Source organism: Doryrhamphus excisus, linkage group LG17 (genome assembly GCF_037039965.1).
Source record: "Doryrhamphus excisus strain RoL-2023G ecotype Guam linkage group LG17, RoL_Dexc_Guam_v1.1, whole genome shotgun sequence".
Taxonomy (NCBI): domain Eukaryota; kingdom Metazoa; phylum Chordata; class Actinopteri; order Syngnathiformes; family Syngnathidae; genus Doryrhamphus; species Doryrhamphus excisus.
This window is the reverse complement of record NC_136373.1, coordinates 10484494-10556239: the sequence shown is the minus strand read 5'-3', so window position 1 is coordinate 10556239 and position 71746 is coordinate 10484494. Positions and strand designations below refer to the sequence as shown.

The following is a 71746-nucleotide window of genomic DNA, read 5'->3' as shown; positions in this document are numbered from 1 at the left end:
CAAACTTATTTGGTTGATAGGACAACAGCGGCTACAGCACACATCATACTGGGTATACCAATTATTGTTTACTAATTTGTTACATTTATTGCTGAGGGAAAATAGATTGGCTGGATTGCATCACGTGTAAAATCATTTATGGTACTACGGTAAACATGATTGTCTTCAATTGCACTAGTGGTATATGCAACAAGTGTACTTGAAGGCAGCGGTAACTTGCAACTAGATCCTGCTTGTTGAGCATGAAGTGTCCATGATCTGACTGGAATCTTTCCATGGTGTCCCAACTCTAAAAAAACAACTACCCGTTTCTTAATAGTATCTGAAATACATAAATATATACAATCTCGTAATTCTGAGTGGCAGGCGCTTATTGTTGTTTCATTTTTATTCACATATCCCCCTGTGGCAATTGACGTACCCCTGGGGGTACCCCACTTTGGGAACCACTGGTTTAAACCAACTGAGTCAGTCTTGGTATGTATTGTATTTCAGTCCTTCCATCTCTACTTGCGGCTCAAATGACCACCACTGATATCAGATCTCACATCCTTGCTCTATCTAACGGCCTACGGCGGGGCTCTGGTATGCTGTCTGATCATATTTGTGTGCACACTAGAAAAATACCTTTGTATCTTGAATGAGATCTGACTTAGGAATTGGTTTATTGTAATTCCCCGGTGTGAAACAATCCCCTTTACAGTTGCTTACCTAGTTTTAGTTCCATCTCTTAATGCCTTGGTGCCCCACATTCCAAAATTAAACGGATGATTGTGATAGAAAACAGCTTTGGGTCCAGTTAAACTCTAGTTTTATTGAAGGGTCCTCCATTGGCTGAAGACCTGTCTCCATTCCTTCTGACCACATGCTTGCATGCCATGGAAAGTTCATGTTTCTGAGCCAGTGTCACATATCCCTCTCCAGCAGGCATGGACGTGGCCACAGACTGTCACACTCCACATACCTGCAGTGTGTGAGATGATTCGGTATGGCATTGCAAAGTTGAGGAGCATTTCAGCAGAGCCATCACTAGTGGAAAGCTATGTGGAAAGCTATTCATCAAAGTAAAGCCCTGCAAGTGTCTTATCACTCAGGAGCGTTAAATGTGATGTGTCTGTTAAGTTCTGTGGTTGACCTCTGTGGTGTGTGTATGTGCATACACTGTCAGTGTGTGGAGCTGTGCGACGGTGGTTTAACCCCGCTGCATTGAACCCCGGGTTGCTCAGGGCTGCCGCCTAATTCTCCAATTTTCAGCTGTTAGAGATAGAATTGGAATAATAAACAGCTGAACCCCCCCAGTAATCCTGCTGCCCGCCGCTCTCCTCTGCCTTACACACGTGTGCACACACACACACACACACACACACACACACACACACAATCTTTCCTCAACTGCCCGTCAGCCCTCTTCAGGGCAACTGGGGCCGGGGTAGAGTTTCTGTGGCGTAATCTGGGACAAAGCTCCTGCACTCGCTCCTCAGCTTTAATGAATTGATACTGGTCAACCCTTGGTGCCTGGAACTGATTATCACCCCCAACATGTCCACGCAGCATACAAATAAAGCAGCCATACTCATCACCTCCTTTCCTTTGTGAGTGTGGGGAAATAACGTCTACTCTGTATTTGGAAACGCACAGTTTGTTGTAACTTTCTACGTAACTTGGGATATTTACTTGCTCTTAGTGGTGCACTGCTCTAGGTTAGTGGACATAGTCCTAGAAATAGTCCTCTGAGGTCACCTCAGGTCTGGACAATTTCCAGAGGCTCCAAGCGCTCAGCTAAAAATACTATATACTAAATACTACATACTAAATACTTGGTGTCTACAAACGTTTAAGTAAGATGTACATGTCCCAATAACAGAAAAACACCAAAGGCTTGCTAAATATATTTGTTTGAATTCTAATTGGTGCCATCATCTTATGTCTACCCCACCAGAGCATTATGTCAACCTCCGCCAGAAGCATTCCGCAAGATTTAAACCCCTGTGGTAGGCTCACACTATAAGTCCGTGTAGTGCAGCTCCGTCTCCGGCGGCCGTATGGTACAACGGTAAGAATCTGTCTTAACTTTTTTTCAGACGCAGGCGACGCCAGAGCACTGTCCTGTCTAGCATCAAACAGAGAAAAAGTCAATTAGGAAGTTTAATTTGAGGAAACCAAGTATCAATTTGGATATACTTAACTTGTACGTATTTACAACATCAGATTGATACCAAATCTGGGATTATTCCCCAGCACAACCCATCTAAATGGGTTTTAGAGGTAAAAACCTTCCATGTTCTAAACATTTCACACATGTTACTGAGACAGGGCAATGTATGAGAGGTCAGTGTTCAGTGGGTGACATTTGTGACGTGAGGGGAAAATTGTGGAAAAAGGAAATGGACATTGTGAAGCCATATAGTTCTGCTTCCGTTTTGCTTCCTTCTCAGTTGAATTGTCCTCCCTTGGCAGATGACGGTGATGATGGGAATGGGGAATGGGGAATGGGGAATGGGGAATGGGATGGAAGGGGAATGGCCAATGATGCTGAAGAAGGTTGCAGTGGACCTGCTGTGAGTGCAATTACTTGCAGTGAATCAGGGTGTCACGCATCCATTTTGGGGATGGGGGAGGGGGGGGGGGTGAATTATCACCGCCCAGAAAATTATTGTGCCTCTGTAAGAACGGTGTTGGCCATTTTCACTGCCTTTCTTCGATCAGCACAATGTCCTCTGGAGGGACTCTTTTTAATGAGGGGCTTTTCCCATGGAGATGAGCTGATGACTCAGCACAGTTGGTGACCTGGCATGTCACATGCAGGAAGTAGATGGTCATCCAATCTCTTCCCCACCTGTGGTCACCTGGATGCTCTGGAACTGCTCCTTCCTCGTCTAAGATGGACTGGTCCCTTCCTATGGCTAATACTAGTATGCCTGTTACACTATTAAACTATTGATTCCTGGCAACTACCGAGCCACTGTTTAACTGCAATCTTTCATATGGGTGACTGACATGAGCGTGCTAAAATATCCCCTCTCAAAATGTTGCAGTATGCACCTTCCATCCATTTTCTGTACCGCTTATCCTCACAAAGGTCGCGGGCATGCTGGAGGTTATCCCAGAACATTAGTTAAGAAAGCCATGGCTCTGTTGGTAGAGTGGTCATCTTCCAACCCCAAGTTTGGGGGTTCAATCCTGTGTCCTGCCCTGATCAGGTCCAAGCATCTTGGGAAAGATATCTCCTGATGCTGCTCCTCCACCTGGGGCAACACCCCATTCCCGACCTGGAGGGAGCACTTCACCCTCTGATTTGAGCATGGCCTCTAATTTGGAGTCTCATCCCAGAAGCTTCACACCGTCCCAGTAAATGCTGAAGGTCACACCTCGAGAGGCCATCAGGAACACATCGTCCGCAAATAGCAGAGAGGAGATCTGAAGGCCCCGAAGGTCCATGAAAATGATGAACAGAATTAGTGACAAAGGTGGTTCACTGAAAACAGGTTTGATTTACTGGCATTACGAACTAAGCTCCTGTTCCGGTTGTACAAGCACTGAATGGCACTTAGTATTGCGGCACCAATCCCATACTGCCATAGCATCCCCCAAAGGACGCCGCGAAGGACACGGTCAAATGCTTTTTTCCAAGTCCACAAAGCACATGTAGACCGGTTAGGCAAACCCTCAAGTGGGTGCAGAGCTGGTCCAGTGTTCCACGACCGGGACGAAAACCTCTTGTAGCCGAGGTTCGACCAAAAGTTGTACCCTCTCCAGCACCCTGGAATAGACTTGACCTCCTATAAATAGACCACTCCTTCTAGTCATCAGTAATTAAGCTTTCAACTATTTTGGGCTGTGGGGTCCCATTAAATCCATCACTGTGTCTTCTAGGAGATACCACACAAATAGACTTTCCTAATAAATATCAAAACCCCCTCCTCATTTCTCTAACTATCGCCAAGAAAGTCATTTTTCAAAACTGGAAAAATAAAAGAGCATGTAATATCATATAAATACCCACTGGATCAATCCAATAACAAATCATATATCAATAGAAAAAACATAGCTCACAAACAGAAGCATATGTCAGCCTTCATTGAAATATGGACCCATTTATCGATTATTTAAACTTATCAGTAATTCGATAACTTACTAAACCGTCTACACAACGAGAGAAAGAGAGAATTAATATACATACATATATATATATTTTTTTTTCAACCCCCCACCCCAACCCCCCAGTTTCCATGTGGTGTATCCAGCCTGCTTTGGGTCCGGGTCGGGTATCCCCTCGGCATTCCCCCTATACGCTGAGCTGACCAAAGGTGGCCCCGTCTGTCTCCCAGACACTTCTTAATGCACTACACATGCACAGCCATACAAACGGGAGAAGAAAAAAGAAACACACACATGAAAGCATGGGTAAGAGCAATGCTTATTTTTATATTACAAATATACAACATGAGGTGGCCAGAAATATTTCAGTATTGAACAAAGCAAAATTTGTTCTCAATCAGAAATCACTCCACACTCTTTATTGCTCTAAGGTTCTACCATATCTTACTTATTGTGTGGAAATATGGGCTAATAACTATAAAAGCAATCTTCACCCACTTAATGTACTGCAAAAAAGGTCAGTAAGGATAATTCATAATGCCGCCTACAGAGAACATACTAACTCCTTATTTCTAAAATCACAAATACTTCAACTTGCTGATGGGACTACGTTAGGACTACGTTAAAAAGCCATAGCATTTCAGTATGTGGAATCAAACTATGGAATGGATTGAGTAAGGACCTCAAACAATGCACAACGATGAGCCAATTCAAGAAACAATACAAGCAGTTGATGTTTGCTAAATACAAGGATGAAGAGTCTTGAACCAGTCATGATGTGCTATATATATCACTATATTGACACTTATACCCATTATGTCATTGGATGCTCATATCACCTCCTACTTCGGTACGGGACCAAAAATAACAAAATTGAAAATAAAAACATAAAAATAAAAAAAACCTTAAAATGTATTATGGAAAGCAGGAAGTGAACAAATGTAACAGTTACTGATCGTAAAAGTACCAGATGGAGGGGTAGGATTTAATAAGATTTGCTTTTTCCTACTCCTTTTGGACATGTGGAACTGGGAACTGATTATGGGATGCACTCAATTGGAATCTGATGCATGTTCAAGTGAAATAAAACCATTGCCATTACCATAATGCACAACACAGCAGGAAGAATCATGGGAAAGGGGACAAAATGACAACCAGGATTGGGGGGGAGGGGTGATGTGGAGACTTGATGCAGTATCTTTACATTTTTTTATTATGATTAATTTGTTAATTAGCATTCTTTATTTAGTATTTTTTCATTCATTCATCCATTTTCTACCGCTTATCCTCACAAGGGTCCCAGGGGGTGCTGGAGCCAATCCAGCTGTCTTTGGGCGAGAGACGGGGTACACCCTGGACTGGTGGCCAGCCAATCACAGGGCACATATAGACAAACAACCATTCCCACTCACATTCATACCTATGGACAATTTGGAGTGGCCAATTAACCTAGCATGTTTTTGGAATGCCACGCATGCATTCTCCACACATGCAAACTCCTTATACATATATTTATTTATGTATATACATGTATTTTTCCTCTTTCTCTCACCAATACAGCACAATTATGTGACTCTGTACTATTATTGTATTACCATTACCGTTACTTTTTTCTCTCTTCTTTTCTTTCTTTTTCACATTTGACCTAATTCCTGTCAGTATACATTCCACTTCTCATCCTGTGACAAATCTTGTGATACTGCACAACCCTCCCTTGCTCCTGTTACCGTCTTATGTCCATGTATTGTTTTATTACCTTCTCATCTATGTTGTAAATATCCACCTTATATGATTATCACAGTTGTATACATAATACAATACATAGTACAAATAAATAGGTGCGGTCTCTCCTCTTGCTATGGGTTTTCTGAATCACTCTTTGGGCTGTGACGGCAGCTAAAAGTATGACACCAACTAATGTGTACACATTTTTCAGCCAACCACAAACAGCCAGGGCATGTGATACAAAGTACTGTATTTTCCAGACTATAAGTCACACTTTTTTTTCATAGGTTGGCTGTTCCTGTGACTTATACTCCAGAGTGACTTATACATGAAAAAAGTGTTTATGTTACATAAACACTGGACACCTTTTCTGTTCATGTTTATTTTTTGTGTAGCTGAATAAGCCTTGTGTTAGCATATCTTACACCTATTCAGCCTGTTCTCTATTCTTTTATTGTTAGAACTTGCCTTCCAAGACGACGTCTGTTTTGGTCAAGTAGTTAGTAAAATAAATTACCCGCAAAAAATGGGACTTATACTCCAGTGCAACTTATTTATGTTTTTTCTGCCTAATTATGCATTTCTGGCCTTGTGATACTTATATTCCGGAGCGACTTATAGTCCAGAAAATACAGTATGTATTCTCATCGCTTTATCTCATCTTACAAATCTCATTCAAAGAGAAAAAAAAGAGAGAAAAATAAAAAAAACGTGGCCACGAAGATGAGACATTAGTGGAGCTGTCATGTGTCAGTTTCCACTTCTAAACTTTTCATTTGGGGGGACAAGGCATTTATTTAGGGGGGTGTTGCCCCCCCATACGCTAGCATAGAGCTGGTCCCGATATTTATTCTTAACGTGATCTGAAAAGATGGAGTACATGCATATACTATATGCGTAGTATACCATCAAAGGTTCTCCTATTTTGCGACCACAGACCATGAATGCAGGTGGATCACAAGCACGATGCCTGCATTAGCCTGCTGCTGTGTTTAATGTGACTGTCAAGAGCAGAGGTGGTCGACATGGTGGCGGGCATTGTGGCCTGTGATGCGCAGTCCAGTGGGAGGCCTTTATTTGATTGGTTAGATTACACCCCTCATGCCTTCTCTCCTCCCTCTTTGCCACTTGCGCCGATCGGTGGTATGGTGGCGTGGGTGCGCTGCACTGGGCTGAACTTTGCTGCTCACAAAAATTGCAAATTGTGTTTGGCCACACCCAGGGCAGGTGCACCGCGCCTGCGCTACGGAAGTGAGCCCTTGGTCTGAGTGAAGTGTTTTGGACAAGATACGAGCTATTTTGCTAAAAGAGTGTTGAGAAAGTCCAGTCTGTTTCAGGAAATGAGCCAAAGCAATTGAGAATGATCTTTGCATTTTGGGGTGCTGACTATTTTTATGATAAAGGAATTAGCTTTGAAACATGAGTGAAAAGTTTTGGGAGAGATATGAACTTTTGCAAGTGATCAAAGTTGTTGTGCTTTTTGGCCAAGTAGTCTTAGAGTTTTGAGAATGTCTGGTTCAAGAAATGAGCCAAACCAATGGAGAAAAACTCTAATATGTCATTAGGCATTCTTAGGTAGCAAGATGGCGCCTGTGACTGGCTGTGCCACAGCTCCATTGCTGATGTCCGGAGTTATCCGGACAAGAGGAAAACGGAAGACAATGGACTTTTTCTTCTTCTTTGGTTTTGTTGTCACATGGTTCTGTCTGTGTATCTGTTTCCAGAGCCACATGTAGGTGTGCCTTACGTATTACACCTTTTTCCTGTTGTGCATTCCTGTCTGGATGTGGCTATTTACCTATTTACCGATCCAACGTGGGGGGGTCAGGAGGTGGGGATGGGGATGGTTGAATTTCAACCTGCCCCAAAAAGACATGTGCATATATCCTTGGAGCATTTTCTTAGCAACTCACTCTTTGTTGTTGTGCTGTATGAATATTTTCTTGTGAGTGAGTTAAAGCCAGGCCTGAATGGTGAGTTTGTCTTGATGAAAGCAGCTGACCTGCTGACATAATTCAGCACCGGTTGAACAACCTGCTGAATGGAAACGTTAAGCTGACACAGCTCGGAGTACGAGGTAAAACACTGGTGTATTGACCTGAATATACAGTACCTTGTCTATTCAAAAGTCACTTTAAGGCTGCCGCCTCTCCTTTGTCTGCAATCTCATATTAGCCTCCAATCGTGAGGCAACCTCTACCCTTCCTCCTAGACCAGACAGTAGACCACGTTCCTCAGTACTGGACTGGATGTCCTCTGTGAGTGAGAGCAAGTGTGCATAAATAACAGAGGGTTGGGGGCAGGGTCTTGTGGACTGACACCTGTCAAACTCACTCATGTGACATTGAAGCTTGTGTACGGTATATAGCATACCTGCCTGGTTCTGCCTTTGTCATCTTTCCTCTTTCTGTCTTATTTTCCTCAATTTTGGTTGGTTATGTATCCTGAGGCCCTGAAGTCTTTGTGCTTCAGTAGTGCTGGGCTCAGCATGCCGCCTGTGTCCACACACTGCTGCCTCAGCACAAATAAGGCAATAGAGTCATATAGTTCCAGAGTTGTCTGTTTTCATCATCCCAGCTCCACCATACCCTCAGCTTACTCCATAGAAATACCATGAGCTAACGCAGTGAGCTTTCAATGTTCAAACATCCATCCATCCATTTTCTATGCCATGTATCCTCATTATGCTCGCAGGGAGATGCTGGAGCCTATCCCAGCTTATTGGGCAAGAGGCGGGTACACCCTGGACTGGTCACCAGCCAATCACAGGGCACATACAGACGGCTAATAAAGATTGGCCTAATAGAAGATAAAAAGACTACATTTTGTGAAAAACTACTTCAAACTAAATAATCTGTCCATGCAGAAAGTCAATTATACTGTACTTGCTAAGTAATCTTAAATTAAGATTTCTGAAATTAAGACTTTTTTTCTAGCAATAAGTACAAACTGAATTCTAGATTTAAGATTTTCAGACCTAAAAATAAGTCTTATGGTGACTAAGGTGGTAATGCTTATTTTAACCAACAACTGATAAAAAGAAAAAAATGGGGTGATCATGTCCTGTCTGATGTCCCAACCCACCATCAAAAATTTTAGAAGGTAGTTACAGCAGATATACATTTCCACCAGTTGGTGGCGCCAACTGCGTCAGCATCAAAATGTAGTCGTCATCAGAACCCACCCTGATGATATGAAGCGTGAAGTGATGACGAGGACAAGGTGAGGAGCAGTTTTTGCTGCTGTTTAATGTGAAAGCTATTCAACAAATTAACTCAGAGCAGTGGGTTTTTGTGCTAAGCATTTGTGCAGTCGCCACTGTTCCTAATTGAGGAAATGCCATACATATGGGTCTTCAGGGTGTCACATACGTCATACACTCCAATTATTGTCGAAATCTGACCTTGTGGAGTCAAGTTATTTGAGTTTCGTGGTGCTTGGCAAGCCTCCAAGGCTCCGCCCACATTCTATGCCAAATGTTAAACGTTTTCAAAATATAATTGTCCATATGTCTGGTATACATGGTTTTAATGTGGCCTCATTTGCTCAAAGTCCCGAAGACCAGTTTGGCGAAATACAACCCAAAATGGCCACTTTAAACCAAAATGGCCGACTTCCTGGTTCTTTCTGAATCTGATCAGATTCTTAGACTTGTTTGTGCGTTCTTTCATGAGTGATGTCTCCACCAGATTTGATGAAGATCTGTGAAATGGATGCTGCACCATATTTAAATTATGACACTTTGATTAACATGCGCTCCTCCTGTTTGACCCTCCGCCCCCACCGTAGTTTGGTTGAAGCACGGTAACTCTGTAGCCACAAGCTGGAACATATTGATGGGAAATGGAGAAAGAAAATAGTATTTAAAGTTAGCTTCAAAGCCCTGGCAGATGACTCTTGTTGCAAGTTATTTGTATCTACTGTCGCTGTGTTTGACTTATCATGGATTCCATCATGCCTTCATGGAGTGAGAGGTCTCACTCGCTTACATTTTGTATTTGCTGAATGTTTGTGGGGGTGTTTAAAAGCTAATATGCTAATAATAAAGAAAAATAGTAATGAAAAAAATATGCTTGCTGACTGTATTTTTTTAAATAATGGCCCAAAGTTCCCAAATTGATATCTCTTTACATAAAATTGGATGTAATGGTTTACCCCAAAGATATTTCCCCTACTTATTATAGATAAAAATGTATTTCTATCTGCGATTAAATGTGATTAATTGTGAGTTTACTATGGAGAAAAAGGCAATCAATCGATTGACAGCCCTAATAATAATCCATAACAGGGCTCTACATTAAAAACAAAAATTACTTGCCCATCGGGAATCCTTAAGGTGCTACTACTACTACTACTACTACTTGCCCGAACTTGCCCCATGAAAAGACTGCCATAATGATATCATCTAATTTTTGTGGCATCACATGAGAATCTCAAATAAAGATGAAATGATTATCATTTCTTGTGGTTGTTTTCCTACATAGATCATGACGTTGCATGGAAATCTGGATTGTCAAGAGACTTCTAGGCACTTTGCCTTGATAAATAAAAGTACATTCATGATTGAATAAACATTGTGCTTATTAAATAATAAATGACAACACAAGTTATTGGGTAAACGTTCTTTACTATTGCAAACTGAGTCAGATCAAACTAACAGCTTTAATCTCTGACATAAAGTAAAATAAACATCACATGATCTTAAGTTGTGCATGCAGAACATTGACAAGATTCCACCTTGGTGATTATATTCAGAAAAAGAAAGACTTAGAAAACACTTAGTGGTCTTATTAGACTTGAAAAATAGACCCAAAAAAGTCCATAGAAGTTCAAGTTGAGCCACAAACTGGAACATAAAGAATAACATTCTTTATTAATTCATAACATTTGTGTACTAGTAAAGTGTTTTTAATCCAGAAAAAAATGCTCAATGGTCAAACAATAATTTGTGAAGCAAAGGTGAGAAAAATACACAGAGAAATGGAACCGCTAGATTTTGTAGCTTGTGCAAAATCAGCACTTGGTATTGGATCTAATCGGTGGTGTTTCATTGTGACCACTTCAAATTGTCACAGCAATGTGATTCACTCACCTGTGCCATCATTTGATTTGCTGCCGCTAATAAAATACTTGTTTAGGAGGCACTGGTTCATCACTTTTTGGTCTTTTCCTTCAGAAGTTGAATTAGACGATGTTGGCAGTTTTCGTAGTCAAACGATCGCTGATTGGTTGATCGTGAACAAGAACGGGTGTGGGTAAAACGTGGACTGTGGACTACGGACCGTGGTCTAAATAAACGATTCTGATTGGTCCATTTCAAGATTTGCAAGGATTGGTTTGCAAATTACCACCGGAATTACGCAGTCCGTGTTTTACCAACACCCAACAAGAACCGCTGTTAAAAAAAACTCTTTGCAGTATGGCATGCCAAAGTGCACCTGCCTGACGGGAATATCACTGATTGGATGTACTTGCCCGAATTTTGTTTTAACTTGCCCCATCGTTATTGTCGAGCCCTGCATAATTCAAGTTCATCAGTCTGTCAGTCATACTTTCTATTGAACTTGATGTCCATTTGAAAAATCTCCTGAAAGAAAAGGAGTAATCTACATCACAAACTTTATCCTGTTGCCACTAGGTGGCGCTGAGACAGATTGTATGTACCAATTATGATGAAGATCTGACCTTGTGGAGCCAACTTATTAACACAGCACAATTTGGTGCTCGGGCCTTAAAAAGCCTTGAAACCAGGCAAACTGGCCATTGACTGCGTGGCCAACACGCTAGCCACTCGTCTATCATGCAACTGCTTAGAAAACATGTGGAGTGTAATTGTAGTCGTGAACTGGGACGCAGTGTGTCTGTGAAGTTTCCTAACCACGCTAATGAGTTGCAGTGTTTCCTCCAATGGCTTTATTAGCCCACATTCCCATTTGAGCCATGTCACTGACCACCAGGGGCATCTCCTAAAATAGCTCACAGCACAAACCTTACAAGAGACTTTCAAAGTAGTTAAAAGTATACTTCCACTTTTTTGCTTTAATACACTGATACACCTGCTTGTTTTACTGAAGGCTCATCTTCAGTTGAGGAATAGTAGCACAAAAGCACAACATTACGCTAACAGACCTACCAAACCAAAGGTAGGACCTGCAGCATGTGCCCCTGCCGCCACAGGTGCCCCAGCTTGCCCTATCAGCCAACACCCTCAAAAGCAACGTTGGTGCCATAACAGTTGTGTGTGGGAGTCTCTTTCACACTGCCTGCAAAAGCAGCCATGTATTTGGTTCGATGTCGCTATTCTGTACAATCGGAGCCGACAGGGAACATGGTCCGTTGCAGAAGTCCTGACTGTGTGGAGGAAAATTCCGCACAGCCAGGACGGGTGTTGAATTCTACTACTCAACACGCACATTTTGTTGAACTTGACTTTTTTGGATGGACACCGTCAATTTTTTGACTAATCTGATTGTGAGATGCGGTGTCGCAGTGTGAATGTGCCACAGTTGATAAGATAAGATATGCAAAAAGAAGTTTATTTCTGATTATGATTTGGGCTTTTGTTACTTACTTACTTACTTGTTTCCCCATAAAACCATTAGTTGTGCTCATAATTATTTTAGATTTACTTAGAAACTCTGCCCAAATTCTTTCCTGAATTTTCACTGATCAATAATCTAAAATTCCTTTTTAAAAAGTATCCATATTGGCGATACTGGCTCTGTATTTACTTGGTATCGGATTGACACCAAATCTAGAGGCCATCAAATCGAGCCTTTTTATACATATATATATATATTATATAGTATTTGTAGTTGTTGTATTAAGATGCTTTTACTTTCAGCTTCCTGTTAACCGGATAACTAGCATCGGAAATTGGTGGATGGAAAAACAACTAGTGCCGAACACTCACAATTACAAGTGCGCCTGAATGCCTCACAGCTATTCCATTGGTTGTAGGCATTTTGTTAACAAGGGGGTAGTGGTTCTTTTAGAGTTGGGACACCATGGAAAGATTCCAGCCAGATAATGGACACATCATACTCAACAAGCAGGATCCAAACTAGCAAACCACCGTCGGTGCCGCACTGGTGTTTTATAAGAACGGTGCAAGGAATGGTGGTGCGATGGTGCCTGGCTGCAAGGATACAACTCTGCATGGGGGGTGGGGGGATTGCAAGGGCAGGCCCATTCCAAATTTCAGTGGAAATGTTTGTTGTAGTTTCCAACTAATGTTCTTAACGCTGGTAATCATTTTCAACCTACGGGAAAAATAAGAGATTGGATCTTGTTGTGTTTCTAGGCAGTCATCTTGTCACAGCCATTTTCCTCACACTTCTTCAATCTTCACAGTGTCCAAGCTTCACTGCACTCCATAGCAGATTGGTCAGTCCCCCATTCACCCTGCTGCCCTCCCCTACTTCCCTCTCTCCTTTCCCTCTCGCTCCCTCTGTCCTTCTGCTTAAATACTTTTAACATAAAGCCAGAGGAGGGGGATGGGAGATCCATGGGGGAGGGCAGTGTTCACTCACTTGTCACTGGCCAGAGAGAGAGAGAGAGCGAGAGAGAGCGAGAGAGAGAGAGAGAGAGAGAGAGAGAGAGAGGAAGGGAAGAAGAATGAGTGTGGAGTTGTGTCCCATATGTGGGGAAAAAAGCAAAGCAGTGCAGTGCTCTGGTGTGCTCTGGTCTGGGGATTAACATCGGGCTTTCCCATCTGATGGAGGACATGCAGGCATGAATAGGTAAGGCTGCAGCCTTCTTCAGCTCCCTGTGCTGATCTGCTGTCATTGCTGTTGGACTTTATTCCACTGGCTGGGATGAGGAAGCAGTGGGCAGCTTTGCACTCCTCCTCTCAATCTCTCAGGCAAGGCTTTGTTTGTTTTGGGGCTGCCAAAGTCGAGTTGGGTGCTGTGATTGGGCTGAGTGATGAAAGTTGTCTGTCAGAGCGGAGGGCGTGATATTCTGACTATTCAGGATCTTCGTGTGGTCATTGCATAATTCACTTCCATGTAGATGACACATGAGTGAATGGACTCTGACCGCCAGGCTCGTTGCACTTGTTTATTTATTCTTCGAGTAGTAACATGCAAACGTCAGAAATTGTCAATATTGTCGGAGTTCATTCATTAATAATTCCAAAAAGTTACATGAAAGTTAAATATTATTATTCTGAATTAGTATTTTCTCTGCATTATTTTCTGGGTCTGTGACATCTTCTATTTCATTTGATTTTGATTTAAAAATAGGAGGATAAGCGGCATAGAAAACGGATGGATGGATGGATGGATGAATGAGTGGAATTAACTAAGCCATCTCAACATCCCTCACTCTTCCATCCGCTACAAACATTTACATTTGTGGTGTCTTATTATCGAGAGCATCCAGTAAGTCAAATCAATGCTTTAGCCTTGCAGATCCGCTTGCAGCAGAACCTCATATCAGGATCAAAGAAGTGAAACAGCAGGATTAAAAACGGGATTTCATCCATGACTAGAACCCGGCATTTGGAAATTCTATGAATAGAACTTTATTTTGAAAAACATATATGATTCAGCACTTAATTATGTAACACGAATGAATGGATTTGATAGAAATTCCGTGTATAAATGCCATCAATGCTCAGCACTTAGCCTGGTTGCTCCCAAAGTGTTTGGTCTCCAAAGAATGCAGTCTTTATTGCCCCGGTGCACAGAGCGCTGGTATGCAGGGAAGTCTTTTTCTAAGGCAGATTTAGACAGCCTGCCATTGGCTGGCCACCCGTCCCCCCCAAAGACAGCCGGGATAGGTTCCAGTATATCCGCAACCCTAGTGAGGATAAGCAGCATAAGAAATAGATGGATGGATTTAGAAAGCCTGGACAAGCTTGGGTGGACGCAGCTATACTGAATATAATACTGCCTGTGATGAATACCCTAAAGAATACCCTATCTGCTTCACTTTATATGTGGTCGCTAGTCCTGCTCAATAGAATATTCTCCTTTGCATGACTTTTAAGTTTAGTGTTTTCAAGAAAAGACGTAGTTGTCATGTTTGTCTAGACATTGCATCCCAGCCTGTGACTGTCTAAGCTCTCTTGTCTTTTTATGTTCCTCGCAGGGCTTTTGTGTTGTTGGTTCAAGAGCATGTGCAAGAGTCAGTGATGGACTACAGCCCACCGGACATTAACCGTCGCTGGCATTCCCAAAACAGCATTCCTTTTTACTAAGACAAGCTCCACAGAATGCTGAGTCCTATTGTCCCCTATAGTGAGTACTTTGCACCTTTCTTTCTCTCCAATCCTTCTGCATGTCACAACAAACAACAAGTCAAGCTTCAGTTTGACTTTGCCTCCATCAATGAATCTCCTTCTCTCCTATCATGGTTCCACAAGAGTAGACATTGGCTTCTGTCGCTTGTGAAACATCCGTGCACAAGCCAGCAATCGTTTTCCCTGACATGCTAAATCTCAAGCCTGAATGTTTGGTCACAAGTGGAAGACATGCATGGGGGAAGGAGGGTGGACAGAGAACGCTTGATGCTTTAAGCAGCCCAAACCATTCAGTGTCATTTTACCAAGACAGGTCAGGACTGCCTCCTGCTCTCGGTCCTTTACCCACCGCTCTCCGTTCTCCATTCAGGGCCGACCTAATAACTGATATGTCCAGTTTGACAATCATCCACTGCCTCCCCTTTTGGCCCCCGCCACCAGGCTTCATTTGAGTGCAGTGCGTTGGCTTCCAAAACAGTATTGTTTTGCAGCCAGCATGGGGCTGCCTTCGGGCCTCCGCAAAAAAAGCTATTTTTTTCTTTTAACTGGCCTCAAAGGAGCTTTATCAGCATGACAGCTACAAGACAAGGGGGAGAAGCCAAGCATAATGGTTCATTTAAAACGTATTCCCTAATAATGAATGTTACAAGACTGAGAGGTTTTTTTTCACTCGCTTGCATAAAATGTACTTCGTAAGCAAGAATGTGACGAATGTGACACGAGACTCACAATTGTTGAGGTTTTGTTTGCTTCCGCTCCAAAAATAGCCATGGCAGTGTTTTTGATTCCCAATTCCTCCAATGAGAAGAATTTAGAATGACCCTAAAGCCATGAATTAGCAGGGCCAACGTGTCGCTGTTTTACCGGTTATTCCATTAGCTCGCTGCTAGCTTCTAGACCACATTGGCGGAATACCCACCACACTGCTGAAGTGGACAGCAAGTCAAACCATGTCTCAAATATTGGTGGAATAGTTAGCATGCCGTGGAGCCAGACACTACTTCCTGTTGTCTTGTGTCGTGATTAGTTGGATGGCATCTTCTCTGCCAGGTTTCTCATTGTCCTGCTTTGAAGGTCGGATTAGTTTTAGAACGGCGTGCAAGTATGTGTGTCAATGTAGACATAGCATTTGTAGGCGTGCACACGGCAGTGCCAGATAGTCACACTGTTTACTCTCAGACCAGTGACATACAAACCCAGCCCTGCACTTGCTGCTGACTTTGCAGCTTAGTTCAAGACTGCAGTCAGAATTTTACCAACACAAATCTGACAGTGAGGGGCTATGGAGGACATGTGAAGACTCTCACCTCAATGATGGAATTCCGTTTGGGGGCATAGAGAGCTTTGCCGTTTCCCAACACGATGCCTCCGACTGCTCAACTAAATAGTCCAGTCCCGTGATGACTCAGTGGCTATGATAATGTATCATAATAGGCTGAACATTGGGCCTTTTGCCCATCCCTAGCCAGTCCACAGGACTTGAAACTGGGCTGAGTAGCCATGGCAGGACTTTAGAAGAAACCTGAGAGAGATTCCAGGGGCCATGGATACTCCTGGAGGGATTTGGTGCAAAGAATCTGTAATCTGCACTTCAAACAAACTCTTAAATCAGTCCCAGGCCACCAACCCAGGAGTGCCCTAACTCTTGTTGCTGCCCCCCCAGTGTAGCGATACCTTTTCCCTAAAAGTGCACACACACCCAAACAGAGTCGCTGACCCCCCCTTTCTCACTCCGTTTTTATGTTTGCTGGAAGTTTCTTCCTGAATGAGTCAGGGAGTAGCTTGTATTGAAGAAGTAAGTAGTAGATCTCTGGAGGAGTACGTTGGAGGGCCGCGCCCGTGCCCGTCGCTATTGTAGGTAGAGTGGCATGAGTGGTTTGGCGCCGGGGCCTGGAAGGCCCTTGAGTAAACACAGAGCTGGCTAAAGTGTGTATGAATAGGAGGAGGGATCATTAGTGTGGGGTGTGAATGGGCTCTAATTAGCCCCCAGTCTATGTGTACGTGTGTGTGCATGTGTGTGTGCATGTGTGTGTGCGTGTGTGTGCGTATGTGTTCACATGTCTCTGCCCACAAAAACAGGAGGTTAGAGACCCGGGGCCCTGTGAGTCCAGCAGCCCTGTGCTCTTTCTCTCTAAGGGTTCATCAGCTCATTAAGGAGTGTGGGGGGGTTTGGGGGGAGGCTCATTTGGATAGTAACACTTCACTGGATTCCTGAGGCTGCAGAATTCTCAGCCTTCACACCACTGCAGTTAATTAGTAAATGACTACACTTGAGAAATAATCTACTTTAATCACGATGCCATCAGCTGTTTGGTTTCAGCCCTCATAAACCACCACAGGAGGACCCAGGTCTGTTGACCCAAGTGTCCAAATTTGGTTTGACAGAAAACCATAAATCACTCATGTGCAGAGCTCATAAAGTGGGATCATACGGGGGCCAAACGTGTAGCTCACTCTATGCTCACTGAGAGAAAAAGAAAAGCTGAAATGGAGATAGAAGGAAATTGTGAGGAGAATGGGGGGTATATTTGGCAAGAGAGACAGATGGAGGAGTGATTGGTCATCACAGGGCCTTGGGACAGCTGTTCTTTGATATATTAGTGGACACAATAACCCAAAGCCTGCCTGCCTGCACTCACAGAAAATAAGGACCCTGTTTTTCTTGAAGGGGAGGGTGGAGCGGGAGGGCTCCTGCCATTTGTGGATGTACGTTGGCAGGCGTGGGGGATGGGGGAGTGGTTTCTAAAATTACAAGCATGAAGTGACGCATCCAGCAATTATTTTGCAGGCTTTTTAGTTTGGAGAAAGTGCGGTGAAAGGGGCTGCAAATTGAGCACGCTCACAGACGGGGGAATTTGCTTTTTGCTGCACCGCCATTAGCAATTCTAAACAGGTTTGTCAATGAATCAATGTTAAGCAAGTGTCATCAAGCAGTTTGGGTGGAGCTCCAACCTCCAACCCACACTGCGTAAAAAGTCTCAGAATATATTCAACGCTCAACTTTACTTTGGAGATTATTACAGGGATTTTTCAGTCCTAATTTGGATCAGCACTAAATTAAGGACAGGGATCCTGCAGGTTTGTCAGTCGACCAAAAAGTAGGAATAACCTTATATTCATTAAAGTTAATTAAAAAATATCCTGATCCTTGCCTTTTTCCAAAGTTTCTTCATAGTCTTCTCCATAATAGGAGAAATATGATCTCAGGGAAGAAGTAAATTTGAAACACTTATATGCTAGGACTACGTTAAAAAGCCATAGCATTTCAGTATGTGGAATCAAGCTATGGAATGGATTAAGTAAGGACCTCAAACAATGCACAACGATGAGCCAATTCAAGAAACAATACAAGCAGTTGATGTTTGCTAAATACAAGGATGAAGAGTTTTGAACCAGTCATGATGTGCTATATATATCACTATATTGACACTTACTATGGTACCCATTATGTCATTGGATGGTCATATCACCTCGTACTTCTGTACGAGGTACATTATTTAAAAAAAAAAGCCCTTAAACTGTATTATGGAAAGCAGGAAGTGAACAAATGTAACAGTTACTGATTGTAAAAGTACCAGATAGGAAGGATTTAATAAGCTTTGCTTCTTCCTACTTCCTACTTCCTACTTCCTACTGGAATTGGGAACTGATTATGTGATGCAGTCAATTGGAATCTGATGCATGTTCAAATGAAATAAAACCATTACCATTGCCATAATTCCATGGCTTCTTTTTTGAAGCATGCGAGTCAAATGGTGTAGCGGTGATATCAGTTTTTCCATCATCTTGTTAATGCACACAATAAACCAAAAAGTCCACCTGTACCGGCAGCAACAACAAGCCCCAGAAAGAGGAAAGCACATCAAAAGTCACCATCAGTGCCACTGCAGGAGATGCGCCCCTTCCTCCTGGGACCAGGTTTGAAAAGGCCTGCGTCTGTTGGGGTCTGGGCAGCAGGTGTGAAAACTCCTCACCGGGGCTCCCGCACTCTCCTCATGTTATTGCATCCTTTTGGAGCATGAATGAGGCCAAGCGGCATTGTGTTTGATTGATGGACCCCCTGTGACTAACTCTTGGATTATATTAATATTCCTGCATGATGGGTATTATACATGGCTGTGGTTTGGTGTCTATTATCTCTGTCTTAAAGCAGTTTGCCAAACATCTCAAGGACCGACCTCATACTTCCTTTAACATCTTTTTGGTTATGAAGCCTGTGCAGGGCTGATATTGTCTGCATGCACAATATATAGAATACATCCATAATCCCTGTCCAGACCAAACTGAGCCCAATCTGATCAAGTGTGTTTTTTATACCAAAGTGAGAGAACACAGAGACAATTTCCCAGCCTCTCCACCTGCCACATGATGAAATGCAGTCGGCCTCTCCGATTGGTGTTTTTATGACAGGCCAGGTAGTGAGCGGCGGCAGAATGGCCTCAGCCAAGTGAGAATGTCCTCCTTGATATTAGTGTCATAAATCACAGTGAACCTGACAACACAGGACTTGTGAGGACTCTCGACTCCACAACAAATCAAGATAGCAAACGGATGAATAACAGATTCCGAAGAATAACAGATTCCGAGACTGGAGACTTTCTATTCGGTAGAAAGTCTCCAGTCTCGTTGGTTGTAAGGTTTATTGGCTTTGATGTTGGAAAAGATCATCATTTGCTTGGACAATAAATCATGGCTGGATTGCTGAAATGTCCCGATGCAACATTTGCTTAGCGATATTGTGAGATATACTTTTATCTACAATATATGGCAGCTCGGCATAATATAGCCAGGTTGAAGGTACTAAATGGATTGTTTCAATTCAACATTACTCATCACCAACAATCCTATGGCTAATGACTTTTTCCCACGTGATGTGGCTTCATATGCATGACGAGGTTGGTCATGTCCAACTGAAGTTGTCTGCATGGATAGATGAGCTGGGGCGGAATTTGGAATTGACGGCTTGTGTCAAAGTGCCTATATCACAGATTTGAGGTGGAGGCCGATATAATTTAATTTTTGCAATTATTGGCCTAATATCCAATCGTATCAATATCGTATCGGTACATCCCTAGAATACCTGAAGCCGCCATCTAGCCTGGGTCTGTCAATCCTTCAAATCTCCGTTTATGACCTTTCCAAGGCTAGTGTCAGAGTGTCATCCAAAGAATGTAAAAAGGATGAGAATATCCTGTAATATTAATGAAGGCAGCATCATTCAAACATTATGAAAATGTTTTAATAACTTCACAGTGAATAGGGAACACCCAGACAGATGATGGATGCATCCTTGCATGCTTATGATGGACTGGAGATGTCGGTAGCTTTTGTTTATGGTTGGGCTGAACACTGAAAGGAGGCCTGATTGAATTGTTCCACGACTATCTTGTTTACAAGCGGCCTCTTCACAATTGGAACACTTTAATAGCACACTCCCAGAAGGGTGGTTGCATCCGTGTCTGTTTTGTTCCATAGGTCAGGAAAAACAAAAGTGCTGGGAAGGGAACCTCAAGGGAGCAGTGAAACGGCACCGAGACCCTCTATCTCTGGGCTTCCTTCCAAGAGAACGTTTCTCTCAGCAATACCTTATTTCACTGGGAAACACGACACACACATGTAAGAAGAAAGTAAGAAGAAAACAATTTATGTTCCAACAGGAGCCGTTCGAGAAAGCATAAATGCATGTAAGACACCCCCCCCCCCCTGAAATATATGTAGTCTAATTTTAATGCCAGACCCTCCTCAGAGCCAGTTCTAGCTGAAGTGAACTGTGCCGCTGTCTTCATCATGCGCCCTACAAAAGGATGCCGCTCACACAGGTCCCTCAATAAATCCCAGCCGCACACAAAAGCTCTCAGTGGACTGCTTCTGAATAGATTAATAAGATTTCCATAATTAGAAAGGCCGCTGACAATAAGATCCTTCAGCCTTTGTCTCAGGGCCAACTGGATTGTCCGAGCAGCGCACGTCTGCTGGATGGCCGTCCACCACAATGGCCACACAGACAGTAAGGCGGTCGGTCGGCAGTGAAACATCTGTCCCTCCTGGGAGCGGGAACGCTCACACTGTGGGAAGTTTAATGTGCGTGTCCACAAGGTTCTTATCAATCTCCTTGCAGCCGGCGGAGGTCAGAGATATGCAAGAAGGACCGCATGTTCAAACACCAATGTTTACTTTGTTGCAGGCAATCACAAGCTAGTTCTGTATTAAGTTTAGTGGTAACGTATTTCTGATCAATGAAAAATTGAATTGTTGAATTATAGGCTGTATCAGAGCTGCTGAAAGAACTTGATCGTTGTTAGATTACTTCAAGGTAATCGTGGACCTGTTACACCATGGATGATGGCTTTTAAAGTACTCAGCATTACAGTTGTCCCTCGTTTATCACGGTTAATTGGTTCGACGCTGAACCGCGATAAGTGATAAAGTTTCAATATTAAAAAACTGAATATTTTTATAGCTATAGCATATAGCATTATTTTTTTATATTTTACTACTATATTTTACTAATTGATTTTTTGAAACATTGTTAGAGCCCTGTAGACATATAGCGCATATAGCGTATAATCATTTTATACGCTTTATACGAATTTATTTTTTTTTAACTCAAGATTGAAGAAGGATTTGTCCTTTTTGGTATCGTAAGTTGACAAAAATGTACCACTTCCACACAAAATCGTTTTTCACTATCATGTGGGACATGCCATGGCTGACTCCATGCATCTTGTATCTAAGGTACAGTGTAGCGTTACCGATGCCTGTATGACTTGACTTTCAATATTCCTTGGCTAACAATAGGCCATAGTAAACAACAAAACAGCAATCATTTATTCATTCCTTCATTTTTGAAAAAAAACAGAGTGAGGAAGCAATGTTGGAACCCCAATGTAGCGAGGGATGACTCGTTATGTTCCGGCATCAAATCTAAGATTGGACCACTGTTGAAAGAATGTGCACATTGTCCTGGTTTACAGACTTCTTATCTAAGGTCCTGTCCCCGTGGCCGGGTATCTCATCCAACCAAGTCATTTTATCATCCACACAAGCCCAGAGGTACTAAAGACAAATGTTTTCCAAACCTCCAGCCAAAGTGGGGATTTGGAGAAACATCCCATTATGTGTTTTGGTATGGACGCCAATAACCGGAGTTTTCCGTTTCCCAGCGTTTCCTGCCACAACATATCCAGCAGTGATGTGCAATGCCACTAATTCTGTTTCCGATACTGAGTAGAATTCAGGCTGGTATTGGTGATACCAAGCCCATACAGATACTGAAAGTGTATACATTTAAAAAAGTATTGTAGTTCATATTATAGCATGAAGGATACATAACAAGTCATTTAATTAGGTGGTAGAGTGATTGTCTCCCAACCTGAAGGTGGCGGGTTCGATCCCCTGTCCTGCCATGATCATGTCACCCCTCGTTGGTCCTGATGCTGCGTCATCAGAAGGTAGACGTGCTAACAGTGTCAAAGTGCCTTAGAGGTGGAAAAGCGCTATACAAGTGAAAGACCATTTACCAATTTATTCAAGAACTGATATCAATAAATGATTTATGTCATTTTTATGTAATGATTAAAAATCGTATAAAGTGAAAATGGCATTAAAAAAATAAATAATAAAAACTTTAACATGAATGATTAATTATTAAGAACTAGTATGAGAATGAAAACTTGATTCCGAATGATTCACACATGGCTGAGTTTACGATAGATCATTGTTTCAGCAGACAAACATTACGGCAAATGACTGAAATATCAAAAGTATTGATATTTTGCGTAAAAAGCTGGTATCAGAAGTATCGATACTTCGGTATCTGTCCACACATCACTACCCTCCAGCACATTGGTCGGGGGGGGGGGGGGGGGGTAACGTGAAAGGAGTCCATTCTGCAGTATGCTGATGATGGAGTGGACAGCAGTTAGCCCGCCTGAATGAGTCCTCTAATGTCCGCTCCGGCCCGCTTAGAGAGGACGTATTGCCTGCTGTCCACTTTCCCCTCCCTCCCTCTTCCCTTTCCTCCTCCCTCGCTGCTGCAGGTTTTATGAGCTCCCCTGGGCTCTCATCCATCTCTGTCACACACAGGCCCTATTATTGGGGCTGCTCACAAACCGGTTGGGCTGCTGATGGGAAGGGCCTGCAGGATATGGTTTCTGCAACCTGGACAAAGACCTGCGAGTCAGTCCAAAACAATTGCGGTCATCAGGTTTTCGGCTAGCATCTCTTGGGCTTGCTTGCAGAAACGGAAAAGCATAGGAAAGCTTCTGGTGAGTCTTGGCCGTGGTGCGTCTGGCACGGTGGGTTGGAGCTGAAGGCTTAAAGGAAGTACTTGAACTAGTTTGGCTAGTAGGAACTTAAGGCAGTGGATTTGAATATGAAGGACGTGGTAATCCAACAGCCATCTGGTCTGCTGGTCTCAACTGACTGAATAAATAATGTGCTGAAAACACACAGGGGAGGTTTGGAAAGAGTCTAAAGGGGCCAAAGTTTGCCATTGCTGCAGATTTAGTGAGATTTGATTTAAATGGCAATAAGTAGCCCGCCTCGCATAAAAAGACAGCCATGAATAATGAATCATCGGGCATCTACTGAAGGGAGAGCAGTCAGGGCGAATGGCAGCAATGGCGGATTTTGCCGTGTTCTTTTTTACCTCTCTCTCTGACTGGAGTGGTCTCCACCTCGGGCTAATTCGAGACAGTTCAATAACGTCAAACTATGCGTGGAATGTCGAGCTAATGCCTCAGCATGATGTAGTGCAGGTCTTTATGAAAAACCATCATGAAAACATTTGCAAGTAGCCCTGCACACTATGTGCACACTGTGTGCACTTAGTGTCTCTGGACTGTGGACATCACGGTTGACCTCACGTTTACGTGGTGCCTGAGTTTGTGCCACGTCTTTCAGTTAAATATTGTTCTGGAAAATAACACACTTGTGGTAAACGCAGAGGAGCCATTGATTAAAATAATATTTTTTCCACTGTCCTGTCAAGAAAAGTGCTCTGTGCATGATCAATCAGGCCCACGCTGGTGCTGAAGTCAGCCACCAGAGCACTCTCCCAATGTTCCATGGGAGAGTTGTGCAGATGAATAGCACACTGTGCTGCAATCTCAAACTCAACCCCCATCTGTCCCTCGCTGTTTCTCCCTCCCTCCACAACACTGTCCAAGAGTATACACAAACACCCTCCATTCCCTCTGTCCAGCCGGCCCAGGGGCCTGTGGTGGGTGGGTGGATTGGTGGGTGGTAAATGGGGGTGGGGGGTGGAGAGAGCAGGCATTCAGAGCAACATGCACACAGAGATAACAATAGGTCCTCTGGGAGACCTGCAGATGCTAGCAGTATAGGAGGAATAGTAGTGGGGTCTTATCAGCGCTCCACCATGCGCTGGGAAAACTGCACAACAACACATGCAGCCTGCAGATCTGCTTTCACCTCCTTTTCTCTCCTTCGGCTGCTTTCTCTTCCTCCATGCACCGTCTGTCACCATGTGGGGCAGTGGCGCTGGAAAAGGGCAAAATAAATCATATGGAGGCATTTAGTGAAAAGCTAAGATATTCATTAAAAATCGGATTGATATTTAGTCATGTTCATTTTACCCTTTATGGAAATGTTAGCATTCATGGAAATGTTAGAAGTTGTCCAGGGAAGAGCAGGAAAAGCCTTTCCGTTCACATGCAATTCAATTCCTCAAAATGAGGAATAATACAATAATCATAATTCACACAATAATACCAGGTATCATATATTTTATGTTATATTTTATATCATATATAATATGTCAAATAGTTGACAAGCCTCTGTTATAGGGATGTTGCGAGATTAAAACATGATGAGATTTCTTGTTTGGACGCCAATCAGATTGTGATCTGTGGCCTGTGTGGTTGTTCCCTGAAGGGAGTCAAACCCGCCTGCCACTTGTTCATGCCAAGCAGAAGCTGTTGTGATTCAACATTTGATCAACTTAACTTAAAGATTTAGATCAACCCACATACATCCGTGTTGGTGTTTATCTCTCCACAATGCAATTGCCCTTCCTAGCAAAACATTCATTGGTGCTCAAAGTGTGGCACAGGGGTCATCTGTGGAACGTGGCTTAGCAAAAATGGAAAAATTGAGCAAAAGTAGAAATAGCTAAAGTGTTGATGCTACGAACTAACTAGCATGAATTTGTGGTCAACAAAATCAATAAACCTTTCAAAACGTGTCTGTTAAATAAGATTGTTTGTCCAGTCATATTTTTTCATTGCACTTTTATTAAAATTCATGTTAAAATCTAGTCTCATCTTGTTCTCAAAGGCCCAGTCCCGTGCTTAGTGTCATGTCAGGAAGTAGGTATTCTGTCACACCCCCACTCTATTACAAGACAAGGCTATTATGGGATGGGAGCTGCCCCTTGACTTTTCCTTGACTTTTTGGTACACCATTGTAATGACTACTTTTTTCTGGCAGGCTTATTAAAGATGCACTGGAACCCAGAGCATGCCCAGCCCCTCAGCCAGTGGCCTGAGCAGCACCTGGACGTCTCCTCCACAACCTCCTCTCCAGCACACAAGTCAGAATTCTACTCCGGCCGCAGCCGCAACTCCTACAACTACTCTTGGGCCAACGATGACATCTCTGCCCTCACAGCTTCCAATCTGCTGAAGCGTTATGCAGAAAAGTACTCCGGTGGGCTGGACTCACCGTATGACCGCCCCCCTGCCGTGGCCTCCTACCCAGAGCCAGGAGCCTTTGGGGGCCTCAACGGCCAGAAGACTGACCTGGAGCCCTGGCCGCTGACACACAGCACCGATGCCTCCTACTCCCTTGTCCCCCCTGGAGTCCACGATAGCCTCTCCGCTTCGAAGGCTGTATCCACCACAGCAGGCCCTCCAGCGATGAGCAGCGTGTCGGTGGTAAACAGTAACCTCTCAGACTCTGGATATAGTGGCGGCAGCTCGTGTAGTGGCTCCAGCGACTATCCCTCTAGCTACAACGGCACCTATCTGGCCTCAGGATACTGTCCTCAACCCGTTGCAGCACTTCCTCCTGCCTCCCTCCACACTATTCAATCCACCCCCACCCTGGTACCCAGCTATAGCCCCACCACACCTGTCTATAGCTACCCCCCCAGCACGTACCCTCCTCAGTCCAGCCTTGCCCCCAATTACAGCCACCCTTCTGCAACATACTTGACTTCAGGTCTGCCCGCACCAACTCCTGTTCCCCCCAGGCAAGCAGTGGTGGGGGGCAGCTATAGTTACCAGAGCAACAACAATGGCACAACCGAGTCTGGTGGGACATTAAAAAGAAAAGCTTTTGAGCTGAGTGTAGAAGAGGGTGAAGGCGGGGATAGTGCACGTTACAGGAAATACAACTATGAGCCACTGAAGGTGAGAGGGAACTCCCCATATCCTGTGAACGACAAAGCAGAGTGCAGAGGAAACGGCTTCAGCAGCACAGATCCAACCAATTTTAAGCCCAGTAATCCCTCCTCTCAGCCCCTGGTTTCTCCTTCATACGGGCCAGCCGGGGAGTACAGCCCTCCAGCTGGCATGACGGGCGACAGCGGAGTGACGGAGAAAGCCTTCGTCCAACAGCAGCACCGCTCTCAGGCCCACAAACGTTCTTCATTGTGTGGTCCAACTGTTGAGACTCTGAAGAGTCCAGAGCCCGGTGTGTTGGACCTTATGAATGTGGAGATTTTGGACTGCAGCCCGGCCCTCAGCTGGGGTGAGTTGGCTGGGCTCACCCACGTCAAAGCTGCCCTGGAAGAGGACCTACTGTGGCCTGTGTTGAGGCAGAGTCCGGTGATCCACCCACCAAGAACCATTCTGTTGTTTGGCCCCCGGGGAGGGGGTAAGACCACGTTGACCCGTTCTTTGGCTTCACAAATTGGAGCATCCCTCTACAAGCTGAGCGGAGCCATGCTGGCCTCTAAAGGGAAGGCGGAAGCAGAACACATGCTGGGATCGGTGTTTCAGGAGGCGGGGTCACGGCAGCCCTCTGTGGTGCTCATCAGCCAACTGGAAGCCCTGGAGGACGAGGAGGGGCTGAAACAGACGCTGCACACCTTCTTGGAGAAAGCCCAGGTGGCCACTGGTTTGGTGATTGTCATATGTTGCACCGGCAGGCCGGATCTGCTGCCGGACGCGGTCCATCGCAGCTTCGCCAAGCGCTACCATGTTGGTCTGCCCGATGCAGCCACGCGCACGCAAGTGCTGCTGCAGGCGCTCTCGCCTCAGGGTTCCAGTCTGAGCGAGAGGGAGCTGAGCGCTGTGCTGCAGCGCACCGAAGGCTACTCCGTGTGGGAACTACTGCACCTCAGCCAGCAGGCGCTCTCCTCGGCATCAGCCCCCACCGGGGCCATGCACGGCATCCCTGCCGCTTCCAAACCCCCAGCCTTCACAGACTTTGAGAATGCCTTCTGCAAAATGCGCCCACACAGCAGCACAAAAGAACTGGACACTTGCGTGGAGTGGAGCAAGATGTACAGCCACTAAGCAGCCAGGCACACACTGTTCTCAACGCTCATGTCACCCGTCTTCGCTTTGATAAGCAAGCCTTTCTTTTCTTATTACAAATCATGCAGTCAAGACGTGGGAGCTGAAAAATTCACTTTACCGACGTTAGCATGACAAGTGTGCTGTTGTTGGGCTACAAATATCCACAATGTTTAGTTTTTCCCAAAGAAAGAAATGTGAACAACCGCAACCTTAATGAGTGATGCGATGGGTACGCCGTTTGGCTAATGGGAGAATCAGATAGCTACTTGGATCCTCTCCTGTTTAGCCTCCATCCAGGACAAAATCACTCGTTTGTCACTAGATGATGTGGTCCAAAATAATGGATAATCAGGGTTTGGAAAGTCCTGCATTCTTCTGCTACTCTCAGGATCTTATTTATTGCCAGTCCATCCATGCACGTTACTGCTAACGTTCCATCTTTACTTTGGGATCAGCAACCTTTGGGCAAACCACTTTTCTTTGACCAAAAACGTGACAAACCAAATTAGCTGTTGTGCTGTTCTACTGCTCTAATCAGACGGGAGCTCCAAGTCACGATGCTACAGTAGCTGCTCGCCAAAAACGAAACACTACTCCATGCTACTCTGAAGGTTCTGGAGTCAAGCTTTTCATGCCCGTGGACATACGATGCTTGGTTGGAACACGTCGTTCATATGTCTCTTCGGTGATGCACACTTCTTACAATATTGGCTTTATTCCTATTGGCATCCACGTACCGTACAATAAATGGTGCTCACGTTCCTCAATGACTGCAGAAAATCCCAACGTGAGCCCGCCTGCACACCAAACACACACTTCCTTTTTGTTTTGTAGTATGTTAGTCTCGTTTGAAATGCTCAGGAATTTATTTACCTCAGAATTAAGAAATAAAGAATGTATTGGGGTCTTAGTGGAGGATGGCGCAGAGCGAGGTAAAGCCAACAGTATGATATATATGGTGATATATTATTATGATATATGATGATATATCATATACTGGACATGCTATGCAGCTGGGCTTTCACCTCGGGACAGAAACTTGAATAATGGTACAAGAAACATTGAATGTAATTCAGGTATTTCAAAGAATATTTGATGCCATAAATCCATGTATTATTATATATGAATATGTCATTGTTTTTTATGTTCTTTTACCTTGATTTTGTTGTAGTTTCTGGTGTAATGATGATTGTCTTCAAGAAATGCTATGTAGAACATCCCTTTTGCTGGACAAGCTGCTAGTTTTGTGTGATGAAGCGTTTACATATCCTGGGCTGGGCATTGTTCGATGCTGGTGACAGTATAGATAAAACACAATCATATTCTTCTGGTGGAAAATCAAAATGCAAGCATGACTATGGAGACAATTGCAGAGGAACAATTTCTGGTGTGCATGGTTTAGACAAATGCACAATGTAAGATCTAGTCAACAGACAGACATCAAAAGGACCGGCGGCAGAATCAAATACAAAATACACAATTGAATTTCTGACAATTGTATCCTTCCACCTTAATGGGAACAGTTTCAGTTAGGTCCCTTTCTGTCTCCCGGTGGACAAAATATGATCTATAAAGGTACTAAATTAATGTTCAGGTGAGTTTAGTGTGGAAGAACCTGCATAGCGGGTAGCGGGGGCATGGTGCTTTAGTGGTTCGCGTGTGGACCTCACAGTCAGCTGATGGAGGTTTTCAATCTCAGTTGGAGCATCTCATCTTGTGGAGTTTGTATGCTGTCCCCATGCATTTGTGGGCTTTCTCTGGTACATTGGATTCCTCCCACACCCCCAACACATGCAGTTAGGGTCCTTGTCGACTTTCAATTAGCTGGGAGTGGGACTGGCAATGGTTGTCTGACCAAATGTGTCATGGTGTCCACGGTCTCTATGGTCTCCACTGTGTCTATGGTGTCCACGGTGTCCATGGTGTCCATGGTGTCCATGGTGTCCAAATGTGTCCACAGTCTCCACGGTGTCTATGGTGTCCACGGTCTCCATGGTGTCCACGGTCTCCATGATGTCCACGGTCTCCATGGTGTCCATGGTGTCCATGGTGTTCACAGCTTGCCTCCATATAGTGTATTACACCACCATGGTCCTGATGATGTCATAGTCCCCCCACTCCCTTCTCAATCTCATTACATGGGATAGTCCCCCGCCTCACAGACCAGTGGCCATGTTGGCCATGTTGTGTTGGATCTTGGCCTCCCCCAGCCCCTCCCTTCCTTGGAGTTATTCCCCAGGATTGGAAGTGGTCTGATTGATGCCCAGCACATTGCAGCCTTCCCAGTCGTGCCCCAGCTTCTGATCAATCACAGCATCTGATCAACCCCAAAGCCCCCCCCCCCCAGCTCATTTACAAACCAGCTCAGCCTACATCCGGTTGGCATCCATCATGACTTGTTTGTAACAAGAGTAGTTTGTCCAGCAATTTATTTATTTGTATTTTTTTTTACACTTTGTTTGCCTCTGTAATGTTGTTCCTGGTTATTGTACAATTTCTGTAACAATTTCTACCTCATTTTGTTGTGGCATATTGTACATGAAAGTAGTCATGGTCTACCTCAGAAAAGACTGTATTTTAAGAGAAGAGTATCACAATATTAAACAGAATTTGTCAGTATTGCATTGTGCTTTTTCTAGTGTTTATTTCTGTTCTTCTCTATGTCATGTTGTCCGTCATGACCTCCAGGGCCAAGGTCAACACGGCAACTTAAGTACAGTAACTGCCTAAATGTTTGAATGGAGGAGAGTGAATTATGACGTCTTTCATTTCCTCCATCATCAGCTTTGACAGAGTGCTACAGCAGCAGGCCCATAAGCAACACTCCTGAGTATTAAAGATCTAAACACTAGTGCCCCCATACATCTATGTCTTTTTATGTGCCTAGCATGGTCCACAACAGTACCCCCCCAGCACCGCAGCACTGAGGTCCTTCATCCTCGTCCCTGTCTGTAAACAACTGCATGTCCCAGCGGCTGGTGCTGCGCTATTTTTGGCCTTTTCCTGACATCTCTCAAAGTCTACAAACTAAGAGAGCACAAGTGAATGTGCAGCTAAGTTAACGTTCATTTGAAACAGGACCCTGCCCTCCTTCAACCTTCACAAATTCAAACATCTGTGACTAAATCCCAGCAGAGTGCTGCTGCGCCTGTTGATGACAGAGTAATTAATTCTCTAATAATGATGCATAGTTGTGTTATACGCATAGCTGCCCTTCATCCTCCCAGAAAGGGTAATGGTTTGTGCAGCTGCTAAACATTTATTTTCTATCTTTGGCCGTCACAAACTCAATAACATCATCCAGATGACGACATCACCTTGTGAAACTGGCTGTGTGGAAATGTGACTTTGGAACCGAGGGGGCCGCATCATGAACACACATACTGTATCTAATAATAGAACAATGTTGCAACACATACCATGTAACTGCGGTAATGAAACATGTCTTACATAAACTTGATAGTTCTCATCACACCAAAATCTTCAGAGCCAGGAAAGTAACATATTCACAACAACAACACAATAACAACATTCATGTTGTTGCTGCTGTTTTTGTCTCTCTCTCTACTGCCCCCCACCCCAGTTTCTTTTCTTCTTTTCTGTTTCTTCTTGCTCTGATCCGGTCGCTCCAAATGCGCAACAAAAACATAAAATAACGGCAAATAAAATTTCATGCTACAGGGAAGTTTAGCTTACACATTTCCTGACACAGAGCAAATCTGTTTAGCATGTAAGGGCATTTTGATCAACAATACTATCTGCCCCTATGGCTGGACGGGACAAAACAAAAAAAAATAAATAAATAAATGTGAAAAAAACAACATTCACTGATATAGTGGGGTGATGGAGGTAATATAACAACAAAAAATGTCCACTAATATGTTTACTTACTGCCAGACGTATGCTTATTTAGCCCTGGAATGAACCCCTATAGCAGGGGTCTCCAATTAAAATTGCATAAGGGTCGTTTATGCTGTTTGTTTCACATCAAAGATCCGTACCTCATTTTGCTTTCAATTGCATCAAACAGCCCAGCTCATATGAATATCAAATGTCATGAAAACCTGCACATCACCCTGAACCAGTGCCTCTCAAATCTTGGGGTGGGGCCCCCTGAGGGGCCTGATGCAGGGGGAACAGTGTAGTGCAACCTGCCAACATGTCTGAATTTGTCCTACTCTGAATGCAGTTTGGATGTGCTTCATGCTTCATGCTTCGTGCTTCACTGCTCTCCATCTTGTTACTTTTTGCTGTTTTCAATTTGCACTTCAGTCTGTACAGTACAGGTCAATAAATAAATAAGTACTATTATTGTAAGATTCCAAGAATAGACTGCTAATTTGCCACGTACGCTCGCACGGCTTGTGGGTTTTTGACGTTGCATTTCCATCTGCGGTGCAAAGGAAACGTTTGTCCACTGAAGTTTGCTGAGCATCTGATGAGGCGAATGGAGTCTTTTAAGAATGTGGACATGCTTACTCCATCTCCTCCAGCGTCAACACAGCAAGCGGGAATAGTGTGTGTTGTGTGTGTGTGTGTGCGCGCACTAAGCCAACTGTCACTGTGTCCCCTACTTGGATTTTTGTCTTGTAGTAGATCAGGAAATGTACAAATTCAGCCATTTTTAATGAAGAAAATGTCAAAAATGATTGGAAAAAAATATATAATAGAGTTCAATAGACAAATATTCAAATGTTTTTTTTCTGTTATTTGTTTTAGTGTGACAAGCATGTCACTGATTACATGTTTACCACTTTGTAGCGCGTCAATCTAAAGAAACATTTTCTATCATTTTATTCAGTATTGGATCTGATCAAACCGGGCAGTAAATGTATGGAGTTGAAAGATAAATCATTACTGCATTCACGGACATTTGTTAACATGGAGGTAATCCCCCCCCACCATCTTCTCCTCTCCACCTGGTTGGGCTGCTGGCCCGCCATTGTCGGGGCCTTGATAGTGACAAGGTTGACATCAGAGGAGAGCTTTGACACAGAGTGAGTTAGGACTGCCAGCTGTTAGCAATCAATTCTATTTTGAAGTCAGGGACACATGGCCCCCCAGGGCCAAAACTGCATCGAGCCCAACCCCTCCACCACTCCCAGCCTGCAGCCTCCAAGCCCCACGGTCCCATAGATAGCCAGTCCAAGTATTAGTTCCAGATGTTTTTCCAGCCGAGATGACCAATGAAACATGCACCACTAAACCAGAAATAAACACCAGGGAACCCAGAGACGGGGTGTTGCATCATGGGATACGGAGAATGGGACCAATGTCATGTTACATTAGCCATCGGCTCCTTTGTGGAAAGTGGAGTCGCCATCATAAATATTCTCCTGGATTCGAATGTGGCATTCTGAGTTTTAAACAAATTGCAATATCATTTAAAAAAAAACCACACATTCATGTTCTTACATGAAACGAGACAAGAGACGAAGAAGCCAAGAAGAAAGAATGGGAACACCAAGATTCTGGTTCAGGTTCTGGTTCAAACAGGTCCTGTCTCAGGAAATTAGATCTGACAGGTGGAATGTCCTGGTAAAATACCTCCATTACCTCTTCCCAAACTGGAATCAGATCAGACACACCTGGAAAGAAATACATAATCAGGCATCCAATCAAATAAAACATTGAAGGGTAGCTGTTTAGGCTTACTTAGTCTTAGGTGGACTGCCATTCCTGTCGTGATTGTGCTTCATTTCTAACAGACCCCTTCCCTGAACAACGAGGGGCTTCTGTACGGGTCTCTACCTCCGTCGTGTGGTCAAAGGGAACACTACACAAGAAAAGGAATACTTGAATTACATATTACAATACATTCTTTCTGCAGTGCGGCAAAACAACTGGCATGCACGAACACAAAAAAAGTAAGGCGCACGCACCTGAAATAAATAGACAGAAACAGGTCAGAGAGACAAATGCAAAGCGAAGGAAAATTGAACAGAGCAACGCAGGAAGTGAATACAAAATAAAGGCATGGAACCAGGAACTACGGCATAGAAAGGAAACTACACAAACTGCCACGCAGGATACATCGTGACAAAAATACTTCTTTGTTTGTGCATACACGGTAAAGAAAGCAGATTCTGATTCTTACATTTCAATAAAGTTTAATTTAAAAAGCTTGCCAACCAATGAAATCGCAGTAACGCCATCTGTCACGTGACGCACAGCTCGTGACGTTGGACGGGAGGAGGAAGGGAGGCAAATTTAGACATATCTATTTATTACAATCAAATTTATTACAATCAGTAATTTACTTTCGTTTTAATGGCAGGAACGAAGAAGAATAAGAAAACTCTATAAGAAGAATAAGAGGAACCACCAAAGATTTTATCGCCAAGATCATCATCCAGTTGGCTACAAGGCATCACAGGGATGAACTATGGTTGAAAACCAAAAATAAAAAATAGCATAAATGGCTAACACCTTGAGTCATTATGGAGGGCTTATGCTCTATCTCAAATACAATCAGGGGATTTTCTATATAAGTAACAAATAAGCCCTTTTCTCTCACTAAGGGGACCATGAGACATTACTAAAAGAAAAGCCTTATTTCTTTCTTGTAAAGGGAAAAATGCAAAGTTATCACCTTTAGATGCTGACTTTTGGGGAGACAAAGCCTACTTTAGTCATGGCTCTGGAGATGTGTAGGAGTGGCCACTTTGTTAAACAAGTGTCCAGGTCAAATGATTCATTCGTTTGCTGATGCTAATGCTAATGCTAACATGTTTCAATTTTTCCATGGTAACATGGAAAATGTCAACATTATTCTAATTAATATATACGCTTTCAACAATGACACTATGAACAAAGATCTTTTAAGTAACCTAGACTCACAATGTGAAAACCTCCAATCGATGTTCTCCACAGCCTTCGTACTTATTGGTGGTGACCTTAATCTTGTTGCAGATGACACCTCTTCGAACTTCTCTCTCCTCAGCTACTCGTTATTTTTAAGTTTTTTGTCAATAATTGCAACTTGTTGGCTTTTGGCCCTTGACTGATCACTGCTTAATCAGCCTTGGAATTAAACCCACGATAGAGGCGCAAAGACACAGCAAATATTGGATATTTAACTCAAGCTTGCTCTATAATGAGTCATTTAGTGAAACAGTAAAATCACTTCTAGTAAATACTATGGGTAACACAGAGTTGGCAACAGCATGTACAGTGCATCCGGAAAGTATTCACAGCGCTTCACTTTTTCTACATTTTGTCATGTTACAGCCTCATTCCAAACTGAATTAAATGAATCTCTTACCTCAAAATTCTACACAAAATACTCCATTATGACAATGTGAAAAAAGGTTTTTTTGACATGTTTTGAATTTATTAAAAATAGAAAACAAAAAAATCACATTTACATAAGTATTCACAGCCTTTGCTTAATACTTTGTTGATCCACCTTTGGCAGCAATTACAGCCTCAAGTCTTTTTGAATATGATCCCACAAGTTTAGCACACCACAGCATGATGCTGCCACCACCATGCTTCACTGTAGGGATGGTATTGGCCTGGTGATGAGCAGTGCCTGGTTTCCTCCAAACATGGCACCTGGCATTCACACCAAAGAGTTCAATCTTTGTATCATCAGACCAGAGAATTTTGTTTCTCATGGTCTGAGAGTCATTCAGGTGCTTTTTGGCAAATTCCAGACGGGCTGCCATGTTCCTTTTACTAAGGAGTGGCTTTCGTCTGGCCACTCTACCATACAGGCCTGATTGGTGGATTGCTGCAGAGATGGTTGTCCTTCTGGAAGGCTCTCCTCTCTCCACAGAGGAACGCTGGAGCTCTGACAGAGTGACCATCGGGGCCTTGGTCACCTCCCTGACTAAGGCCCTTCTTCCACGATCGCTCAGTTAAGAAGGCCGGCCAGCTCTAGGAAGAGTCCTGGTGGTTCCAAACGTCTTCCATTTACGAATAATGGAGGCCACTGTGCTCATTGGGACCTTCAAAGCAGCAGAATTTTTTCTACTTCCCCAGATCCCCAGATGCCTCAAGACAATCCTGTCTCGCAGGTCTACAGACAGTTCTTTTGACTTCATGCTTGGTGTTTGTGCTCTGACATGCACAGTCAACTGTGGGACCTTATATAGACAGGTGTGTGCCTTTCCAAATCATGTCCAATCAACTGAATTTACTGCAGGTGGACTCCAATTAAGCTGTAGAAAGATCTCAAGGATGATCAGTGGAAAAAAGATGCACCTGAGCTCAATTTTGAGCTTCATGGCAAAGGCTGTGAATACTTATGTAAATGTGATTTTTTTGTTTTCTATTTTTAATAAATTCAAAACATGTCAAAAAAACCTTTTTTCACATTGTCATAATGGAGTATTTTGTGTAGAATTTTGAGGTAAGAGATTAATTTAATTCAGTTTGGAATGAGGCTGTAACATGACAAAATGTAGAAAAAGTGAAGCGCTGTGAATACTTTCCGGATGCACTGTAAGGAATGGGAGTTCCTTAAACACCAAATACGCAAATTCTCTTGTAGTTTCAGTAAGTCTATCAAAAAGCAATCACTGGAAAGGGAGCAAACTATCATCCAAAAATGATTTTACTCGTGTAACCTTCCTAATTCCACAAAACGCTACAGTCTGAACTGGATGAAATGTACATGAATAAAGCAAATAGAGCTTTTATTCAATCCACGGCAAAATGGATAGAAAAAGGAGAACGGAGTCCAGCATCATTTTGTAGGCTGGAGAAGCTAAAGCAAGAAAATAATAGCATAAATCAGTGATAATAAATGGCCTTCAGGTCACAGATGAAAAGGAAACTTTTTACCAGAACTTATAAGGCTCCAAAATGGCATCCGATGATCAGAAGTCTTTTCTTGAAGATATTTGCCAATATATCAGGATTTTTAAAGAATTTTTGTCACAGTCCAATTTTGATTGAGGAACTGGACGCTGCTATCTCCTAGCGAAGTGCCAGGCACGGACGGGCTCAACATTTTTGGACAGATAGGACACAATTGCTGTTTCAAGCAAGTACCTTTCCTCCAACAATGAGATATGTCGTAATAATAATCATCCCCAAACCAGGAAAGGATCCCAAAATGATTGATAATAGGAGACCAATTATGTTGAGAAATTCCGACTCCAAATTGCTCACTTCCATTTTCAACATCAGACTCCAAAAAGGTATTGGAAACATTATCAGTGAAACACAATCAGGATTCCAAAAAAAAAATAGATTTGTGATGGACATCATTGAATACAGAGACATGATCACAGATGATGGATTTTTGCTCTTTTTGGATGTTTCTGAAGCCTTTGATTCAACGGAACATACCAAGTTCGAGATACGCAGGTTTTGGTGTTATATTTCTAGGAATGTATGGCGGTCAAGTGGTTAGCGCACAGACCTCACAGCTAGGAGACCAGGGTTCAATTCCACCCTCGGCCATCTCTGTGTGGAGTTTGCATGTTCTCCCCGTCCATGCATGGGTTTTCTCCGGGTACTCTGGTTTCCTCCCACATTCCAAAAACATGCTAGGTTAATTGGCCACTCCAAATTGTCCATAGGTATGAATGTGGGTGGGAATGGTTGTTTGTCTATATGTGCCCTGTGATTGGCTGGCCACCAGTCCAGGGTGTACCCCACCTCTTGCCCAAAGACAGCTGGGATATGTCTTATACTGTGTTACTTGCAGGATATCGCAATAAGTAGGGCCGTATGATTTCTGTGATGATGAAATAGAGGAATTGGCCAACAAAAACGGAATTTACTGTTAAATGCTGAATCTTACGAAAAGTGAATCGTGAGAAGGAACGTTGGTGAGGGGAAGTATTTACCAATAAGACCAGGAGTGAAAAAAGACGAGGCGTTTATTTTTGCACCCAGCTTGTTTGAACAGTCAACAAAATAATGGTGTCAGGTTTTCTATTATCTGTGACGGGTTTTCCGGTCTGGACCAAAGTAGCCGTGATAAACCAGGTACTGCTGGAGGATAATTAAAGAAATGTGTGTGCATTTTTGTTTATATTAACCGCTTGATGACGAATGGACTCATGTCCAAGATGAATTTCCAGGGCAAGGGGAATAAAACTGCTTTTGGCAACACACTTATATAATATACAATATTACGTATAAACGTATTATAATTGGACTTTCTATGGGTTACATTAACCAAAGTTATTTTTACATTAACAGATTGGCTTGCTGGGGGGTGGGAGGCAGAAGAACTAGAATTCTTCAAATGTCCTTGTTTGGTGTTCATGTTGGTTGTTGGAAATAAAACATTGTTTAACATTCCATGTCAACTTTTTTTTTTTTTTTTACAATTTACAACTGTCGCTGTACACCGTTGCTTAAATATTGTACTTCAACGTTGTCTCAGTTTACAAATACAAGTATTTTACAACGTTGTTCCACTGTCGAAGTACACCGTTGTTTAAATATCATACTTCAATGTTGTTTTGATTTACAAATATACAAACTATTTTACAATGTTATTCTAACTTTAAATGTTCACCATCATTAATGTTTAGTCAACACATCAACGTTGTGTGCCTGCTGGGTTTAGAATTTCAACCACTTAGCCATGAGATGCTGTCACTGAGTTCATGTCTATGGAGATGCCTTTCAGGGAGAACACTTACTGGAAGTCCTAGTGTTTGTGTGTGTGAGGGCGAGCGAGAGAAATGAGTCAAAGTGACTCCGCCCATCGCTTGTTATTCTCTGGAAGATGACTGACTCATATGTCGAGCAACAGTGGGTCGTCTTCCCAATAGTTTCAGTCGAGGTGTGAAACAGCTCTACAGTCGAACAAGCCCCGACATCACATCGGCCCAAGTGCGCACGCCGCGACTGTCTCCTGAGAGCAGGAAGCGACTTGCGCGTGCATCTTGGGCGCGCTGCGCGAGGAACAAGGAAGTAATGGCCGGCTAACCTACTTCATAACTGCTTTAACTTTAGCCTTCCTAGTCCACATTGTCAGAAAACGTCCTCTATGAGAAGCGTTATCCGCCCCCCATGTGTACGACTGTGCCAGAGGAGACGACGTAGAGCCTTTTTAATACAGTAGTTGAATTGGAAACGAGCCGAAGGTAAGTGTAAACATTGCACTTGGATGTTAGCTGACTTAGATAAGTCTTGGTAGTATTATTATCATTTTACCATCCTTCGTTATTATTATTTTGACCAGTTTCCGTACTCCGTATATCTGCGCATTTCCGTTTGTGTAAAAGCCACCCACAACCATCACCAGCAGTATTTAAAGAGAGGCGTCGCCTACGTTGATCATGATATGATTCCCTTTCACGAGATAAGTTTTAATTTGAGCTGAACAGTAGTGTCCGTTAATGTTGACCCTCCGATCAGGCTGGCGGTGTTCCAGGCCGCGGTAAACTTTGAAAGATATTCTCAGACTTCCGCGCTCAATATCTCCCAAACGAATGTTTGTTACAGATCAATCATACCTCTTCCCAACACAGACAAACAGCTACACCTCAGCTTTTATCAAAACGAGCCAATTGTTTGCACTCTGACTAAAATTGATCTCTATGAGAAGCTGGCAGCGAGTCAGCAGCCCATGGATCTTCTACAAATGTTTTCTTCGGTATTATTGCAATTCAATGTTGCCAACTCCTCAGTAAAAAAAAATAGCTATTGGCTGTCCAAGAAGTTGCCAGATTATTGGTTATTTTTCTGTTTTGGTTATTTTAATTATTGTGATTTCTAATAATTTTGGGGATTTTTTGTAATAGTAATCATGAATAAATCCAATTATGTAACAAGCACGTTCAATAGCTCATAGCTATCATGTAAACAAGGTATGTCAATAGAGTTGCTGGCTCATCAGATATGTTGGAAAAATTGAAAAAATGATTCCAATAAGTCTTGGTTCACTTAGAAGAAAAAAATTAAATTATCTCCAAGACTTGGGGACAAAGTTGAATGATTTAAAACTGGGGAAAAAAAGCAACAAGTGACAGAAGCGGCTGTACAATATTTATCCTTTGAAAATAGCTTGCCAAAGTAACATTTTGTATGTCATTGTCGTATAAGTTATTTCATTCCTTAATTCTTCAACATTACTCTAGCAAATCTAACAAAGACCAATGTTGATTTTCATCACTGACCATTCAGCTTGACCATGGCCCAGTGGAGTCGCATGAGCCAACTGATACAGTACCTTCCTGTCCACACCATCAATGACCTCTACCCCACAGCCACCTTAGCAATTGAAGTGCGACACTTTTTGTCTGACTGGATTGAGGCACAAAGATGGTATCAGTCAAACAGACACACACCGCCTCCTGCACGCACACACACACACACACACACACACACACACATTTAAACTCCCACTCATACTGTGTTTTCAGGGAGGAGTTTGAACTGGACAATGCAGAACAGGAGGCAAACGCCCGGGCTCTGTTAGACGAGATCATCATCCTTCTGCAGTCGTATTCGCAGCATAACGCCAACGTGGTGGACAAAATGAAGTTAATGCAGATAAGCAGGAACATGGTAGGAAAACCATCAGTCAACCAGAGCCAAAACTGAAATTAAGTTCTCTTTCTTGTATCCTGGTATGTATTCATATCCAATATTAGTGCAGACCTGCCAACATGTGTAATGTATGAATATGCTTGTATCCTTCACTGCTCTCCATTTGTGGCATTTTGCTGGTTCCAGTTTCAAGTTCAGTCTGTAAAGCAGTGGTCCCCAACCCCCGGGTCACAGACCGGTACAGGTCAGTGAATCAATTGGTAGTTTGCTATGGTGATGGACAGGGTGACAGATGAGTTTAGACAAGAATCTCTATGGACTATGATGTTGGCAGAGGACATTGGGATTTGTAGTGAGAGTAGGGAACAGGTGGAGGAGATGCTAGAAGAGTGGAGGTTTGCCCTGGAAAGGAGAGGAATGAAGATTAGCCGCAGCAAGACGGAGTATATGTGTGTGAATGAGAGGGACCCAAGTGGAAGAGTGAGGTTACAGGGAGAAGAGATACAGAAGGTGGAGAATTTGAAGTACTTGGGGTTAACAGTCCAGAACAATGGAGATTGTGAAAAGGAAGTGAAGAAGCGTGTGCAGGCAGGATGGAACAGGTGGAGAAAAGTGTCAGGCGTGATGTTTGATAGAAGAGTTTCAGCTAAAATGAAAGGAAAGGTATACAAAACTGGTGAGACCAGCCATGTTGTTTGGTCTAGAGACAGTCCCACTGAGGAAGAGACAGGAAGCAGAACTGGAGGTAGCAGGGATGGGGATGCTGAGGTTCTCTTTGGGAGTGACCAGGATGGATAGGATCAGGAAGGAGTACTTCAGAGGGATATTACATGTTAGAGGCCTTAGAGATAAAGTCAGAAAGGCCAGACTGAGATGGCTTGGACAGTAGAGAGATAGTGAATATATTGGAAAAGGCCAAAGAGAAAGAAGAAAAAGATAAATATATTTTTTCTCATTAATAAACTACTTCAATAAGTGCAAGTTAAAATTTCCATGCACTTCATTTTGTGGTATGTGTGTATCTGTACTATTATTTTGAAGGCATGTGTAAACGTTACTGCAGCGACCAGAGTCAGAGCGTCAGGCCGGTACTCGCAAAGAGAGGGGGGTGAGGGAGAGGAGGGAAGAGAAGAGACGGTTGAAACATTCATGAGTATTTAACAGTAATACAACATGTTGTGTATTTAGGCAGGGCTTGACAATAACGATGTACCGATGGCCCGGGGCAAGTTAAAACAAAATACGGGCAAGTAAATCCAATCAGTGATATTCCCGTCAGGCAAGTGCACTTTGGCATGCCATACTGCCAAGAGTTTTTTTAAAAGCGGTTCTTGTTGGGTGTTGGTAAAACACGGACTGCGTAATTCCGGTGGTAATTTGCAAAGCAATCCTTGCAAATCTTGAAATGGACCAATCAGAATCGTTTATTTAGACCGCGGTCCGCAGTCCACAGTCCGCGTTTTACCCACACCGGTTCTTGTTCGCGATCAACCAATCAGCGATTGTTTGACTACGAAAACATCTATCATGGCGTCCCTGCCAACATTGTCTAATTCTTCAACAACTTCTGAAGGAAAAGACCAAAAAGTGATGAACCAGTGCCTCCTAAACAAGTATTTTATTAGCGGCAGCAAATCAAATGATGGCACAGGTGAGTGAATCACACTGCTGTGACAATTTGAAGTGGATGAAACACCACCGATTAGATCCAATACAAAGTGCTGATTTTGCACAAGCTACAAAATCTAGCCGTTCCATTTTTCTGTGTATTTTTCTCACCTTTGCTTCACAAATTATTGTTTGACCATTGAGCATTTTTTTTCTGGATTAAAAATACTTTACTAGTACACAAATGTGTCTATTCAATAATGTTTCATTGTGGTGCACAACTTATAAATATCACTGCTTACTACGACTACAATGTGTAAGGTATAGGGGGCGATAATTGAGAACCCCTGAGTTAAGGCTAGCATAATGATGTCCAAGCCAGTTTCATTCATTTTTCATTAAGCTGTCTTTTTTTATGTTCTCTTGAACCACCATTCAAAACCAGTGACCGGTTTCCATTTGCTCATTTTAATTACATTTTTCTGTGTTATCATGTTAGTCAGCTTCCTATTATTTCATTGATTTTGTTTTTTTAGTGGTAAGGGTGCCAATAATTTTGAGCCTATGTGTAGATTTAGAAGAAGTAAAAAGCCTGTGCACTTGTCTTATAGGGCATATTTCAGCAGCAGCCGCTGCAGTTTGCAGTAATGGTGAGGGACACTCTGCGCAAAGAGAGGGATCTGCTCAGGCCTGTAAGATTTTTTGGACTTAGTTGTTCATGTTCAACATAAAACTTGCTCTGTTTACCTGATTGCATTCTATGAGTCCTGCGCTGTGTGTGTCGTGTGCAGACGTCCCAGGTAGACAACCCTCCACAGTGTCCTCAATATGGCACCGGAGAATTAAAATTTCCAGCTATGCAAGATGTGGATCACCTGGTTCTCAGGGTGTTGGAAGTTCAGAACCTCCGACAGACGATACACGATCTGCAGGAAGAGCTTAACTGGGAGAGGCAAAACTTTGAGTTGTTGAATCAAGGTATTATAAATCTAATAAATCTATTACTCTTATAAGCCCCAAATAGAAATAGATGTACAGAAGCAGCATATTTGAAACATGTGTACATAAATATAAATACGCAAAAAACTGCCCAATATAATTCCAGTGCAGCCCTATAGGATACAATAAAGTACAATGGCAAATACTTGAATGTATCAGAAACATTGGAATGATAACTAAAATGTGTGTTCTGCCCCATTCAAAAAGACATAATTTGTGCTTACTGCTTGTTGGTTGCGCAGGAACGATGCAACAGAATGGACTGGAAACCCCAGTCTCAGAAATCAACAGACTGCAGAAACACATCCAGCAACTGGAGTATAGCGTAAACACCATGGCAACGGTGAGCAGGCTTACTTCTTTATATAGTAACCCTCCAGAATCACTTGGATAGGTGTGATCATGCATTAACAAGTACACTATGTTACCAAAAGTCTTTGCTCACCTGCGTTTGTGTGGCTGGCGTCAGTGTAATGTGCTGTGATTGCTGCAGAAACGTTTCCAGTTGCTCATGGAGTGCGTGGACTGTCTGGACCAGTGTCAGGCACGACTCCTCAGCAGGCTGAAGGCTTGGAGGTGCGAGCAGTACAAGGCCACCATTGGACATCCTTTTGATGACAACCTGAACATCCTGCAGACTTGGTAAAGTGTCTGCTTTTGTATTTAATTCCCCTTCTGTTCTTTAGTTTAGAGTTAATGCCCAAAGTGTAAAACCCCTTAGTTAACCTAGAAGCTTTAAATGGAGTACTATAAAATGTCAGGCCCAATGTCAGCATTTTTTTCTGTTTTTTTTTTTTTTTTTATTATTCAGTTTTTTACACTTATTTTGCCAGCATAGTGTGTGTGCTTTTGGGGTTAGTGAATGTGTGCGTGTGTTGAGAAGGCGTCTTGACAGAATAATAAATGTGCCTCTGGTCTTTTTTAACTCAGAACCTTTATATCGTTGTTAGTGGGTATTGTAAAATAGTAGCTTACATGAAAGCGGTAACACACAACACGGTGTAAACACTCACCCAGCCTGAGTCGCACAAACACAGCCGCACTTGTATGCTCTGCTGAGCTAATCTAATCCCGCTAGCTTCCATTCACGCTCCGTAAGAGAGGAATTTGGAAGTTTTTTGCCACAGTTTAGTTCAGGCGGGGACAGTTAGTGCTTGGGATGACATCCCGCCGCAGAACCGTCCGCAGAGAAAATGTAGTTTATGTATGGTATAAATAAACAGACAAACAAAAACAGTAAGTGGCTATTGTTTTCACTCACTAGTGTAACTCTTACTGTGGAAGTACAATTTGTTGTATGTAAGTGTACTTGGAAATCCCAGGTACACATCAATCAACAGTGCATTCAACTTGAAAAAATACATGGTGTCTTTGGATCTTAATGACACAAAGTGTGATTCAAATGTTCAGTTCATTTGGATCTGTTATCTTCTGGCCTATCAAGTGCAGCCAAAAAAGGGCGTATTTCGCACATAGCTGCAAATGGTGACTAATCGTGATTAATTCATTTGAAAATTTTGATTAATTGATCAATTTGTCATCACTTCATACCCTAATCATGATGTTTTTCATGTGCTCCTGTCAGGTGTGAGCAGCTTTGTGGTCTGAATGGCAAGCTGAGGCAGGAACTAATGCTCATATTGGACCCCATCCCAGAGCTGCAGGAAAGGCTGGGGCATCTTTTGCAGGTTCTTGTTCAGAGGTAATTTTCTGAGCATTTTCAGCTGAGCATTACCTTTGTAATGGCAGCATGTCTGGTACAGCTCTTGTTTACCCTATGGGAGAGTACCTTTTACATTACAGCACGTCCAAACATTTTGTCATTCAATCTCATTTGATCACAAAGACCAATGTACGTAGATCACTGACGTTTCTTTACTTTTCCATGTGTACACTTTGTGCTTTAGCTCTCTTGTGGTGGACAAGCAGCCCCCTCAGGTCATTAAGACACAATCCAAGTTCTCCACTACTGTACGCTATCTGCTCGGGGAGAAGGTAGCTCCAGGGAGGCCTGTGGTGTTGAGGGCACAAGTTATTAATGAGCTGCAGGCCAGAAACCTGAGTGTCATACTTAGGTAAGTTGGTGAGCACAACACTTGTTCGATTTAATTTTGTGTTTCAACATCAATTTACATTAAAATTGTAGGTACCGGTGGTCCTTGGGTTACACCATTCTGACCTTGTGGTTACATACTGCATATACATACTCCCATAAATGAATGTAAAATGAAAGCTACATTCAAGAAAGTCAACGAGGGAATTGTTTAATTGATGAAATGCAAACATGTTCATTGTAAACAAACTATTGTTTTAATTGTTCTCCTGCCTCTTCTACTTCCCCCTCCCAATAAGGTAGGGAGTTGTTCTCCCTTTTTAATTACCGTTATATTATACTATATTTAATATTTGCTTCCTGTGTTCTGTGTACATGCAGTGTGAGGGATGTAGGATTTAATCTACATACTACAAGAGCCAACTGACACCGATATTTGACTGAGGTGTGTAGTGTAGGAACGGGACTGGTATGTAACCTGAGGACCACATGTATAAGATAAGATAAGATAAGATAAGATATGCCTTTATTCGTCCTTCAGTAGGGAAAGTTGCATTGCACAGCAGCAAGAGTACAGAGTCAGTTAAGCAGCACAAAATACACAATATAGAAAAATAAACAACGAGATGAGATATATGACCAGTCTATACACTGAGATCTTGCTAGTGAGTTAATATGAGGCATTATAGAAATACTTCACATATAACTTAATATATTGCATTTAGAGCCTTAAAATTGCATGTGGAGGTTGATCATATATTGCACAGTGAGTGGGGTCTGGAGTAACTATACTGAATATAAAAAACAAAGTATTGCACATATGTACATAGTGGTGTAGAAGTCTATTGGGAGCGGTGCTGGTTGTACAGCCTGACAGTTGCAGGAAGAAAGGACCTGTAAGGGCCAATACTAAATTGTGCCTGGAATAGAATGAAATATTTTTTGTGGCTTTTGATGTAAAATGAAACAATGTTGCATTGTATGCAGTGATAATGTTGGGGAAGTGATCAATAACACAGCCATCCTTGAACACAACACAGCCACCAAGAGCACATGTGCCACATTCAGAAATATGGTATGTACCGCATCCCACTTCTCAGGCTGCGCTTGATAGTAAGGGATAAGATTGTTGCTTTCCTACAATAGTCCATCAAGAAGATCAAGAGAGCGGACAGGAAGGGGTCAGAGTCTGTGACCGAGGAGAAATTTGCCCTTCTCTTCTCAACAGAGATCACCATCACCGGCTGTGACACTCCGTACAAGATACAGGTTTGTCCTTGTTGTCACTGTCCCTTTTTAATCTGCACATTCACTTAACTGTACTGAGTATGACAATGATGTGTTCTAGAACAGTGGTTCCAAACCGTTACAGTCAAGGACCCCTTCAGACATTTGACCTGAAGCCATGTACCCCCTACTCTTGCACACTTAAAAATGTTCACTTTCTGGCAGTGGTTTAAGAAATATGGAAGATAATTCAGTGGTTCATTCTTTTATACTAATTCCGGGTCAAACATGTTTATTTTGCATGGTGACATTTGACACAAGCACAAATAGATAAGTTATTATCCTCCATATATTTTATCCCACTCTGATGTTGGCATCCTACCTTTTGAATCCATTTAATTTGAATTTGAATCGATTTAATTTGAATTTAAGCTTCACTTTTTTGTCCACTCAGGATGGCTATGGTTTAAGTCAGCACATTCATTTCATAGCCAATAGAAGGGGAAAGTTGACCAATCATGATAAAGCAGTATCTGTCCAATGGTTTGTTTAACATTGATGTCTGTTAGAAGTAGAACATTTTCTAACATTGTCTTATTGTTGAATGAGCAACAAGCGGTTTTGTAAATATCACATACTTTGGGCTGCATGTGTGTTTGCTGTGATTTACAAGTGTTCTTGAATGCAGCGGCAAATTGTGTCCCAGGAGTTACGTAATGCCCATGAATGCATCATTTTTGAAAGTTAGGTGCTAATTGTTTTTATTCACGTTCCCCCATGACAATTGTCGTACCCCAAATTGCGCAGTCACTGTTCCATAATATACTACATCAACAGTCCAGCAGTGATTACAAATAGATGATGTATAATCATAAATATATCACATGTTGATATTGAATTATATGTAATTGCAGATGATCTCGTTGCCACTCGTCGTCATTGTCCATGGCAGCCAAGACAACAACGCACTGGCTACCATCATTTGGGACTGTGCTTTTTCGGAACCAGTAAGAGGAATGTCCTTCTATGTGCTGAAGTTACTCTAGTTGCTGATTTGGAGTGTTGTGGAAAAAATGTTATCATTCTAACTGGGAAAGACAATTCCTGAAATTGGCAGTTTTTATGACCTTTGGAAAACAAAGGGGTCAGACAACACACAGTATGCATGGCGGTCTGTAGGTGTCTGGCCAGGAGTGGCCTCTTGGATAACACTCTTATACTCTAGCATGCCAATCAATGACTGGAAAAGAAAGGAGACTCCTATAAAGTTGGGTTTGGCATCTATTCCTCCTGATCACTTGGGAGTGTGACCAACTACAGCGGAGTGACCTGGAGGCGGGCCAGGAGTGGAATACATTAAAACTGACCGTTTTGACAGGAACCACAAAATCCAAAGAAATCCAGCTGGAATAGGTGCAGATTCTGGAAGAATTATAAAGCTTTCTGTGCTGGTTATTGTGTGTAGCTGCTCTATAGGAGTCCACAGCTCAATACAAAGGGCCGAAAAATTTGCATAATAGGTCCCATTTAAAGAAAAACTCCCCTTTTTTGGAATTTGCCCCTCAGTGGGGAAATTTGTAATCATCATCGTCAGTCTTTAAGTGAGACATGAACATATATCCTTCTTATATCTGTGCCTTCTAAAGATATACAAAGAGATAAAAAGAGGCAGTTACTAATTACTGAGAATAATGGGAAACACTTATTCCACCTATAAAGGCTCTCAAAAGCGCCAACAAGGCTCCGTTTGCATGTTATGTGACATGGATATTAAACAAGCTACAGCGACATTATTATTAACATTCTTACACCGATCAAACTACGTTACTGGTGTGTTGCTTCAATAGCGGGCTAGCAACTATCTTGACCGCACACTCGCCTGCAGTGCGTCAGCACTGTGCTCACAGTGCCTCAGACCACTACCACAAAGGTAAGGCAGGTATTGGAGCTGCTACAGCGACTGCTGCTGTGTTGTTATTTTGGAGGTTGAAAAAGTGTTTGCGTTAGTTTCTATGTTGCTATGTGAAATTCCTGTGCTGACGAAAGAAGTTCCAGAGCCGCCGTGGTGTATTAGTCAACATTAGAGATAGACCGATATGGATTTTTTCGGGCCAATACCGTTTTCTTTCCATCACCCTTAGCCGATGGCCAATTATGGACTGGTGATTTTGCTTGGGCCAATATTTGTGGCCGATACTGCTTTTGCTCCCTCAATTTACATAAAAAATGACAATGATAACAAATATTACAGGTCTCAAGTTTAAACAAACATTTGTTGAAATGTGAAAACTGAACACAGTAGGATTCAGCTTTCAAGTAAACACTTTCAAGTAAAAAAAAAAGTGTTTAATTATTCAAGTATTGTCTATGAAATAAAATAAACAATTTTTTAACTGAAGCATAAATAGAATAGCACCTACAGAGTAGGATTTAGCTTTGTCAAGCAAACATAAATTCAAGTAAAAAAGTGTTTGGTGCTTTCTACTTCGCTACTGCTACATTGATTGTGTTTAGAGCAAGCGGCTCTAAACACGTTTTCACCAAACACTGACAAGATAAGTAGTAGTATGTATAAAACATTTCTCTCATCATTAAAGTTTGTGTTGTGCACGCTAAAGACCTCTGATAGCAGACACGGCTGCTCCAATCTGCTCTGGAGAGAGCGCACACACATAACACGATCAGCCCGGTGTTGGCTGAATGAAACTCTTCCAATCACCATGGGACTGAATTGCCAAGGTTGCCATTAAAGTGGTGTTGGTAACAGCTGTACATATTAGCCTCCAACTACATCAACAGCTCCCTAATTCCAACGGTAGGCACTTTTAAAGATGAAGCATTCAGCAGCATTCCTGGTTTTAAAAGTTTTGTGTTGTGCACGCTAAAGACCTCTAATAGCAGACACGGCTGCCTTACCTGCCTTACCTTAGCAGACACGGCTTACCTGTTACTGCATGGTCACCTATGCCACCTTTGTAGACGACATGCCGTGCAGTTGCTACGTGTCTATTTTCATTTGTTTCTATATCTTTAGAGCACAGAAAAGATAAACTGTGGATGAGGGGCAAAATAAAATAGTGGTTTCCTTTCATTTCCTTTCCTTACAATGCCATCTACTGTATGAAGTTATAATGACAAGCAACACAGATGTCCCATTATGTGTTCATGAACAAGGGTGAACAGGTGGTAAATCTATTTTGTGGTGATCCAAAGGTATTGGTAGTGGGCTGTCTCCAATAAATGAATGTATTGGAAACACAAACAGCATAAGCAATAATAATACGATTATTGACTTAACACTCAAACCCCATGAAGACATTCTTGTCTACATAAGAAGGTTCAACTTGTCATAACATGCTGTGTATGGGTGTCACCAGGACAGAGTCCCATTTGTGGTGCCAGATCGTGTGCCCTGGAAGCTCATGTGTAGCACTCTCAACAGTAAGTTCATCTCCGAGGTCCAGACGCATCACACCCTTCACCACTACAACCAGCACTTCCTGGCCCAGAAAATGTTTGACAAGCCAGACTTCACCGGTGATTTCAGCAACATGATGGTTTCCTGGCCTCAGTTTAATAAGGTATGCACACACACACACACACGTAAATGCCTTTGTCACAATGTCTCATTTTACAGGAAGTTCTCCCGGGTCGACTGTTCACTTTCTGGCAGTGGTTTGAGGGAGTGATGGACCTAACCAAAAAACACTTGAGAACCTATTGGAGTGATGGGTATGAATTATGAAGACATATCTTCACATTGAATATTACCAACTTGTAACACTTGGCTAGTAACTTCAACCTGTTGCCATGTTTTGGCCCCAAAGGCTCATATTTGGTTTCATCGGCAAGCAGCATCTGCACCTGATTCTCAAAGACAGGCCAAATGGAACATTCCTGCTTCGTTTTAGCGATTCTGAGATCGGTGGCATCACCATCGCTTATGTTTCTGCAGCTGAACGTGAGTACAAGCTGTGACCTAGTTAAAAGATTCAATACTATGGTTACTATGGTACACATAATGTCATTGTATGGTCATATCACCTCGTACTTTGGTACGAGGTACATTATTTAATTTTTTTTTTTTAAAAACCTTAAACTGTATTATGGAAAGCAGGAAGTGAACAAATGTAACAGTTACTGATTTTAGTACCAGTACCAGATGGAGGGGTAGAATTTAATTAATTAGCTTTGCTTCTTCCTACTCCTTTTGGACATGTGGAACTGGGAACTGATTATGGGATGCACTCAATTGGAAAACCATTACCATATGTATAGAAAACATTTTAGGGCCGCACGGTGGAGAGTGGTTAGCAGGTTGGCCACACTGTCAGGAGATTGGGATGACCTGAGTTCGAATTGGGCATCGCTGTGTGGAGTTTGCATGTTCTCCCCCATTCCAAAAACATGCTAGGTTAAATGGCCACCCCAAATTGTCCATAGGTATGAATGTGGGTGGGGATGGTTGTTTGTCTATATGAAGAGCTTGCAACCAAAAGGCGCTAAATCCAATTTTCACTAAGTTGCATGTTTTTCATGAGTTTAATAGACCTCTGTCATGTGTATCCAAATCACATATTTTGGTCTTGAAATCATTTTAAAAAATATGAAAAAAAGTGATATGAAATTTATGCTTTCAACCAAAAGGCGCTATTTCCATTTCAGATTTCAACCAAAAGGCGATAAATCCCTTTTTTTATTCTTTATTCTGATTGGCCCAAGTTTCCCATCTATTGATAATGAGATGATTTTTGTCACTGTCACCTTCATGGTGCAGTCAAATATGAGCACTGCTTTTAATAAAATTGTTATTAATTTAATTAATAATTATTTTGTATTGTATGTTGAGAATGGCTTCTGTGTTGTAATTATTTTATTAGCATAGCACATTAAAGCACCTTACATTCTTTTACAACAATGCCATTGAAGAAGTTAAAGGTGACTTCAAATTTATTTCAGCCAAAAGGCGCTAAATCCATCATTTCAGCCAAAAGGCGCTAAATCCGAAAAAAAATTTATTAAAAAAAAGATATAAAATACATGGTGTGTGCAGGATTTTTATAGCATGCATTTTTATTACCTATATTGATAGCTCTTTCATTTGCAATATAGACTTGATGACCAAATAGATTGATATGTGCGTAGTTAAAAATCATTGATTTTCTCGAAATCAGTCAAAATGGATTTAGCGCCTTTTGGTTGCAAGCTCTTCATATGTGCCCTTAAATATGTTGAACATGTTCTTATTATAATTGTGGTTTACAGTGGTGTAGTACTTCATTATATTAAGTGGTCACTCAAATATAGTAACTGTTATAGAAGTCACTGAGATCTTTACTTCTTCCAGATGGTGGACAGATGATCCAAAACATTCGGCCCTTCACCAAGAAGGATCTTGAAATCCGTAGCCTTGGTGACCACATCAGAGACATAAATGACATCACCTCTCTGTACCCTGACTTTCCTAAACATGACGTTTTCAAGAAGTACTATTCAGGTAAAGCCTCCATTCCAACTAAACTTATTTCAGTCCTGGGAAAACTTGCAATCAACCATCATTATTTTCTATGTAGAACCCCAAACCTCCCCCATTGGGGGCTACATCCCTTTCTCACTGCGTACTAAATTGGGCAAGTAAGGAATGCTTTGCATCTTACCTCTAGTCTACAAAAATAAATGTAATGTGGACTTGAGATTTGATTAGTCTTTGTGTTTTTGCAGGGAGGATGGCTCAGTGACACCTAACGTTGCCAATATGTCACATCACTCTGACAGTCACCACAATGCTGCTGGATATCCATTGTAGGTCCTCATTTCTATACATGTCCATAACATAGCTACTGCCACTATAAATGTCATACAAACTGTAAACGTGGAGAAGAAATTCATTTTATTGGGCAAGACATACGGACATAGCACTAGCATCATTGCTCTCCAAAGTTTAGCTGTACTTGCTCATGTTTTGGTGTGCCAAGCCAAGAACTGGGTTTGTGCTGGCCGGTTCAGACCATGGCATGGTTGCAGGGAGGGAAGCTGCACCGAGTAGTTTTGGGATGCTCTCTGTAGGTCTTGGTCACGGTCATTTTGTGTCCATCCATCCATTTTCTTCCACTGAAGAGTATCTGTGTAAGGAAGTCCAGACTTTCTGGTCTCCAGCCACCTCTTCAGTTCTATGGGGGAGACCCTGAAAGCACCCTAAAAGGTTCAGGAGGCATCGGGGCTAGTTGCACGAGCCACCTCAACTTGCTAGTCTGGATGTGAAGAAGCAGTGGGTCAACTTTGAGCTCCTCACCCTGTCCATACGTCCGTCCCTAAATGTTAACCATTAGGAACGTGGAGGCCTTTGTTGTTCTTACTGTACATCACAACAACGTATGAACAGGATCCTGCTTGTAGAGCAGAGCTGTGAGACTGAACGGATTGTGTATGAAGGAACATCCCATGCTCAGGGGTACCATGATGGGATTTCAACCAGCCACCCCCAGCTTTGAAATTCTATCATGCTGTTCTCATTTATCATATCATATATATTCATCACATGAACTTAACAAATGAAATCAAGGTGAATGGCTAACATGATGTATTTGTGTTGCAGGGAGGCTGCTTCAGTTGGATCAGTTGTACCCTACGGGGCCACCATGGCTCCTGTGGCCGAAAGCGCCCACAACTCTGTTGGATTCCCAATGTAGGTTACGCTTTCACCACAGCTTCACTGCCTCTCCTACCTTTACCTACCTTATCCTACTTTTACACATTGACAACGAAGTTGACCAAACATAGGCAGTGATCATTTAAGACTGGAGAATTCCAATTTAACAAATTAACAAACAAAGACACTCTCTGGCTAAATGTACCAAAAAGATGAGTAAGGACAATCCATAATGCCGACGATAGAGAACATCCAAATCCTTTAAAATCGCTAATACTTAAAGGAGCTGATTTGGTACATTAAGTACAACAACTCAAATACTACATAAAGCTAATATTAAGCTATTAGCCAAGGGAGGAGAAATATGATCTCAGGCCCGTTGCTGCTCTTCCTGTCAGGCATCAGTACCAGCAGTTCAACTCTTCAGAGTCCATCACCCTGGACCAGATGGAGACCTCAGAGGCTCTTGTTGTCGAATTCAGTCCAAACGCCGCGTCTGCCTTCACTGATGACGGGTAGGTTTGATCCTTCCCATTCCTCCGCTGGCTGCTCTTCTGCTGATGATGTCCAGCAGGTCTCAGGTCAGGACCTAGTCTTGGACAGTCTTCTCAGTTTTTTGTGAAGAAAGTGGAAGACATCTCCTTGTTTGACGCCCATAAACAAACCATAACAAAACATACCGCCTTTGGAGACTTTCTGCAGCCTTGTCTTCTTTGGGGCGACAAGTCAAGTCATTAAGGACAGCATGAACAAAAAGTAGTGATGTCGATGGTTTATTTTTAGTGTCTACTTTAACTACACTTGTATAACAGTACACAGAACACAATTGTACTTATGTAAATGTATACGTATATACACACACACGACAATATCCATGTACAAATACTTGCAGTCAATGTGAGCTGATGGGGATGTGCTTCAAAACATACAAATCATATGTTTTATGACATTTATGACAGAGATTTATGGGATGTTTACTTCATAACCATTTTCTTTCAACATGTTTTTCACTTCAGATATTGGCCAACGATTTGCTGTCAGTTTTATCTCGACCAAATAGGGCTCATTGAACAGGTCCATGTATACAGTCTCCACTTTAGGAGCTTCTTAACTGAATATTGACCAACAATTTGTTGGTCATTTAGCACTCCTACCAATAACAATGATCAGAAATAGCAATTGAAATAAACTTCAGATTTTACACTGACATGACTTCTTACTCGTATGGTATATCATCTATCATCTGCATGTGGTGAGGTGAGTATTATTATCATTATTATTATGAGGTAAATAGAGTATTATCATCATAATTTTTATAAGGTAAATAGAGTATTATTATCATTATCATTATGAGGTAAATAGAGTATTATTATCATTATTATTATTATTAAGTTAATAGAGTATTATCATCATTTTTATGAGGTAATAGAGTATTATGAGGTAGAGTATTATTATCATTATCATTATGAGGTAAATAGAGTATTATTATCATTATGAGGTAAGTAGAGTATAATTATCATTATGAGATAGAGTATTATTATCATTATTATTATGAGGTAAATAGAGTATTATTATCATCATTTTTATGAGGTAATAGAGTATTATTATGAGGTAAATAGAGTATTATTATCATTATGAGGTAAATATAGTATTATTATCATTTTTATGAGGTAATAGAGTATTATTATCATTATTATGAGGTAAATAGAGTATTATTATCATCATTTTTATGAGGTAATAGAGTATTATTATGAGGTAAATAGAGTATTATTATCATTATGAGGTAAATATAGTATTATTATCATTTTTATGAGGTAATAGAGTATTATTATCATTATTATTCTGAGGTAAATAGAGTATTATTATCATTATGAGGTAATAGAGTATTATTATCATTATGTGGTAAATAGAGTATTATTATATCATTATGAGTTAAATAGAGTATTATTATCATGATTATTATTAGGTAAATAGAGTCATCATTATGAGGTAAATAGAGTATTATTATCATGATTATTATTTGGTAAATCGAGTATTGTTATTATGAGGTAAATAGAGTATTATCATTATTATTATTAGGTAAATAGAGTATTATCATTATTATCATTATGAGGTACATAGGGTATTATTAATATGATTATTATGAGGTAAATAGAGTATTATTATTATCATTATGAGGTACATAGAGTATTATTAATATGATTATTATGAGGTAAATAGAGTATTATCATCATCATTATTATTATGAGGTAAATAGAGTATTATTATTATTATGATGATGAGGTCATTACAGTATTTTTCCTCATTGTTAATTTTGTTCATAAACATACTAAATGTTAACTGTGTGAGCTGTCACATGAAGCCTGTGATTTTGAAATATTTTTCTGTTTTCACCAGTTTGTGTAAAAGTAGAGAATAAACAGACGAGAAAAAAGATGTCAAACAAGAATTTTACAACATTTTTTGACATATAAAAATAAATGACTGCCATTTGCTGGGGAGGCATGCCTGCAGTGGAAATAAAGGCCGTCCATTGAAGGACAGCAGTGGCATCAACCAGCCGTAAATGATGATTAGTTTCAACAATCCTCAAAAGTTGCTTTAAAAAAGAAAGAAAAGTTTACACTGTACATGACAGAAAAAACATGTCACTACAATGTCAATCTAGTCACCCAACCACTTTACTCAGGGAAACCACACAGGAAGAAAAAGATCAAGCAGAAGGAAGCTTAAATATCTGGTAAATGTCACAATGCTAATATTTGTCAGCGCTCCGATACCTCCTTCCTGATGGAGGAGTTAGGGTGAAGGGAGGATCGTCTTCAAAGTTCTTGTCCCCACCCCCCGCTCGAGTTGCACAAGGAAATGATTGCACTCCAAAAGATCCATGCCACTTAAAGTCAGCGCACACCTCATGCAGTCCTAGGAGTCCTGACCTCCACCATGGTGATGTCAGTTCATTGCTAACTAAGGCGACCCACAGCCGTGGTCCTCTCTGGATGAGGGATGATGCCAATGTCTAAAAATAGGCGTCCATACCACGGAACGAAACCCGATGTCCAATGAAAACCATCGTTGTTTTCATCGGACAGCAAAGCTTCATGAAATGTTTCATTAAACAGGATAATCTTCATGACTCAGAAAGGGACATTTCCCAGTCGCTGTCCAATGAAAACGACATGATTTTACCCCCAAATCATTTTTGGTATTCAGGATAAAAACTGACACAGTAGATAAGATGTTTTCTCCTTGGAACGCTGTTGATTTTCCAACGTACCGGTTGGAGTCATAGGTAGCAATGGAAAGCCAAGAAGGAAAAAGAGAAACCAAAAACACACACAAGCATACACACACAGAAACACAAGAGTCCCCGTGACACACGTCTTTAAAAAGTGGGAAAGAATGTGATGATGATGATGATATGATGAAGTACAGTACGTACGTACACGTCAACAAGCCATGGCTGCTGGAACAAAAGCAGAGAAAAGAAAAAATCATCCTGGCTCCAAAAGGGGAAAAGCAAGCTGACGTCTACAGTAGCTTCACACCTTGCAGACTCGAGAAGAAGAAAAGAAATGCAAATAAAGACGAAGGGCTATCTTCATCTTCGTCCTGCAGTCCAACAGTGTGTGTGGGGGGGCTTGAGTGTACATGCTGTCAATCAGTCAGCCTGGCTCTGGTGTTCTAATATGGGATGGATGAGGGATTAGCCGATGGGAATGGAGGGAAAAAACTTCAATTCTTCAATTCTTCTGTGGGCTTCTTAGGGTCTGGGTCTTCTCTGGGCTTAGGGTCTGGGTTCTCTGTGGGTTTAGAAGGCCCGGGTCTTCTGTGGATTTATAGGGCCTTGGTCTTCTGTGGGTTTATAGGGTCTGGGTCTTTTGTGGGCTTATAGGGTCTGGGTATTCTGGGGGCTTAGGGCCTGGGTCTTCTGTGTGCTTATAGGGTCTGGGTCTTCTGTGGGCTGGGTCTTCTGTGGGTTTAGGGCCTGGGTCTTCTGTGGGCTTACAGGGCCTGGGTCTTCAGCTCCATTGGTTCTCTGGTTTCCTGCTGGCCCTCGGCCTCCGGGGGCCTGGTGCCCTTCAGCGTGGCCAGCCTCTCTGAGAGGCCGCGCATTCGGGGGAAGAGCATGAAGTCATAGAGAAGGGCACCAATAGCCCCCCCAATCATAGGCCCCACCCAGTACACCTGCCAGGACACAACAAAAGTTCAAGGATGTCATCATGCTGTGCTTGCAGTCAAGACGTGGACACGAGTATTGGTGAGGTTAGAAGGTTAGAGGTCAGATGTTGGGCATGGAAGAATACCTTTCTTGGCTCCCCATCCCAGTTACATGATCAGGTTCTTCCACACCAAACTCCCCCAAGCATGGCAATATACTGGACTCATAGAGAAGGTCAGGCTAGACCATCAACTTTATATGAAGCCTATTTCATTGTAAGGATGTACACTGCAAAACAGGCCTGGCCAAATAAATCAACCAAAATGATCCGTCCATGCAGCAGCTGAATTTGACTTGCTAAGAAATAATAACAATTCCAATATCTAGAAATAAGTGGACCGAAATCCTAGATTTTAGATTTGTATACCTAAAATGACACCTTTTGTATTGAGTTGTGGACTCCTATAGAACAGCTACACACAATAACCAGCACAGAAGTTTTCTAGATCTTCATTGAGCTGTATTTCTTTGGATTTCGTGGTCTATTTTAATGTATTCCACCTATGGCCCGCCTCCAGGCACGCCCACCCCGCTGTGGTTGGTCACACTGCAGAGTGCCAACTTCATAGGAGTTGATAAATGGCGATGTATCTTTTTAAAGTGAACGCTTTTATCATCCAGCCATATGTGGTGGATCCCAAATCCCATCCGGAAGTAGAGACTGGACAGTCCCAAGTTCGTCAAGAAAAGAGGTTACTTCAAGACGTCTCTGAATTGTAAGTAGCTTTAGCATTTTAGGTCTTTCACTGCTATCGTACTTTTCCACCTCCAAGACACTGTTAGCACTTTTAGCTACTGATCCACTCTTCCGCCAGAACCATGCCCCCCGCCCCTCATCAATATTTTCTTGAAGGAGTATACCAGTGGAAAATCTGCCATTCAGTCATCGGTGGGTATTGGTCATCAATAATGGCTTCCAGTATGTCAGCAAATATATGTTTATTTTTTCGATCACTCCATAAAAATGTTGGTCCAATACTGGATTACCGAAATACTGGATAGTTGCAGCCCTCATATCAACTTTGATCTGGTTACACTTTGCTTTATTTTTTTAATTTTTGCGGTTTCAATAGTTTTTTCTCACAATATTACAACTTTTTGCCAAGCTAATTTTCCCCAAATGATATTTGTTTTGTTACTCATAATGACAAACTTTTGTCTGCTCCTAAAATAACATCATTTTCCCAAATATTAACACGTTTTTTTACTGTGGCTGCACGTTGGACACCCTTGGTAATCATATTTCAAATGTGAATGTTTGGACTCATCTACTGTCGCTAGGCGACATTCTTACCCAGTGGTTGACAAAATTCCTGACCAGCACAGCGGGGGCGAAGGATCTGGCTGGGTTCATTCCGGCCCCGGTGTAGTAAATCTAAGTGAGAGACATCGGAGGTTAGCGGCGATGGGACAAAGCTATAAAACGTACACAAAGGTAAACAGGAAGTAGTCCCACCCCGAGAAGATGTCCCATCAGCACTGAGAAACCGATGGCCAGGGCGGCGGATCCCAGGCGTCCGTTGCGCCTTTCATCCGTAACAGCGAAGATGCAGACAACGAGCTGCAGGGTGAGGAAGACCTCCATGGTGGTGGCCATTCCCAGACTGATGCCGGGCTGCAGCTGCGGGAGTAGAGCAGACCAGGGGAGTCTGTGCATGCCAGCCGTCTACATCAGTAGTCACAGAACCACTTTGACGCGGACTCGAAGGTGGTCTTACCGTGTTGAGGGCCAGGTTGCCCCTCATGTTGCCAGGCGTGACCCCATACAGCATGGCGGCACCAGCCAAGGCTCCGAGACACTGGGCCACAATGTAGAAGATGGCACGAAACAGGGACATCTGGGAGCCGATGAGGAAGGCGAATGTCACGGCAGGGTTGATGTGCCCCCCGCTGATATGGCCGATGGACTGGATGAGCGTGGCGGCTGCCAGCCCGAAGCAGAAGGCCACGTGTAGAACATTGTGGGGACCCGTGGTCCATCGGAGAGCGGCCCCCAGACCAAAGAAGACAAAAAACATGGTGCCGTAGAACTCGGCAAAAACCGCCCTCCAGAAAGACATGGAGCGGAACTCCCACATGGCGCTGGTAAGGTACTTTCAAAAACCAAGCAAGTCAACTCAAAGGAGATGTACTCCTGCACAAGAATACCTTCAGTAAAAATGGAAGCTGAACAACTTCACATGCAAGTTGGGATACTTTGGGAATCTGATATCTGTCATGGAGAACTCCTGAGTGGAGCACCGCGCACGTCCACTTGCATGTAGGAGCCAACCCCGGTGTTGTCAGCAGGACATGGAGACAATAACCAGAGAGGCATGCACGGCACCCGGCCCTCTTATGAGGCCGGGGGGACTCGGGGGCCTTTTTATAAGCGCTTGGCTGAGCCCAGGGGAGTGGTCAACGCGCTGCAAGTGACAACAACATCATTTTACCCGAACCCTTCCCGGACCGCCGCTCTGCCCTCGTCGCTGCGATTCAGCTGATGGGAGCGGATGCTCCATCTAGAAAAACGGCCATTATTCCATTTGCTGGGATAGCAGTATTACTGTACATGTTTTGCTGTACAGCTCTTATTATTCATGTATTCTAATACAAAGTCAAAATGGGGGGTTTGGTTGGAGGGGTTGCCGGATTATATTTTGGCTTTGCTATGTTTGCTCTGCCCCAACATTGAAATAACAAGACAGTTCAGTATGCAGCAAGGCGAAGGTTATTATTCTGATTATGATTTGGGTCATCAATGTGTTTGTGCCTTTGTAACGTTGAACACACCGCGATAGTGAACGTTTAGCATCTGGATGTTTGTAAACGCAGCGTGGCGCCAGAAATGATTAGGCAGACTCTTTACATTGTGAATGTTGGGACAGCGTTGCAGGCTCAGGCCGGATAAAGTGCTGGAAAATCTGTGGCTGGAGAGGAGAAGAGAGGAGAGCGGGTGTGGGTATTGAACATCTGCACTGGAGCGTCGTGCTGACGCCCATTGGTGGCGGTGGTGGTGGATGGGGGGGAGGGGGGGGGGGGGGTAAAAGGATTGTGCTGAGCTGACTGTGTCTTTGTCTGGTCTGCCCACAAAATGCTGGCAGCAACACTTTCTGCTGGTTTCTCTATCATGTTTATCTTGGCTTTATTGGGGGGGGGCATGCATGGAGTCACGGAGGGGGGCTTGATATACCGGCTGATATGTTCTATTTACATTTATATCTTATATTTCATTTTCTTTCTTATGGAGCAATTCCTCATGAGCCTTACGAGCTTTCTTCATGCGTGTATTGATCCAGACAGATTATTGGTTATTACTTTGAATCCCGCTTGGAAAAGCACTGCTCAAGCATCCATTGTTGATTTAAGCCCCCAGTTGAATTTTACAAAGGGGGTGTTTAAAAGTTGCTTGCATTGGATTTTCCTATTCCCTGGGATGGAGACTGCTGACACGTACAATATACAACTTGGACCCGAGTCAAACTAGTACAGGGGTGTCCAAAATGTAGGCCGAGGGCACATATTGGCCCATGCACATTGGAGAATGGAAGCAGCAGCAAACAGGTCCTTCTTCCCCAGCCGGTCAAGCACATGTACGTAACAATGGACAGGCGGGAACGCCACGTGATACGACAGAAGAGAAAATAACGCCGAGTTATTTGTGAGCTTTGGTAGCCATTTTTGTGATGCAAACGTTCGATGCTTTTGAAGGCGTATTATTTAGAGAAGCCAAACTCTTTACATAACAGTCCCCGGCAACCAGTTGGAACTACTTTCTTCAGCACCCAAATCCCACCAGAGCTGGGCTAAGGACCCCAAGTTGGGGGAGTCGCAGCTTATGGGGGTGCATGTCAAAGAGTCCCAACCTCCCCTTTAATAAGTTGAATACCATGTGGCACTTTTTAACTTAAGCATCCTGTGGACTCTTTCAATCACATTTTATTGGTTGGGCAAACTTGGGATAGCCCCCCCCCAACCTTCCAGATTCTGGACAACCTGCTCTACCTCCTGAGTCAAGTCATTGCTTCACTCTAAAGCCAAGAGAGACAAAGATGACAGCTATGGAGGCTTTAGCCGTGCTTCAGAGCCTCTCTATGAAGGAGGTTTAGAGAGTAATGTGGAAGGAGACGTCACCTCGCCACCTGAGAGCCATTCAGAAACCATTTCAGAGACGCCTCCCAGCAGGAAAAGGTGACTGGAAACATCCAATTCCAGACTTGCTGCACCTTGCTGTATACACCACATTGTATACACCTTTGGTTGCTTTCACATGGAATCAGCATTGCATCATCCTGGACGGCGTGGACTCCTGGTTCCGTCATCCTGGACGGCTTCAGCAGAGAGGTATGGAACAGAGGTCCGATTTTCAATGTCTTTCCAGTAGATGTGCTGTTCCAGAAATGCACCAATCAGATGATGTCACGGAGGAACGTCATGTGACTCCAAAATGAACTTCAGCAAACGCAAGACAAACGATGGTGCAAGAGATCAGCTTGGAGCAGCAGAAGATGGCGAGGAGGCAGCTAGTGACAAGTGCGGAAATAAAACAGCCAATAATTACAGTTTTCATTTAGTATCCTGATGTGTTTATTACCTTCTTCTTTCTCTTTGGGCTTTTCCCTTCAGGGGTCGCCACAGCAACCAATCTCCTCCATCCAACCCTGTCTTCTATCTCACACCAACTACCCTCATGTCCTCCATTACATCCATAAACCTCCTCTAGGTGTTTATTACCTTTACCAACAATTCCTTCTTAGATCTTTTTCATGATAATCCAAATTGTAGAAAAGAGTATATATAATAATATAACAATACTCCAACCTCCAATAACGGTGTATGCTTTTACCTGGGAAGCTGAAGAGCTGCGTTTGATCCCAAGCTAAGCCAAACTATTTTTAGTCTGTTATTTCCAGCAGAAAATAAATTACTTCATTTGTTTCCCATTGTTCGTATTACTCCAAAAGTCAAGTCAAATCATATAAAAATAGCTTTTCATGGGTCAGTTTGGTCTGAGCCACGTTTTACGTTTTAAACACAGCTGCCCAGACGGCCCCAAAAGGATTTTTTCCATGGGGCCAATTCCTGGGGGCGCCCGCGTGCACTTTAAACATTTTAGCAATAATTTGTATGACGGCGCATCTTTTCAAGATATTTCTATCGATAGTATTGTCCCTTGACAGGACCCCCTGTTGGGGGGCTCTTTGAGGTAAATTGGGCCGGGCTGATGTTGAACAGAGTGAACAAAGTTTATTAGAAATTTGCCAACAGTAGAAATGATGCTAAACCTTTTTGATCAACCAAAGTGTGGCTTTGATTGATTTTGTTTTTTTGGAATAAATACACATCAATCACCTGCACAAGGCTTGATATGGAACTGATGTTCTTCCCTTAGAATGCGTATGGAAGAAGTGTTTTGTTGCTATTTGCTACAATGTGCAACATTTCACACAATTACAGAAAGAAGTTGAAGTGTGAGCCAATACTGTACCCTTTGTATCCTTTGGCCAAAATAAGCCCCATTGGTGTTAAATATTCATAGATGCTCCTGTACATATAGAAAAACATTCTACTTCTTAAATTATCCAACAAAAGAAGTGCAATTTGCATTACAATTATTCAAAGAAAAACCTTGCCCTTTATAAAAAGAAAGAAAGAAAGAAAGCAAATGTGAAACAGTATTTGGACTGGTTAGAAATCATGACAACAAAAAGAGAAAGGAAAAGAAGATGGGGAGTAAGACAAGAGCACATTACTGGTACTTTACAGTACAAAGAAGAACATTTGGATTGGAACACAGATGTCCATGCAGAAGAAGCGATAAAGGGGGGGAGGACATGGGAACATCCTATGCTTTGGAAACGGTGCACACAAACAAGCTTTCTTCCCCAAAAGGTGGCTGGGGTCTCCGCCCAACTTGCAGCTGACTTTTTTTTGTGATTTTTCCTCTTGAATGTTCTACCAGTAGTAGCAGGTCTACTCCAGGTCAGGCATTTCTAGGGAAGACACAAAATGGGTGAGATTTTACATGGAACATAACATGGCGGTTCACACGTTGGGAGAAAGAAAGTAGTATTACTAAATACAATTCCAGATTGCAATGAAAATAACATGTCTAGCTAGGGACAACAATACTAATATAGCCCTGGCAGGTTTTAGACAATGTTCACATTCTCCCAAAGTCATGATCTAATAGATTCAATTACAACCATGCATATGCACACACGTAAATATATACAAGTACATATACATCTCTATACACAGTATATGTTATATAAATATACGGTATATACAGACTGGGGGTGCTCAGATCGATTGGCCCAAGATCGGTATCGGCCAATGTCAGTGGAAAAAGGACTGTATCGACATCGAACGATACTTGCTTTAAAATGCACATAGTATATACACGCACACTAGGGGTGTGTAATATATACACATAGTATATACATAAGGTGGGGCCGAACCTGAATACGGTATTCGGAACGGCACGAATAATGACTTTTTTTTTTTTTTTTTTTTTTACACAAATAACAAATACTTTTCCAAATATTTGTATTCATGAATTTTACTCTGATACGAATACAAATACTTTTCCCACCACAACAAAAACAGAAACACCCCCCAACTATATGATATGATATATAGTATATTAATGACTCATGACCAATCGCCATTTTAAACGATGTCTGAAATACGGACGCCCATTTTTACAGTATATTAATGAAAGAAATATGAATGCCTTACCAGGATTATAGTATATGTTTGCATGTATGAACGGCTCCGAATTACCTGAAAATTTAAATCAAGCTAAAAAGAACATCACACCTGAACCACGTTAAGTGCGATGAGGGTTACGTTCAAAGACAATTTATTTAAGATGAATAAAAAAATCTTGATTTATTCTTCCTCTGTCCATTTAGACCACGCATGACATCAAGTTGTAGTTTTTGGGGTGTCCGTGAATGCATCTCACTGTCGTCGCGTGACCGGTGAGGGTGAGGATGAGGACGGGCCTATAGACGTGTTTGTGATTTGCTAAAATGTACAACAATTCCTAATATGGTTGCATTTCAAAGCTGTCAAATTGGCAGCAAATAGTTTTGGAACGCCAACGTGCGGATGTAATAACCGGTCCACAAGCTAACACATCAACCGTTTAGCCCATTATGGCCTCAAGTTGGCCAAAATGATGAACATTTAAAAACAGCACTTACTTTCATCGTCGCTGTCGGGGGGCTCGTGCTGCAGGAGACGACCACAATGAATTATTGTCTCAATTATGATTCAATGATGCTGCAACATCGTATCCATTGACCACAACATGGCTATGTGCTAATGCTAACAGAGGACCATCTACAGATGATCTCAATCACCATATCGTGTGTATGAAAGGCTTACCTCATCATCAGCACAATCTAGGTCAGGTAGATCATCCCCGCCCATGTTGTTCATCATCTGAATATGTGAACAAGAGAATGGATGGAAAATAACGTGTGGTTGCTTCCCATACCATGATATGATATTTAAGGCCTACTGAAACTCCTGTTTGTTATTAGCACCAAGTGGTGCTATGTTAATATGTTGGCTCCACAAGAGCAGATCTTTATGATCAAGACAAGACCCTGAAGCTCCCTATAGATCACTTCCTGAATTTTTACCAGCACCACCTGGTGGCAACGGTATAAAGTTTGCGATGTACATTAGTCCTTTACAAGGAGATGTTTCAGATGGACATCAAAAGTTCAATAAAATGCCATGTTCAAAAACAAACAGGAAGTGGCCATTTAGGTGGCCATTTTGTAAAAAAAAAACGGGGTTGTATTTCAACAAAGTAGTCCTCGGCATTTAAAAGCATACATACTAGCTACAGTGCATCCGGAAAGTATTCACAGCGCTTCACTTTTTCTACATTTTGTCATGTTACAGCCTCATTCCAAACTGAATTAAATGAATCTCTTACCTCAAAATTCTACACAAAATACTCCATTATGACAATGTGAAAAAAGGTTTTTTGACATGTTTTGAATTTATTAAAAATAGAAAACAAAAAAATCACATTTACATAAGTATTCACAGCCTTTGCTTAATACTTTGTTGATCCACCTTTGGCAGCAATTACAGCCTCAAGTCTTTTTGAATATGATCCCACAAGTTTAGCACACCTATCTTTAGGCAGTGTTGCCCATTCTTCTTTGCAATATGTCTCAAGCTCCATCAGGTTGGATGGGAGACGTCTGTGCACAGCCATTTTCAGATCTCTCCAGAGATGTTCGATCGGATTCAAGTCTGGACTCTGGCTGGGCCACTCCAGGACATTCACGGAGTGGTTCTGAAGCCAATCTTTTGAGATCTTGGCTGTGTGCTAATGTCTACTGTCTATATGGTCAAGGTACATGACCAGTCTACTGAGGTCAAGAGCGCTCTGGAGCAGGTTTTCATCCAGGATATCTCTATATATTGCTGCATTCATTTTCCTTCTATCCTGACTAGTCTGCCAGTTCCTGCTGCTGAAAAACATCCCCACAGCATGATGCTGCCACCACCATGCTTCACTGTAGGGATGGTATTGGCCTGGTGAAGAGCCGTGCCTGGTTTCCTCCAAACATGGCGCCTGGCATTCACACCAAAGAGTTCAATCTTTGTCTCATCAGACCAGAAAATTTTGTTTCTCATGGTCTGAGAGTCATTCAGGTGCTTTTTGGCAAATTCCAGACGGGCTGCCATGTTCCTTTTACTAAGGAGTGGCTTTCGTCTGGCCACTCTACCATACAGGCCTGATTGGTGGATTGCTGCAGAGATGGTTGTCCTTCATGCTTGGTGTTTGTGCTCTGACATGCACAGTCAACTGTGGGACCTTATATAGACAGTTATTATATAGTTATTATATTTCCAAATCATGTCCAATCAACTGAATTTACTGCAGGTGGACTCCAATTAAGCTGTAGAAAGATCTCAAGGATGATCAGTGGAAAAAAGATGCACCTGAGCTACAATTTTGAGCTTCATGGCAAAGGCTGTGAATACTTATGTAAATGTGATTTCTTAGTTTTCTATTTTTAATAAATTCAAAAAAAGTCCAAAAAAAAAAACTTTTTCACATTGTCATAATGTATGACAATGTACACAAAAGTATTTTGTGTAGAATTTTGAGGTAAGAGATTAAATTAATACAATTTGGAATGAGGCTGTAACATGACAAAATGTGGAAAAAGTGAAGCGCTGTGAATACTTTCCGGATGCACTGTACATAGCCGAATTCACTTGGCCAACCATTTTAACATATACAGTGCATCCAAAGTATTCACAGCTTCACCTTTAACACATTTTTATGTAACAGCTTCATTCCAAAATGGATGAACACCCATAACGGCAATGTGATTTTTAAAAATAATTTAAGTAATTAATTAAAAATAAGTCAACTAAAATTAATGTAATTCATTTATTGATTTATTTTAAGAGAAGCTTTTGGTTTGATGTTTCTTTCACTGTTCAAAAGATGAAATCTTTCAATAAAATAAATTATTGAGAACAATCGTTAATCTGCATCTTGTCTTTGTACAGTGACAATGAGAAAAGAACAGAAGCTATTGTGTTTTATTGATACGACAGGCAACTTTTAAATTCTACTGTATTTCCAAAGCAGATCTCCACTAAACAGTGCAGTCATTGTCACCATACGTTTTTGTGCTAATTAGTTATTAAACAAATGCATAACGACTGAATTGTGACCCTTTGGTGAGACATTAAATATCAGCTGTCGATCTGGGAGACCCCAGCAATAGTCATGTTTAGTGCAAATGTTGATCTGAAACTTTGTGAAGACGGGCTCTACGCCTACACCATCTGAATGGGTCGTATTCATCCGGGAAATAACGTAGTACAGACCGATCAATTATGGACTTTAAAGTCAGCAAGTCAAGATTACTTTTTTTTCATATTAATATTAAGGTGTGTGCTCGTTAATAGACTTACCTCTGAGAACTTGTCAAAACTGTTCAAGTCGTCATCGGAGTCATCTTCCCAGTCTTTCCAGTTGTTGAAATCCACACTGATACAGTTGCACTACCAAAGATAATGAGAAAATAGACAATTGAAGTACAGTACGAGTTCATCACAACCGTTGTCTTGTTCCTTTTAGCAAGATGGCAAGCTAGGTTATTACAATTCAGTAAATACCATTTCATGCTTAATTCAAGGGGTGGTTTGCTAATATGGCAAGAAAAGCAGGTTAGCTAATGTGAATGTATGATCAACACTTTACACCCAAATGACGCAGAAAACCTTAGTTTGAAACCCTGTGATGCATGATGTCCCGTGAGATGTGACCATACTACACTATACCTCAGAGTGCCTCACGAAAGCTCACTTCAGCAACATCAGGGATTAACCCTGGCAGTAGTTTGGGGGGGTTTTCTTTTGACTTTTTTTGCCCACAAAATCGTTTTTTTCCACTGCTCGGGTCCTGGTTAGTCCAGTTCTACATGCTTGTAAAGTTTTTATTACAGGCAAGTCCAAGTACTGTAAGGTACGAGTACCAAATGTCTAGTAGCTGGTCAGCAGGGGCCCCGAGCATGCCGGGTGGCTGCCACATGGGTGACTTTTGAGGACATTTTGCCCATCATTCCTTATGTGAAACATGAACACATATTTCTTTCCCTTTTATGTGCATTATAATACGAGAAAGCAAGTTAATATGAGCTAGCTAGCAGCAGTCGTCATGGGAAATGCCTATTTTGATGCTAAATCCCTCACAAAAAAATGCCAACAGTGTTCCATTTCCATATCCGTATATTAACCAGCTCTCCATTTTGCGACAAAGACTCAACAAGATGCTCATATGCCGTCAGCATTTTTTCCCTGAGGACTGGCGCACACGTCTTGTGCTGGAAGACACAGCCATCCCAAGGAGAGCGGACATCTGAAGCGTTGTCGCTGCTGTTGTTGAAAGACCTAGTATAAGTACATATGTGTATCAATGCACCCAGAAAAGAAGTTTCGGTAGTGTTTTAAATCATCACAAATATGCAACTATTACAGCATGTTTTATGTATATCAAACCATGCAACGTTGTTAAAGGTGTTTATTTTTTTATCGGTGTATCCCAATGACAGCACTTTAAGCTAGCTAATATTCACTTTTTTCTCGTGTTAAATAAATGTGTTCATGTTTCACATACCGATTGTGAATGACGAGAAAAATTCCAAAAAAAGTGCAGCTCCCCTTTAATATGAGCTAGCTAAAAATGCACACATCATTGGGACCTACATATTTCGACTACGAAGCCCTCTACCAAAACCTCCAGCAATGCTTTATTGTTTGATATACATGATGTGATCACACAATCGTATTGATGGTAACCTGTAATACTTACAGGATCTTGCTGCATTTTGATGATTTCATACATTACTGAGACTTCTTTCCTAGTCACATAGCCCAGGAACTTATGCTACTCCCATCAACAACAGCGGAGTAGGAATATTGACAACACAATGTCTGCTCTCATTAGGATGGCTGTCTTCCAGCACAAGACGTGTACAAAACATTTTTTGACATCAAACAAGCATTTTGTTGAGTCTTCACAGCGATATTGAAAGGGGTATCTGCTCTTCAGTCTGTGAGTGACGCTGAGGTCAGTGGCTAGCGAGGCAATGTGTTATTCTGTTAAATATAGTTTGGTTTTATAGTTTAGTATAGCTTGGCTAATATGCCAGTCAGTTATGTAAATGGAACACTGTTGCCATGTTTTGTTTTGTCGGGGCATTAGCGTCAAAATACGTAGTACCCCCAATATGTCCATTGTTAGCTAGCTCAAACTAACTAAATCGTTCTCAGGTTTCATGGTTTTGACCATTTTCTATTTTCATTAGTTCCCAAGGGGAAAAAAATCCAAAGAAATCAGAGGTCCTTGGATTGTGTTTGACCTCAGAGGTGTGGCTGTTTATGGAAGACAAATCAAAGTTGCCATAGGTTACCCGTGTCTTGTCTTTGGTAAGTCGAGGCCACGCTTTTCCAGTCTCTGCTTTTCGTAAACAACACAACACAGACCTGTCTGTGCGTCTGTGTTTGGATCCCTGCATGAGACAAAGAATCTGTCATCCAGGTCACTGTATTCCACAGATCGCACTGGACAACCTGAACAGTCCAGGATTTATAAAAAAAAAAAAAAAAAAAAAAAACACACACACACACACATTAGCAACTCTACTCATGACAACTCACTTGGGGGTCAATGTCCCTGTAAAGGTCCACTGTGTTCTGATGTTTGATGTTATTTGCTCCACTGACACAGCTGTAAGAAATTATAGTAAATCAGGGACACTTACAAACCACAACTTGCTGGCCTCAACACAACTATTGAATTTCAGCTATACCAATTTAAATCAAATAACCCACCTGAACTCAAGTTTGGACATGTCAAAATGTATGTGTACGTCTTTACTGTCCTCCACGCAGAACTCTATAAAGACAAAGTCCCGTCTGTCATACCACTTGGCTGCTGCAGGCTGCCTAAATGACACGTGCACACATACAGAGAGATGGAGATAGAGAGATAGAGATAGAAATAGAGAGAGAGAAGACACATGAAATGTCCACTTTTAGTATCATACAAAACAGACCTATTTCATTAATTTACTTTACTATGTTATGTTTGTGAGGACATTTCACTGTCCGTCCATGAACATTATGAATGACTGTTTATTTAAAAAAGCAGATAGATGTATTTTAGATAAAAACAGATATCTTGTATTGAACTAAAGTTCAAAGTGTGAAGTGGGCTGAAAAACATAAGGGCGCAGAAAAAATAAGTATAAACGTATAATCAAATAAAATACATAATAATAAAAAAAATTCAAACCTGCTAAGCCAACATTAGGTATGTTTTAGGGCTGCAACAATTATTCTAATAATTCAAATACCTCGATTACAAAAAATATTGGATTTCTTTGGTCAACCAAGCAGAGGACAAAGAAGGAAGCAGGTGTTTAAACACGCGTGGATAGGGCTAACCCTAACCCCCAGCACTGACCTACCACAATAGCAGTCCCCTCCTGATTCGCAATCACCACTGTGCAGCAACAATGAAATCCCAGGCATGTATGAGGTATGAATGTATGAGGTTATGTATGAATGTAGCACCGTAGCCCATCTCTGAAAAGCGTTTCTGTACAAGTTAATATACTGCAACTATCAGCGTTACAAAACCCGTATTTAAGCGATGAAACAAGTGAGCTGATAGCGACTACGTCCCATATGCCATCTGCTCTAACTACAGTAATATTTGGAGTGGAGACGTAAATGAGGTACCAAATAAAAATTCAAGCCGCGTGTTATCACACACTTCGTTTTACAAATGTCTAAATTTTATAACATTGCTAATATACAATTTATCATTGTTTAATTGCCGGGTGGTCTGGTATTCATTCAAAAGACGACGTATTCAGTTAAAGTTAGCGTACTGTACGTTAGCGACTGGCTAATTTTGACACCATGCTTTTGCCGAGCTAGCACGACCGTTAGCTAGCTAAGCCGAAATGAAAATTCAACTATTAAGTGTAGTAATAATGGCTACTACATAGTAAAAGCAACACTTACATCTTCGCTGTGTGTGTACGAGAACTCCCCCGTCAGATGACGATGCGGCCAGTTGAGCGAACAAGTTGCTGAGCCCGACAAAAAGATTACCGTGACATAAACCGTTAACTGGATGACAACACGGAGCCCGCTGTCCAAACATCGCGTGATTTCCGTGTCCTCGCGTGCCTCTCAAGCAAGTATTGTGGAGTTAGGAAAAGGATGGCCGATCTGCTGCAAAAGGATGGAACACAGTGAACTGGGCATGGGGCTAAAAGTCCGCCATGATAGGGTGCCAAAAAGGTGGGCGGGGCTAGGCGAACAATCGAGGACAAGTACACGCTGTGCATACACTTTGATGATCTTATTTAGTGAACATATGTATGTATTTCAATTGGTAAAAATCAATTATACTGCAGAAATATGACCTACATGTTGATGTCAATAAAAACCTGAGCAGCAGTATGAAAGAAAACTTTTCCTTCTTTAATTTGCTTTTTTCCTTCCTTTCTGTGTCACTTAACCAACTTGGAAATTAATAATAAATCAATAATTGTAATGGACAAAATAAATAACAAAATAAATATTTTATTGCCTTATAGTGTTCCTAAGGCTTAACAAGAATACTATTATTATTAATTTAATTATTTATGTTGATTAGTGTTCCTAAGGCTTAACAAGAATACTATTATTATGAATTTAATTATTTATGTTGATTAGTCCTTCTTTAATTTGCTTTTTCCCTTCCTTTCTGGGTCACTTAACCAACTTGGAAATTAATAATAAATTAATAATTGCAATGGACAAAATAAATAACAAAATAAATACATATTTTATTGCCTTACAGTGTTTCCAAGGCTTAACAAGAATACCATTATTATTATTAATTTAATTATTTATGTTAATTGATTAGTAGACTATTTTACAAATGTTTATTTCCAGCACACCGTGGAACAGAACTAAAGTACATATCAATAAAATAAAAACATCAGCACCGTATAGCATCAAAGCTAATATTGAATATGAATAGCATCACTGTCGCCTGCTTCTTAATCAACGACAAGAGTCTGGCTTCATATAATGCTGTACTTTACAGTATTGAGTCTTTTTAACCTCTTGTTATGCTGTTTTGTTTTACTTAATTTTCCTCTTCTCAGATGTGCACAACAAGTGCCACTAACAGTATCTGTAGGTAACAGTACAAGTTCCTGTTTGGTACATTTCAAAATAAAATTATGACTTTCACAATAACCTCAGCATTACAGTTACATTATTCATTCATTCATTTATTCATTTTCTACCACTTTTCTCTCGAGTGTCGCGGGGGTGCTGGAGCCTATCCCAGCTGTCTTCGGGCGAGAGGCAGGGTACACCCTGGACTGGTGGCCAGCCAATCACAGGGCACATATAGACAAAC

General features: G+C 42.0%; 4 protein-coding genes across 5 annotated transcripts; 2 read left to right on the top strand and 2 right to left on the bottom strand.

Annotated features, from left to right (window-relative positions):
• Positions 1-13322: 13322 nt before the first annotated feature.
• fignl2 (fidgetin like 2) lies at positions 13323-30170 on the top strand. The gene is made up of 3 exons (XM_058085603.2): positions 13323-13565; positions 14920-15068; positions 25523-30170. Exons 2-3 carry the CDS (start codon positions 15044-15046, stop codon positions 27553-27555), a joined length of 2058 nt encoding a protein of 685 aa, XP_057941586.2. The 5' UTR covers positions 13323-13565; positions 14920-15043; the 3' UTR covers positions 27556-30170.
• An 8055-nt stretch (positions 30171-38225) lies between these two features.
• On the top strand, positions 38226-53766 carry stat6 (signal transducer and activator of transcription 6, interleukin-4 induced). The gene is made up of 20 exons (XM_058083807.2): positions 38226-38615; positions 39658-39798; positions 39897-40041; positions 42243-42323; positions 42423-42609; positions 42873-42973; positions 43124-43272; positions 44216-44332; positions 44538-44705; positions 45671-45758; positions 45830-45952; positions 46825-46917; positions 49288-49491; positions 49548-49642; positions 49738-49871; positions 51258-51407; positions 51484-51544; positions 51632-51712; positions 52506-52595; positions 52958-53766. Exons 2-20 carry the CDS (start codon positions 39665-39667, stop codon positions 53076-53078), a joined length of 2322 nt encoding a protein of 773 aa, XP_057939790.2. The 5' UTR covers positions 38226-38615; positions 39658-39664; the 3' UTR covers positions 53079-53766.
• A 1224-nt stretch (positions 53767-54990) lies between these two features.
• mipa (major intrinsic protein of lens fiber a) lies at positions 54991-59137 on the bottom strand. Its single transcript, XM_058083808.2, has 4 exons — positions 58500-59137; positions 58238-58402; positions 58076-58156; positions 54991-56747 (listed from the first exon to the last, which is right to left on the bottom strand). Exons 1-4 carry the CDS (start codon positions 58857-58859, stop codon positions 56565-56567), a joined length of 789 nt encoding a protein of 262 aa, XP_057939791.1. The 5' UTR covers positions 58860-59137; the 3' UTR covers positions 54991-56564.
• Positions 59138-61317: 2180 nt separating this feature from the next.
• ptges3a (prostaglandin E synthase 3a (cytosolic)) lies at positions 61318-70619 on the bottom strand. Of its 2 annotated transcripts, XM_058083810.2 has the most exons (8): positions 70351-70611; positions 69151-69264; positions 68977-69046; positions 68730-68828; positions 66730-66819; positions 64156-64212; positions 63972-63999; positions 62589-62753 (listed from the first exon to the last, which is right to left on the bottom strand). In XM_058083810.2, coding segments are annotated over exons 1-8 (480 nt in total). In that variant the 5' UTR covers positions 70353-70611; the 3' UTR covers positions 62589-62733. The 2 variants fall into 2 exon arrangements, with proteins under 2 accessions (XP_078654040.1, XP_057939793.1); XM_078797914.1 differs by lacking the exon at positions 63972-63999 and having other exon boundaries at positions 61318-62753; positions 70351-70619.
• Between the last annotated feature and the right edge of the window lie 1127 nt (positions 70620-71746).

What these genes read in the sequence shown, in the direction of transcription:
- fignl2 (XM_058085603.2), top strand. Translation starts at nt 15,044, where the DNA reads ATGCTGAGTCCTATTGTCCCCTATA. An exon ending in GAGTCCTATTGTCCCCTATA is followed by an intron (nt 15,069 to 25,522) that starts GTGAGTACTTTG and finishes TTTTTCTGGCAG; the next exon opens with GCTTATTAAAGATGCACTGG.
- stat6 (XM_058083807.2), top strand. Translation starts at nt 39,665, where the DNA reads ATGGCCCAGTGGAGTCGCATGAGCCAACTGATACAGTACCTTCCTGTC. An exon ending in GCGTAAACACCATGGCAACG is followed by an intron (nt 42,974 to 43,123) that starts GTGAGCAGGCTT and finishes TGATTGCTGCAG; the next exon opens with AAACGTTTCCAGTTGCTCAT. An exon ending in ACTGTGCTTTTTCGGAACCA is followed by an intron (nt 46,918 to 49,287) that starts GTAAGAGGAATG and finishes GGGTGTCACCAG; the next exon opens with GACAGAGTCCCATTTGTGGT.
- mipa (XM_058083808.2), bottom strand. Translation starts at nt 58,859, where the DNA reads ATGTGGGAGTTCCGCTCCATGTCTTTCTGGAGGGCGGTTTTTGCCGAG. An exon ending in TGATGGGACATCTTCTCGGG is followed by an intron (nt 58,157 to 58,237) that starts GTGGGACTACTT and finishes TCTCTCACTTAG; the next exon opens with ATTTACTACACCGGGGCCGG. An exon ending in GGAATTTTGTCAACCACTGG is followed by an intron (nt 56,748 to 58,075) that starts GTAAGAATGTCG and finishes GTGTCCTGGCAG; the next exon opens with GTGTACTGGGTGGGGCCTAT.
- ptges3a (XM_078797914.1), bottom strand. An exon ending in ATGTCCAAACTTGAGTTCAG is followed by an intron (nt 69,047 to 69,150) that starts GTGGGTTATTTG and finishes AATTTCTTACAG; the next exon opens with CTGTGTCAGTGGAGCAAATA. An exon ending in GTTTTGACAAGTTCTCAGAG is followed by an intron (nt 64,213 to 66,729) that starts GTAAGTCTATTA and finishes TCACATATTCAG; the next exon opens with ATGATGAACAACATGGGCGG.